Genomic DNA, 72,089 nt, shown 5'->3' with positions numbered 1-72,089 from the left:
CATAATCCTTAAATGGAAGACGTTTGGGACGACCAGAACCCTTCCTAGAGCTGGCCGTCCGGCCAAACTGAACTATCGGGGGAGAAGAGCCTTGGTGAGAGAGGTAAAGCTCCAGAGATGCAGTCGGGAGATGGTAGAAAGTTGTAGTAAGTCAACCATCACTGCAGCCATCCACCAGTCGGGGCTTTATGGCAGAGTGGCCCGACGGAAGCCTCTCCTCAGTGCAAGACACATGAAAGCCTGCATGGAGTTGGCTAAAAAACACCTGAAGGACTCCAAGATGGTGATAAATAAGATTCTCTGGTCTGATGAGACCAAGATAGAACGTTTTGGCCTTAATTCTAAGCGGTATGTGTGGAAAAAACCAGGCACTGCTCATCACCTGTCCAATACAGTCTCAACAGTGAAGCATGGTGGTGGCAGCATCATGCTGTGGGGGTGTTTTTCAGCTGCAGGGACAGGACGACTGGTTGCAATCGAGGGAAAGATGAATGCGGCCAAGTACAGGGATATCCTGGACGAAAACCTTCTCCAGAGTGCTCTGTACCTCAGACTGGGCCGAAGGTTCACCTTCCAACAAGACAATGACCCTAAGCACACCGCTAAAATAGCGAAGGAGTGGCTTCACAACAACTCCGTGACTGTTCTTGAATGGCCCAGCCAGAGCCCTGACTTAAACCCAATTGAGCATCTCTGGAGAGACCTGAAAATGGCTGTCCACCAACGTTTACCATCCAACCTGACAGAACTGGAGAGGATCTGCAAGGAGGAATGGCAGAGGATACCCAAATCCAGATGTGAAAAACTTGTTGCATCTTTCCCAAAAAGACTCATGGCTGTATTAGATCAAAAGGGTGCTTCTACTAAATACTGAACAAAGGGTCTGAATACTTAGGACCATGTGATATTTCAGTTTTTCTTTTTTAATAAATGTGCAAAAATGTCAACAATTCTGTGTTTTTCTGTCAATATGGGGTGCTGTGTGTACAATGAGGAAAAAAAATGAACTTAAATGATTTTAGCAAATGGCTGCAATATAACAAAGAGTGAAAAATTTAAGGGGGTCTGAATACTTTCCATACTCACTGTATATAAAAATGTATTCAGCTTTGTGTTATGGGCAAAGAAAACCCATTCATGCATGTCTAAGTTGGTTTGGCTTGAAAATGTGATTTGCACAGAGTTTAATGAGTATTGTCGCGGATGTCAAATATAAAATGAACTCAACCACAGTGCGGTATCCGTGGAGGCGTCCGGGACCGTTCAACTGGTCAACGATCAATCCGAATATTTAGCCAGCACATTTCCCACGGCAAAGCCCATTTAACTTAATGCGCTTAAGGTGTCTTTCACTTATAATGTACCCATCTATTAATGCCAGAGGCCGCACTGTATCTTTATATGACAGTCCTAATTCAAAGTAAAAAAAATTATTTCATTAGTCATCTCCATCTCATGCTGACACTGGTTACAGTGACGAATGTCGTTCCCTCAACATAAGATCTCGAGGCCATGACATAAGGATGTCGTTACCTCGAAAAAAATGATATTGTGGCCACGACTTATCACATTTCTATGAGTTAATATGTTGTGGCCACGACAAAACCAACTGAACCGAACATGTCCCCTCCCGGTCAACGTATTATAGATAGACTATATACACAAGATTGTGTTTTGTTAACAAAATTAATTGATATTTGCCTGGTGCAATTAAAGTAATTATTAATAATTAATTAATATTTGTACTTTGTCTAGTATGAAGGCAGCAATACTATAACAAATGATGGAGATGGAGTGTTATAACTGTGTAAATATCCAGACATGCAGTGTAGTAGAGCGCACATTACATTTTTTAAAGAGCTGCTCATGTGTCTGGATCACAGTGGTGGAGTAATACTGTAACCTACAGTCCCAGTAATTTACGCCAGATCACAATGGTCTGCTGCATCCTCCAAAACCAAGAACTGACTCGCAAGATCAGGAATTGTGCCATGCAATTTGCATTCAGCAACACGTTTTTACACATTTGGGCCTTTTAAATAAACTATCAGCGAGCACAATTCATCCTTAGTGAATTCCCCCCTCAGACATGGTGTCAATCAGTTATTATTTTCCATTATAATAATCCAATTATTTAAACTTTCTGCATTTATTTATTTATTAAGTAGCAAATGTTGTTCAGTCCTATTGTGATAATTACTTCCCATGATCAGGATCATACTTTGATACTCTTGGTATGCTGGTTGAATACGTTTTCTTCTGTAATGTCAGGTAGTAATACCGATACACAGGTATTTTTTGGTTGAGGTTTTATTCACAAACATGCTTCAGTGACCTAAGAGAGAATCACCTAAAACTATGGAACTAGACTGACCCTCTCTTACACGCTCACAACAATGCCCCTCTTAAATGTAACACTGTGGCCTTACTGAAACCACATTCAAAATCACAGATCATAAACCCCTTTGAGTCTGAAGACAGCCCCAGTTGACAATGATCCCACTGGCAGAAGAGGATTCTGGAAAATATAATTGAATGTTTATGACAAAAATGCATCACAAAGAGGGAAAGCAACATAAATCAAAAGCATTGCAGTTTATAACTTCTAGCTCTACACCCACTGAATTAGCCCAATCCTTTTGTCAAATACAGAACACATTTGACCACTTCCTGAGACAAGTCTCACATTGTCTATTGATTTAGCTTTCATTTTGACCCCAGAAAAAGGCACATTTTTTTCTTACTGTCATGACTCGAATTATTGATTCAGAATGAAATTGTAAATCGATGCATGTGATATACTGTACCTGTGCAGCAGCATTTGTATCTGTGATCCAGTGCCCAGGAAAGGATCAATACTTGTTCTCATTCAATCTAGTCCCATTCACTCGGGTACTTGTCCAGGACATCTCTGAAAATATTTGACGGAGTGGTGGTGGCGTAGTGGACTAAAGCACATAACTGGTAATCAGAAGGTCGCTTTTCAATCCCTACAGCCACCACATTGTGTCCTTGAGCAAGACACTTAATCCAGGTTGCTCCAGGGGCCAAAAGCGTCTGCCAAATGCATAAATGTATACAGTGTACACACAGTCTCACTGACTCTGTTGCTAGCTAGAATAAAAGTTAATTTTAATCTTGATACTTGGCATAAAACTAGGCAAAAGGAAAAATTAAAGGCATTGCTTATTTGTTATTTCTTTTTAGAAGTAAAAATTAACAGACAAAATGGAATGGGGGTCAGAAGTTGCCATGTTTCATTAATTTCATCTGTAAACTTGGAGTCAAAGGCCAGGACCACAAAACTTCTGTACATAATCACTATTTACAACCTCTAGGTGGCAGTAAATATCACAATAATTTAGCTTCTTTTAGGGTTGGGAATCTGCCAGATTCATAGCCAGAAGTTGACAGTATAGCAATGTCTCAAAGTAATCATATTTTTATGGATATATGCTATTAAAAATGTACTGGTTGGGAATCTGAAAGATTGAGCCCATGGCTCAATTGCTTATTAAAACTGAACTACTGAATAATTTAACTGCTACATAATTGATCTTAGCATCAATCATCAATGTCTACCGGCTTCAGGTTTCAGTATGTCTACTGTACAGTCATGTTAAACTAGTTTTGGTAAGTCCCTAGAGCTCCACACAGCCAAACCTGCATAAAGTATTCTGGTTTATTATACTTCCTCATGCAATTGTAAATGCACACTTCATAATATTTAGTCACAACATCTTTTTAAATTTGGGATAATAAATGCATTGAACACTTCTATTTTACAATATTTGATCATCTTCATACCTTTAACCCTTGTGCACTCTTCGTTTTAGACTGACTCTTGTAGCCTACTCTTCAGGTCAACCCAAAATAAATATACAAATGTTTTTTCTTTTTATGAAATAAATGTGTAAAAAAAAAAAAAAAAAAAACAACACTACATTATAGTAATAAAACACAAAAAAAAAAAAAACATTTTGGGGGGGATTTTATGGTATTTAGACCTTATTTGACTCGAAATGACTAAATTACAACTTTAATTTTTATATAAAATAAGCTAATTTTATGTTATATTCACTTCAATAAAAACCTTCATGTAAGTAAATTGAAGTAGTGTCAAAACATCACAATTTGTCATGCATTGGGTTCTCTGGTGACATCTAGAATAAAAAAACAAAAAACAATTACATGAAATGACCGCTATGTCCAGTAGATGGCTCCAGTGCTCTCTATAAGCCAATGCTGTAAAATGTCATTTCTTGATATTATCCAAAGTTACGCATTGGATATATGTAGACATTATAAAAACTGTTATTTGTAAAATTGTAGCATTTTTCGTTTCCACTTTTGCGATGATGCTCCAATATGCGGTCAAACCGGGCCATGCTGCCACAGTCAAATCCGATTGTTACCAAGAAAAGTTATTATTTTGATACCGGTCATTTATTTCAAACATCAAAATTCCAGAATAAACTTTGTCACACAGGGGTCAGACTTTGACCTGTGTGGTATGTTTGGTACAGCGGGTGAAATAAGTATTGAACACGTCAATTTTTTTCAGTGAATATATTTCCAAAGGTGATCTTGACATGAAATTTTCACCAGATGTTGGTAACAACCCAAGTAATCCATACATACAAAGAAACCAAAATAAATGAGCTCAGCAAATTAAGTTAGGTGTAATAATGTGAAATGACACAGGGAAAAAGTATTGAACACGCTTACTGATATTTATTTAATACTTTGTACAAAAGCCTTTGTTGTTAATGACAGCTTCAAGACACCTCCTGTATGGAGAAACTAGTCACATTCATTGCTCTGGTTTGATTTTGGCCCATTCTTCCACACAAACAGTCTTCAAATCTTGAAGGTTCCGTGAGCCTCGTCTATGAATCTTGATCTTCAGTTCTTTCCATAGATTTTCAATGGGATTTAAGTCAGGTGATTGGCTGGGCCATTCTAGCAGCTTTATTTTCTTTCTTTTAAACCAATTGAGAGTTTCCTTGGCTGTGTGTTTGTGATCATTGTCTTGCTGAAATGTCCACCCTCATTTCATCATCCTGGTAGATGACAGCAGATTTGTCAAGAATGTCTCTGTAAATTTGCCCATTCATCCTTCAATTATGTGAAGTTTGTCAGTACCATTTGCTGAAAAGCAGCCCCACACCATGATGTTCCCACCTCCAAACTTCACTGTTGGTATGGTGTTTTTAGGGTGATGTGCAGTGCCATTTCTCCTCCAAACATGGGGTGTATTATGGCATCCAAACAGTTCAATTTTGCTCTCATCTGACCACATTATATTCTCCCAGTATTTCACTGGCTTTTCCAAATGTTGTGCAGCAAACTTTAAACGAGTTTCAACATGCTTTTTTTTTGTGGGAGTCTTGCGTGGTGAGTGTGCATACAGGCCATGGCGGTGGAGTGCATTACTTACGGTTTTCTTTGAGACAACAGTACCTGCTAATTGCAGGTCTTTTTGAAGCTCTCCACAAGTGGTCCTTGGCTCTTGGACAACTCTTCTGATTATTCTTTTCACTCATCTGTCAGAAATCTTGCAAGGAGCACCTGGTTGAGGCAAATTTATGGTGAAATTATTGTACTTCTACTTCCGTATTATGGCAGTGAGACCTTTTTGTAGGCCATCAGTTGGGACTGAACCAGCTGATATTAATTTGCACTGACAAGGTGCTGGATTGCTTTTTTATTACTGATAGTTTTCAGCTGTTGTCTTGGCTTTCCATGCCTTTTTGCACCTCCCTTTCTTCATGTGTTCAATACTTTTTCCCTGTGTCATTTCACATTATTACACATAACTTAATTTGCTGAGCTCATTTGTTCTGGTTTCTTTGTATGTATGGATTACTTGGGTTTTTACCAACATCTGGTGAAAATTTCATGTCAATAGCACCTTTGGAAATATATTTACTGAAAAAAATGTTGACGTGTTCAATACTTATTTCACCCGCTGTATATTTAGACAATGACCCGAGGAGTGCATGTGGGTTCAAATAAATTGTATACAATTATTTGAAAAAGGTTTTTTAATCCAGCTAAAAATGAAGGGGGGAAATGTTGCTTTCATAAATTTTTTCAATGATTGACTTTCTCTATGGTGTTGAGTATCAGGTAGGCCCATTCATCTGAAAGTAAACAAGCTGACTTCTCTCTCAGAATGCTGACAATGAACTCTCCACATGTTTTAGTTTCAGAGGCTTGGCATTTATCAAGCAAAACCTCAACCATAGACATGGTCAGGACAAGTTCTTCCTGATCCTGAACCACTTCCAAAAGCATCCAATTACAAGAGAGGCATTTTGTTACATAATCAGTCTCCAAGAAGATTGAAATCTAAATTATACGTCATTTAAAAAAAAACTGGTTAGGATTTTTGGCCGTTTTCTTTTTCCAATAATCATTCACAAATAAAATAAATTATGATCAAAATGAGATTTGATTTATTGATTAACTATAATTATTGATTAAATAAATCCACATATGCCTTTCTCCAGATAGGGAGTTTCACATCTTCAAAGAAAACCGGTGGAGACTTTATTTAAATAAAATAACTTTGAGAACAAACTAACAAACTTTCATTAGTTCAATATCAACCTCTGGGTTCTGGGTCTGAGTTCCTCTGGGTTCAGTTTCAGTGAGTTGCCATACTTGACGTGAAACTTGTTCCAGTATATACTGTATGTCTACCAATTTGGAGAAGTTTCCTCTGCCACTGATCCACCAAAGGCCAATGAGAGGATGGAAATATTTTTACATCATCAGTTTCTAGGCATAAACCGGTGATGCATTTTCTGCTGGAATAGTGTGCCAGTTATTAGGTTTTAGAATTTGATTGTGCGTGCATTTCTGAGATTAAAGCTGTTTAAAGCTATTTCCTAGCTTTAGTAGTGTAGTAGTAATTCAAGCAATCAGTTTGTGCTGTTGAATGAAAACACTGAGTGATGCTGACTCACTTCACGCAACCAACTGGTTCAAATTACATACAAAAATGGTCTTTAGCCTTCACCTGCTGGATAAAATAAAATGTCACAATATTAAATTTAAAGAGACAGATAGCTCTAAACACATCTGCAGTACTCTTACACTTCAGTTTAGAATGGAACAAACACCAGCGGAGTGATACAAACAGTGAAGCATCTGAGTCCTGATGGTGTGAGACTATCAGTGCACATGGAACGTCTCTCGTCCAGTCAGATTCGAGGACTGGAACTAACTGTTGTATATATGCGTTTCATCACACTTTTTATTATTATTTAATTGGTGGCAGATGCTATTTGCATCCTGGTGCAAATAGTGGCAGATATTATTTACACCCCATACCCGGTGTAAATAATGGTATAATATGCACCCATATTTAAATACTAACATACAGTATGGACATCACTGCAGTGTGTTTATTGTGTTAATTTAGAGTCCCACAGACAAACTACATTAACCGTTACCTCTAAACCTAACCTTACCTTGCCTTAGAATTATAATTTTTTTACTACAGTAACCATGGTTTCAAGTGGGAACGAGTGCGATCGACAGACCCAGATCCGGATGAAACCCTTCTCTGCACTCCCCGACATTCACCGTGACCAAATCGCTACGTTGAAATCAGCATTTATATTAATTTGTATCTATTATTTTAAGTAGTATTAAAGGAAATATTAAGATTTGAAACAGGAAATTGGATGGGGGGAAAAGAGTTGGACAAAACGCAGATCGAACATAGGACAACAGTACACATTCACACCGTCTTTACACCCCACGCCACAGCAGCAACATCTATTGGTTAATTATTTTGTATATTTATGGGGTTTCACCAGACTATTAGGGTGTAAATAGCTGCCTTCTGTGGCAGATGCTACTTACAATGTGGTGCAAATACACACTCCGTATTCAATTTCCCCCCCATGCTGACCACTCATAATGCTAGTAATACAGTATATATAGACTAGTACAGGGGTCTTCAACAATTTGTGAACCAAGCACCCCTTGGTGGGTAGAGAGAATAAATATTACATTAAATTCAGAGTTGCATTTTATGCCTATAAAAGCGGGTATGGTAGGCTACCATATTATTGTATGTACATACTTTAGATGTTTATATTGCAAAGCTTTTGAAATGATCATTAAATAATGTACAGCAGGGGTCTGCAACTTTTCTGACATGAAGTGATATTTTCCTTGTTAGGGGAAAATATCAAGATAGACAGACTGTCCATGCAGAATAATTTTTTAAGTTTATTAATATGGAGTCTTTATCTTATGTAAAAGATAAATTTTATTCATATATTTTAAATTATATTTCATTAGGTAGATGTAATATAGTAGACATAATTTCAGTTTCAGTTCATATGACAATAAAATCTAAGTAAATAGCAACGTGTTTTTTGTTTGTTTGTTTGTTTGTTTGTTTGTTTGTTTGTTTGTTTTAAGTAGAACACAAAGTTAAAAACTTATTTCCATTGTGGTCATTGATAATACATTTTTCATGAACATTTTCCTTCATCTCTCTGGTGCTTAACTTTTCCTGCTGTGCCTCTACATAAATGTACGTAACTATATAAATGTACATAACTACGTAAATGTGTTGGTCATGTAAAATTACCAACACAGTACATCAGTCTGGTTCCGGAAATAAAAATCCTTTAAATTTTTCAATAGGCACATTCAATTTTAACAATATAAATGATAAACCTTGAAAGACCATGAGCTCTGAGATTGTTAATCGATAGAATATGCTTCTGTTGAAGCCATCTGTTTGCGTTTTTCAACTTTTTTAGAAATCGTGTTAATGCCAGAAATCCTGGTGAAGAACTACACTACCCATGATCCAGCAGAGAAAACATCGTTAGAGAATTGTCGAATTAGAGAAATCAAACTTTCTCTGTAAAAGTCATGAACAATTTTACATGCACACCAATACACTGATTAATCCCAAAAATCAACTTATTTAACAAATAGGACAAGAAATCTGCATGACATTTGAAATAACCGCATTATTCTCTGCTTTTGACATCAAACCGTGAAAAGGCCTGTGCACAACACGTGTGCACATTGGGTAAACCGGTAAGAATGCCTGTTAAGGTGTTTACAAGCAACACAAAATCTACCCATGTCGATAAGTTGATTCTTACGACGTTCATGACCTTACACCGATAAAGAAACTATTTTTTTATTTTTTTATTTTTGTACCTAACAGCACACTTTGTCGGCTTGTTGAGCATAATCGATGTAAGAACATGCATGTAAGCTCATTGAGCGCATTTTCATGCATGTTCTTGCAATAAACAGTATTCCTTAAGAATTATCAGGTAACCTAAAAATGTTTTTAACTAAATCAACCAAAAAATTTGGTTCTACCAATCAACATATTTTACATAGGGTAGATCAAGTAGAAAGTGTTGCTTGAGGTAACAATTGCAGGCTGCTTCTCTATTAGTGCATCCAGACCACTGCTGAAACAAAAATTTAAGTGCGTGGTCACATGATACATGTTCATTTTCTCAGCTCTGGTAGTGCTGAACTGAATGGCCAATTACATTTAATTATGATAACAGGATAGGGCATTTTAAATCATTTTCTGGAAATTGCAGGGGTTGCATCTGCATCAAAATAATAACTGTCTTTTCTTTGTAACACATTCAGATTTGGCTGTGGCAGCATGGTCAGGTTTGACAACATATTGGAGCATCATTGCAAAATTTGACACCTTGTGCTGTTGTATTTCAGGGACCAATTTTACCGATACGCCTCCTTGAGGAAGACCCTGATGTATCTCCTAAACCACAGTTGACATCTGATCATTCAATATCAGCCTCTTTGCAAAGCCTGCAAAATAAAAATTAGGATTTGTTTGAAGAGTCTGAAACAATGAGACATATTAACACATATCTGCACTATTAATAGATATCATTATTAGTGTTTGTCACCTTTGATCTATTAGTCACTGATGCTTACGGCCATTTTTCCATGAATGCCCTTTCTTTTGATAAAAAAAAAAAAGAAAAGATTACTTCCAATCTTCACCAACTTCAATCTGCCTAGAAACTGATGATATTGAAATATTTCCCTGCTCTCATTGGCTCAGTGTATCAGTGTCAGAGGAAACTTTGCCAAACTGGTTTTTAGCTGAAGTTTCACATGATATTAAGGTTGATATAAGGTAATGAGGTTGATATTAAACTATAGTTCCCCTTCTGTCGCTCTCTCCACGTTGTGTCGGAGAAGCGACACTAGGGGTCTCTCTTGAGCGCCGATATTCACCTCTGATCTTATTGAAAAGGGCCAATGGGAGTTGGCAGTCAGTATTTGCATACCCCGCCCCCAGACATACGGGCATTTAAGCGGGGCAAATACGGGAGTTCATTCAGAAAATTTCTTCGGAGCCGATGGTCTGTCTGCAGTTTGCTGCGAGTTTACACACCACTATAAAACGTTCCTGTTTCCTCTGACGATCTGCATGCTGTTGGATCTTGACGGCGCACAACAGCGGCTTTCTCCTTCACTTTGCACGGCGTGCATTGTTGCCCTGAGCGCTTCGACAGCGCAGACACACATACACACTGTGTATATCAAAAGAGTTATTTTCCTTAAAAGAGTAAATTTCTCTAAAAGAGCAAACACAGCGGCGTTGAACGTCCTTTTCAGGATGCGTCTTTCTGAAGATGCCTTTCCGCCCCTGTGTAGTTTTTGGAGGCGGTGATTTCTCCCCACCTCTGACGGTCATAAAAAACTGCCTTTTATTCCTGGGTTGCGAAACACGCAGGCAGCGTTTTTATGAATGGTTTATGTTTTCAGTACGAGAACATAGCCATGACAGCATTGCGGTCGTAGGCTTTCTCTTGCAGTGAGAGAGAGCCGCTTCAGCCGCCCCCCGCGCCTCGCCTCCTTCCCACGGGATTGAGGCAGGCGCCGCGGGCGATGAAAACGATCTGGGGACAATGACGGGCTGCGTTTCGCCGTGTGAACCCCCTCGAAACCCCCCGCCTCCCCGGCACGCTTGCTGTTTTCCGTCCGGGTTCGGGATGAGCATGCTCTCCAATGAGTTATGTTTTCAGATGAGAACATAGCTGCAGCAGCGCTGCGATCTCTGCTTTCTTTGTGAGGAAGAAAGCCACTTCAGCCGCCCTCCGCGCCTCGCCTCCTTCCTCACGGGATTGGCGCGAGGCGCGCTGAGCGATGAAGATGATCCCGGGATAGTGGCGGGCTGCGTTTCGCCGGGTAAAACCGCTCGAAACCCCCCGCCCCCCCTCTGCACGCTTGCTTGCTCCCCTCACGAGCTCGGGATAAGTGCGGTCCGCCTAACGGCCGGCCGCCCGGTCCCTGGAGCTCCCGGACATTGGTTGATGACATCACCGCTGCATCGGAGAGCGTCACAGCGGCATCGGATGCGGATAACTCGCCTGGGCCGCCACCTACGGGTCTGCCTGCCCAGTCTGAGCCTAACGCACGGAGATCCGCTATGCTTCCCCGGGTTGATGACTCCACGGGCAGGTGCGCCGCCCACAGCCGCGCCCCCCCCCCCGTTCATTCCCGGACGTGCATGACGAGCTGAGCGAGCCAAGCTTCTCGCTCCTCGCTCTCACTACCCTGGCGGTAGAACGGTCCCAGACCGCTCCCCTGCATGCCATGGCCCCTCCTGCAAGTCCACCGGGCCAAGGCACATCAAGATTTGCACTTGGGTAGTCCTGTTCTTGGCGTGCTGCAGGAACTGCACTTTCGGACAGGCGATGTCCACCCTCGTGGTCCAGAAACATAACAAATGGACTGGATCTGGTGCGTAGTACAGGAGGTAGACAAAGCACGCTTTCTCAAAACTCTCCAGTCTCCCAGCTCCATTCGGCGACACCACCTGACGACTCCACCCAGCAGTCCTCAATGGTGAAGAAACAGACGGAGGCCAGGTCACACGTCCTGCCCGCCGCCAAACCTGCCGCCAGGGGCCATGCCCTGTCTGCTCGCCGAGGGCGTCCTCCTGCGGCTTTCAAGAAAGAAAGGAAGTGGTGCTCCGCCTCAGCGAGCGAGGCGGGCCTAGCTCTCAGCCCGCGTTGAGCTCCCGCAGAAAGGGGCGCCCCTCGTCTCACGGACCCCCTCGAGGACCCGGAAGGCTCCCAGGCGCTCCTGAGACGACCGACCCAGAGACCGAGACGTTAGCTCCGGAGGTGGTAAGACCTCTCCGTCCCCGGTGGAGGGCCGGGAGGAGAATCTTTTGTTTTTACATTTTTTCATTCTCAATAATAGAGCTATTTCCTTTGCCTCTGGGTCACCTGGCCCGCAAATGCCGTTTTCACGGTACACCGGACGCGGCGATCCCGCCTTCCGCCTGCCCACGACTGTCCCCCGGCCGGCCGGTTCAGACGAGTCCAGAGGACGCCAACATCAGACCTCCTCCTCAGTCACAAACCCGCCCCCTGCGGTAGCGGAACAAGGTAAGTGCTTTGAGTCTATTCTCAGCACCTCAGCCTCAGGCCGCAGCGAAGCCGCCCGGCGCTGCATTACCTGTTCGCCCGCTGCGAGGCCCCGCCGGTACGTCCAAAATACTCGTCCCTTTGGTGCCCCTAAGCGCAGAGCTGGGAAGCGTGGCTTTCGCTTCCCAGCGCATCACGCTGGCTGCACCGGACCATTCGACTTCGGTTACGCCAATTCAGTTTGCCCGGCTCCGCCCCCTTCAGGGCGTCCGCTTATCCGCAGTACACGGCGAGCATGCCAGTTCCCTGCGCGCGAAATCGCGACCCTCTTAGCTAAGAGCGGTAGAGCCCGTCCCTCCAACCGAAATGAGGAAGGGTTCCTACAGCCCTTACTTCATTGTACCCAAGAAAGGCGGCTTCACGACCAATCCTGGACTTGCGAGTTTTCAATCGGGCCTTGTTAAAACTCCCGTTCAAAATGCTCACGCAGAGAAATATTCTGGCTGGCGTTCAGCATCTAGATTGGTTAGCAGCGGTAGACCTGAAGGGCCAGCGTACTTCCACGTCTCAATTCTGCCACGACACCGACCCTTCTTGCGGTTCGCGTTCGACGACCAGGCGTTTCAGTACAAAGTCCTCCCCTTCGGCCTGTCTCTGTCCCTCGGCGTCTTCACGAAAGTCGAGTCACGAGTAGCCGGCATCCGCATTCTCAACTACCTCGGCGACTGGCTCATCCTAGCACACTCTTGAGAGTTACTATGCACACACAGAGACCAGGTGCTCCGGCACCTCAGCCGCTGGGGCTTCAGGTCAACTGGGAAAGAGCAAGCTCACTCCGGTTCAGAGCATCTCTTTTCTCGGGTTGGAGTTAGACTCAGTCTCAATGACAGCACGTCTCCGCGGCGGCGTGCTCAGTCGGTGCTGGACTGCCTCGCTTCCTTCAAGCCAGGCACAGTGGTCCCCTTAAAACTTTTCCAGAGGCTCCTGGGGCATATGGCATCCTCCATGGCGGTCGCGCGCTGGGGTTGATGCATATGAGACCACTCCAGCACTGGCTCCAGACTCGAGTCCCGAGACAAGCATGGCACCACGGCACGCGTCGGGTAAGGATCACCCCGCCTGCCTCAAAACACTCCGACCCTGGACAGACCTCTGCTTTTTACGGGCAGGAGTGCCCCTGCAGCAGGTGTCCGACGCGTTCTGGTCACAACCGGCGCCTCCCGGTCGGGTGGGGTGCCGTGTGCAGCGGGCACGCAGCAGCGGGCCGTTGGAAAGGGGCCCCGCTGCGTTGGCATATCAATTGCCTGGAGTTGCTGACCGTCCTTCTTGCTCTCAGGAAGTTCCTCCCGTTAGTTCGGGACAGACATGTCCTCGTGAGATCGGACAGCACCACGGTGGTGGCGTACATAAATCGCCAAGGCGGCGTACACTCCCGCCACATGTCACAACTCGCCCGCCGTCTCCTCCTATGGAGCCAGCAGCGACTCAAGGCGTGCCACTCACATCCCGGCAAGCTCAGCGTCGTAGCGGACGCCGCTATCACGACAACGCCTGCCCGGTGGGGAGTGGAGGCTTCACCCCAGTCGGTCCAGCTGATTTGGGAGCGGTTTGGCAAGGCCCAGGTAGACCTGTTAGCCACCCAGGAAACCTCCCACTGCCCGCTCTGGTGCGCCCTAACAGAGGCTCCCCTCGGGACAGGCAGCTGGCACACAGCTGGCCCCCGGGGCTGCGCAAGTACGCATTTCCCCAGTGAGACTTCTTGCACCGGTGCTGTACAAGGTCAGGGAGGACGAGGAGCAAGTCACGTTGGTGGCCCCCTACTGGCCCACTCGGACTTGGTTCTCGGAACTCAGGCTCCTCGCGACAGCTCCTCCCTGGCGAATTCCTCTGAGAAAGGACCTCCTCTCTCAGGGGCCGGGGCGCAGCTCTGGCACCCGCGCCCAGACCTCTGGAACCTCCACGTCTGGTCCCTGGACGGGACGCGGAAGAGCTAGCCGGCTTACCGGCGATCGTTGTGAATGCAATCAACCAAGCCAGAGCCCCTTCTACCAGGCACCTTTACGCCCTAAAGTGGCGCTTGTTCGCAGATTGGTGTTCTTCCCGAACTGAAGACCCGCAGAGATGCGCGATCAAGTCAGTGCTCCTGTTCCTACAGGAGAGGCTGGACAGGAGGCTGTCCCGTCCACCCCTCAAGGTGTATGTTGCCGCCATTGCCGCCCACCACGATCCTGTAGACGGCAAGTCTTTGGGTAAGCACGACCTGATCCTCAGGTTCCTGAGAGGCGCCGGAGGTTGAATCCCTCCCGGCCAGGCCTAGTTCCCTCCTAGGATCTCTCGGTAGTCTTGGCAGGACTCCAGAGACCTCCCTTGAGCCTCTTGAATCAATTGGACTCAGGGCCCTCTCTCTTAAGACGGCCCTGCTGATCGCCTTCGCCTCTATCAAGAGGGTCGGGGGACCTGCAAGCGTTCTCTTTCAGCGACACTTGCCTGGAGTTCGGTCCGGCAGATCGTCTGTGATCCTAAGACGCTGACCGGGCTATGTGCCCAAGGTTCCTACCACACCATTCCGAGATCAGGTAGTGAACCTGCAAGCGCTGCCCCGGGAGGAGGCAGACCCAGCCCTTTCGTTGCTGTGTCCAGTGCGCGCCCTGCGCATTTACCTGGACCGCACACAGAGCACCAGATGCTCTGAGCAGCTCTTTGTCTGCTTCGGGGGACGGGAGAAAGGGAATGCCGTCTCCAAACAGAGGCTCGCCCACTGGGTTGTTGACCCATTACACAGGCTTATCACACCCAGGCCGTGCCCCTACCCTTACGGGTCCGAGCTCACTCAACAAGGGGTGTTGCGTCCTCGTGGGCACTGGCCAAGGGCACCTCCCTAGCAGACATCTGTAGAGCCGCGGGTTGGGCAACACCCAACACCTTCGCGAGGTTTCACAACCTCCGCGTTGAGTCGGTTGCGTCTCGTGTTTTCTCAGGTCCGAGCCCATAGAACTTCGGTAACACGTGAACCGACCGGCCGGGTGGATCGCTGCGCCCAGCGCCCTTTCCTGGCGTCAAGGTTAAGTAGTCGCCTTCTTCCCAGGAGCCCCACTCGAGTCGGGCCCCTGGTCGATTCCTCCCTAGCCCTCCGGGTCCGCGGTTCAGCGGAGGAACTTCGCCGACCCAAGCCACTGCGGGTACCCTGATGGCTACCCTGTACTGGTATAGGTGCTCCACAGGTAAAGAAGGCCTCCTGCTCGGACGCCCCTGTGTGTAATTCCACGGTTCTGTCCCCTTACGAGCGGACCCCGTGTCTCCCTTAGGCAGTTACAGCTGCCCGGTCGCCGTGCTGTAGCAACTCCCCCTTTTGAGGCTGGATCTACCACCGCACCATACTTTCCACACGAGCCCTAAGGCGGTGCGTGTGGCGTGTCTGCCACTTTTCCTCCCCAAGAAAAAGGGCAGGTGTGGTCTCCGCAGGGTCTGGGTAAGACCCCTTCCCTATATGCGTGTAAGGGCCCCGGCCGTGATTGCTCTATGCGAGAAACATAGAGAGAAAAGAGGCCCAGCCAGGCTGGCCCATTCCCATGTTGGCAAACATCGCCTTGTTCCCCCAGGGTAACTAGAAGGATTCCGATGTTCTTATGGGGCATTGGGGAAGAGTACGTGCAGCCAGGTACAGGCGATGCGTGGCACTGGATGAGATCTCTGCCCGCCTCTGTATCGGCGGTTCACGTACACGGTTCAGCACATGGCAAGATTGGAATGGGTCCCCTAGTGTCGCTTCTCCGACACAGCGTGGAGAGAGCGACAGAAGGAGAACGTTTGGTTACGTATGTAACCTCCGTTCCCCGAGGGAGGGAACGACGCGTTGTGTCTTTCCTCCGCCATGTCGCTGAACCGAGCCACTGTTGTGGCCGGACCATTTCGGCTCCTCAGAAAAATCCTGAATGAACTCCCGTATTTGCCCGGCTTAAATGCCCGTATGTCCGGGCGGGGTATGCAAATACTGACTGCCAACTCCCATTGGCCCTTTTCAATAAGATCAGAGGTGAATATCGGGCTCAAGAGAGACCCCTAGTGTCGCTTCTCCGACACAACGTGTCGTTCCCTCCCTCGGGGAACGGAGGTTACATACGTAACCAAACGATTGACATTGAACTCCTGTGAAAAGTTTGCTATTTTGTCCTCAAAGAAAGTTCATTTTCTTATATTTATTTTTGTATTTTATTTTAATAATGTCATATAATAACTCATATTGGCATATTGACATTGTTGATAGTGGTGTTCACATGCTTTGCGGATAAGATTCAAGCTGAAGTGAATAGAGTTGGACACTATGAATAAACAACCACCATTTTACCTTGAAAGATTGTTATTCAGGTTTTTATTTGTCCTAAATGTGATATAAAACTCACTCTGAAGAAGTGCAGAGACTACGAATTTAGTGTTTATTAAGTTGTCTTATTATCCAAGTAAAGTTAATGAATAAACTTTACATTATTACCTTGTCTAAACAAAAACACATCTGTTTAACTGTTTCATACGTACCGTCACACGTATGTGACTGTTAATAACTGGGCCCCGCAGAGTTGTGTCACACATACAATATGTGTTTCTGCAACAGCTAGTTATGTTAAAAGCTGCCAGATTCAAAACGGCCTTCGCACAGTCTGTGCTGGCCAAGCATCTATTATTTATATTCGTTCAAACAGTTACTCATACAGTCTTTTTAACCACAGAATAAGTAAATTTTTTTATACGTACATCCAACTCGTCACCAAAGTACCACAATAAAAAGTTTACAACTCTTATACGCACAGTCAATAAATCAAACGTGATCTTCCTCCGATGCATGCTGCCATTTGTTTACATTAGTAGCAATGTCATTTGTCAAACAAACAACTACTCTTTTCAAGAACATAATGTTTATTTCATGTAACAAACAGCTAAATTGACACCAAAGTTCCACGATAACAGTTCACAGCTTGTATACGTACAGCCATCAAATTAAAATATGGTCTTCCCATGCATGCATCCACGTCTGCCGAGTAGGTGCAGATGTGGTTTTCTTTCACACAAACAAGTCTTTTCAGGCATATAATAAGTGTGTTTTCAGAAACAGACAACCAAACTATTACAAAAACAACTACAATAGTTTAAAACTCGTATGCTCAGAGTGAAAGCATGCTGATTGAGCATGATTATCTGATGCACGCAGCCAAGTCTGGTTATGTATGCACGCATACAAACACACACACACATAATGTCTGAGATGTCAAACAGCGCATAGGCAATCCGAACAATGTTGTACAGTCCTATTGTGATAATTACTTCCCATGATCAGGATCGTACTTTGATACTCTTGGTATGCTGTTTGAATAAGTTTTTTTCCGTAATGTCAGGTAGTAATACCGATACACAGGTATTTTTTGGTTGGGGTTTTCTTCACAAACATGCTTCCTTGACCTAAGAGAGAATCACCTAAATCTATGGAACTGGACTGACCCTCTCTTACACGCTCACAACAATGCCCCTCTTAAATGTAACACTGTGGCCTTACTGAAACCACATTCAAAATCACAGACCCTTTGAGTCTGAAGACAGCCCCAGTTGACAATGATCCCACTGGCAGAAGAAGATGCTGGAAAATTCAATTTTTTTTCTTACTGTCATGACTCGAATTATTGATTCAGAATGAAATTGTAAATCGATGCATGTGATATACTGTACCTGTGCAGCAGCATTTGTATCTGTGATCCAGTGCCCAGGAAAGGATCAATACTTGTTCTCATTCAGTCTAGTCCCATTCACTCGGGTACTTGTCCAGGACATCTCTGAAAATATTTGGCAGATGGACCTTCATATACAGTTTATATAGTGTCCACTCAGTCTCACTGCTTCTGTTCATCAATTTACTCCGTAAACTTGGGAGTCAAAGGCCAGGACTACAAAACTTCTGTACATAATCACTATTTACAACCTCTAGGTGGCAGTATGACACAAACAGTAAATATCACAATAATTTAGCTTCTTTTAGGGTTGGGAATCTGCCAGATTCATAGCCAGAAGTTGACAGTATAGCAATGTCTCAAAGTAATCATATTTTTAAGGATAAATGCTATTAAACATGTACTGGTTGGGAATCTGAAAGATTCCCATTATGTAAATCTGCAGTGTCTCAAAATGAAAAGTAAAATGACTTACTGTTGACCCATGGCTCAATTGCTTATTAAAACTGAACTACTGAATAATTTAACTGCTACATAATTGATCTTAGCATCAATCATCAATGTCTACCGGCTTCAGGTTTCAGTATGTCTACTGTACAGTCATGTTAAACTAGTTTTGGTAAGTCCCTAGAGCTCCACACAGCCAAACCTGCATAAAGTATTCTGGTTTATTATACTTCCTCATGCAATTGTAAATGCACACTTCATAATATTTAGTCACAACATCTTTTTAAATTCGGGATAATAAATGCATTGAACACTTCTATTTTACAATATTTGATCATCTTCATACCTTGAACCCTTGTGCACTCTTCGTTTTAGACTCACTCGTGTAGCCTACTCTTCAGGTCAAAAAAAGAACTACATTATAGTAATAAATAAAAAAAAATAAAAAAACATTTTGGGGGGGGGGATATTATGGTATTTAGACCTTGTTTGGCTACTTTAAATTACACCATTTATTTTCATATAAAATAAGCACGTTTTATGTTATCTTCACTTCAATAAAAACTGTCATGTAAGTAAATTGAAAGAGTGTCAAAAATCACAATTTGTCATGCATTGGGTTCTCTGGTGACATCTAGAATAAAAAAAATAACAATTACATGAAATGACAGCTATGTCCAGTAGATGGCTCCAGTGCTCTCTATAACCAATGCTGTAAAAAAAAAAAATTCTTGATATTATCCAAAGTTACGCATTGGATATATGTAGACATTATAAAAACTGTTATTTGTAAAAATTTTAGCATTTTTTTCTTATCCACTTGTGTTGAAGTGTCAGATTTTGCAGTGATGCTCCAATATGTTGTCAAACCGGGCCATGCTGCCACAGTCAAATCCGATTGTTACCAAGAAAAGTTATTATTTTGATACCTGTCATTTATTTCAAACATCAAAATTCCAGAATAAACTTTGTCACACAGGGGTCAGACTTTGACCTGTGTGGTATGTTTGGTATATTTAGACAATGACCCGAGGAGTGCATGAGGGTTAAAATAAATGATATACAATTATTTGAAAAAGGTTTTTTAATCCAGCTAAAAATGAAGGGGGGAAATGTTGCTTTCATTAATTTTTTCAATGATTGACTTTCTCCATGGTGTTGAGTATCAGGTAGGCCCATTCATCTGAAAGTAAACAAGCTGACTTCTCTCTCAGAATGCTGACAATGAACTCTCCACATGTTTTAGTTTCAGAGGCTTGGCATTTATCAAGCAAAACCTCAACCATAGACATGGTCAGGACAAGTTCTTCCTGATCCTGAACCACTTCCAAAAGCATCCAATTACAAGAGAGGCATTTTGTTACATAATCAGTCTCCAAGAAGATTGAAATCTAAATTATACGTCATTTAAAAAAAAACTGGTTAGGATTTTTGGCCGTTTTCTTTTTCCAATAATCATTCACAAATAAAATAAATTATGATCAAAATGAGATTTGATTTATTGATTAACTATAATTATTGATTAAATAAATCCACATCTGCCTTTCTCCAGATAGGGAGTTTCACATCTTCAAAGAAAACCGGTGGAGACTTTATTTTAATAAAATAACTTTGAGAACAAACTAACAAACTTTCATTAGTTCAATATCAACCTCTGGGTTCTGGGTCTGAGTTCCTCTGGGTTCAGTTTCAGTGAGTTGCCATACTTGACGTGAAACTTGTTCCAGTATATACTGTATGTCTACCAATTTGGAGAAGTTTCCTCTGCCACTGATCCACCAAAGGCCAATGAGAGGATGGAAATATTTTTACATCAGTTTCTAGGCATAAACCGGTGATGCATTTTCTGCTGGAATAGTGTGCCAGTTATTAGGTTTTAGAATTTGATCATGTAATTGTGAAATTAAATGTTTGTGTGTGTGAGAATTTGATTGTGTGTGTGTGTGTGTCCCAAGTAAAGTTCTGACAGAAATGAATAACAGAACAGTGAAATCTGTGAGGAAGTGGCTTGGCATGAATTCACCTTCCACACAAGATATACATTTCTAAAGACAACAGTTAGGAGGACTCTGGGTCCATAATATGGAATGGACTCGCTGTATGTGGTCACTAGACTGTCACACCTACTAAGAATGTTGAATTGTGATGACCAAGGGGTGACAGAGTTGGCAAGAGCATCCCTTGTTTTAGATATGCAGTGAAGGAAGGTGCAGTTGGCCAATGAAGATGAAAATAACTTCAAATGAGAAGTTTGACACTTAGTCAACAGGAATTGGAGTTTGTTCGGACTGGCCAGACCTCAATGTAATAAGTCAGGAGTCACACTTAGGAGGTCACGTAGTGATAATTAACCTGTGGCTGTTTCCAAGAATGTGATCAATGATGCAGATGTTTCTCTGTGCCACAATTAATACTGATGGAACAGCATGTGAAATGGATGTTAAAAAACTGTAGGAGAGTTATCTTAGCTCAATTTCAAAGACAACAACAACATTGGTGTGGCCTTAAACTTCAGGGGAAACTGGCCTGTCTTATATCTGCAGACCATACAGTGTCTCATTACATTCTGACATTCACAGTTAAATTTAGGATTCAGTTGCGGCCCACTATGCTCAATCTCTCTTTGTGGTATCCTAGTAAACACAGTCCAAGTTGTATTATGCATAATGATGAATGTGTTGTTGAAACCGTGTCTCATGTGTAACATCTTGAACGACTTACAGAGCAACTTACAGAGCCCTTATTACAGGGACAATCCCCCCGGAGCAACCTGGAGTTAAGTGCCTTGCTTAAGGACACAATGGTGGTGGCTGTGGGTATCGAACCGACAACCTTCTGCTTACCATTTGTGTGCTTTAGCCCACTATGCCACCACCACTCCACCGAGAACTTCTTACTGCAATATGAAGTTAGACATTGTAGCGCTCTGGTGTGTGCACCCTTACCGCTTTCTCTCTGTCCGGACAAACGCTCAACCATGCCCCTGCCGCCACAAAGGGGTTTGGGTAAGGGCATAATATTAATAAGCATGTCCTTAATGCCTTGCATTAGCCATCCAGACATTTGCACGTGATGAAATCATACAAATGCCGCTTTTATCTTATATCCATAAATGATAAGTATAGTATATGAAATGTGTACATAAGTATAAAAACAGTTTGTGGTACTTATGGTAATATATATTATATATTTACATTACATTTATGTATTTGGCAGACACTTTTATCCAAAGCGACTTACAAGAGCCCTTATTACAGGGACAATCCCCCTGGAGGAACCTGTAGTTAAGTGCCTTGCTCAAGGACACAATGGTGGTGGCTGTGGGGCTCGAACCAGCATCCTTCTGATTACCAGATTACCAGTTATGTGCTTAGACCACTACACCACCACCACTCCAATGCTTGCAAATCGTTGCTGTGGTGGAGCTATCGTGTGAGTAAATGTCAAGACATGTGAATCTTCCTGTATTGACACCTGCAGTAATTGTTTTAATTGTGTGTGTGTGTGTGTGTGTGTGTGTGTGTGTGTGTGTGTGTGTGTGTGTGTGTGCATTCTGTGGTTCTGACTTCTCTTTAGAATTCACACAGCACAAAAAAGGACCGTCAAATGTGTTCATTCACTGATTCTTTTTCTGAGAATGTATTTTCACCTCTTCATGACTTCATCCTTTGTGTCAGCTCTGTCAGACACACTCAAAACATCATATTTTGTCCACAGTTGAAGCTGACTCTAAAACCTTAAACAAAATTCATCCATTGCAATAGAAATGATCATAATGGGAATGTCAGTTGACATGTTGAAGCTGTGACTGCAGAGACTTAAACATTGTTTGTTTAAAATATTAAAATATATCTATTTACCAGAACACGTGTCCTACTGTTGCATCCACCACAAGCAGGAAGTGGGAAAGGGGTATTCAGAGTTATAGCTGATCATTGTCTGACTTATTCAGGATTATGAAAAAATCTGACGGAGTTGACGCAAAGTGAGGACACAAATTTGATAGACAGTTTTTGATGGAAAATATTTTTACTTTATGCATTGTGTTATATCTATCAGATCCCTACCTTTAATTTTATATTTATATTTATGAATTTGTAGAATTTTTAAACTGATTGTTTGGCAGTTTAACATTGTGACCTCTTGCTGAGGACAGGTTTAGTTACATGTGTTTATAAATATAGTGCATGCACTTTAAAGAATTCTAATTCAATTACTTTAAAATATAAGTCATAAATACCCTGAGTATACACATTTCCTTTAGATTTAAACTTTCCAGTTTTTTTTATTATTATGAATTTCTTTGCCTCTCCGGGAACCAGCACCTTATCGTGGTGGAGAGGTTTGTGTGCCCTTATGATCCTGAGGGTTGTGTTGTCTGGAGCCATGTGCTCCTGGTAGGGTCTCCCAAGGCAAAGTGGTCTCAGGTGAGGGGCCAGACTAAGAATGGTTCAAAAAATGACTCATGGAAAAAACGGCAAGAGGAGGAGTTACCCTGCCCGGAGGAAGCCCGGGGCCCCTGTCTGGAGCCAGGCCCAGATGGAGGGCTCGTCGGCGAGCGCCTGGTGGCCGGGTTTGTCACGGAGCCCGGCCGGGCACAGCCCGAAGAAACAACGTGGAACCCCCCTCTACATCCCTTGGGCCCACCACCCATTGGAGGAACCGCAGGAGTCGGGTGCGCTGTCATATGGGCGGCAGTGAAGGCCATGGGCCTCGACGGACCAGACCCGGGCAGCAAAGGCTTGCTCTGGGGACGTGGAATGTCACCTCACTGGGGGGGAAGGAGCCGGAACTAGTGAGGGAGGTGGAGCGTTACCAGTTGGATCTGGTGGGGCTTACATCGACGCACAGTTTTGGCTCTGGATCCGTACTCCTGGATAGGGGATGGACTCTATTCTTCTCTGGAGTTTCCCAGGGTGTGAGGCGACGGGCGGGTGTGGGGATACTCACGAGTCCCCGGCTGACGCCACTACATTGGAGTTTACCCGGTGGATGAGAGGGTCAGCCTCCCTACGCCTCACGGGTTGTGGGGAAAACTCTGACTGTTGTCTGTGCATATGCACCGAACAGCAGTTCAGAGTATTCGGCCTTCTTGGAGACCCTGAATGGAGTCCTGAATAGGGCCCCAGTAGGGGACTCCATAGTGATGCTGGGTGACTTCAACGCACACGTGGGAAATGACAGGGACACCTGGAAAGGCGTGATTGGGAGGAGCGGCCTCCTGATCTGAACTCAAGTGGATGTTTGTTATTAGATTTCTGTGCTAGTCATGGATTATCTATAACAAACACCATGTTCGAACATAAGGATGCTCATAAGTGTACGTGGTACCAGAGCACCCTAGGCCGAAGGTCGATGATCGATTTTGTAATCGTGTCAGTCGGATCTGAGGCCATATGTTTGGACACTCGGGTAAAGAGAGGGGCAGAGCTGTCAACCGATCACCATCTGGTGGTGAGTTGGGTCAGGGGGTGGGGAAAGACTCTGGACAGACCTGGGAAGCCCAAGCGAGTAGTCTTGGGTGAACTGGGAACGTTTGGAGGAGGTCCCTGTCCGTGAGATCTTCAACTCACACCTCCGGCGGAGCTTTTCAGGCATCCCTGCGGAGGTTGGGGACATTGAACCGAGTGGGCAATGTTCAAAGCTTCCATTGCCGAAGCCGCGGTGGAGAGCTGCGGCCTCAAGGTTTTAGGTGCGCAAGGGGTGGTAACCCTCGAACACCGTGGTGGACACTGGTGGTCAGGGAAGCCGTCCGACTGAAGAAAGAGGCCTTCCGGGATTTGTTGTCCCGGAGGTCTCCGGAGGCAGTTGCAAGGTACCGAAGGGCCCGAAGGGCTGCGGCCTCGGCCGTGAGGGAGGCAAAGCAGTGGGTGTGGGAAAAGTTCGGAGAAGCCATGGAGAAGGACTTTCGGTCCGCACCAAAGTGCTTCTGGAAAACCGATCCGCCACCTTAGGAGGGAAGCGGGGAACCATTCAAGCTGTATACAGCAAAGATGGGGCGCTGTTGACCTCAACCGAGGAGGTTATTGGGCGTGGAAGGAACACTTTGAAGAACTCCTAAATCCCAACACGCCCTCTATGGTAGAGGCAGAGCCGGAGGATGATGGGGGATCAGATTCTATTTCCCTGGGGAGGTCACTGAGGTAGTCAAACAACTCCGCAGTGGCAAAGCCCGGGAATTGATGAGATCCGACCAGAAATGCTGAAAGCTCTGGATGTGGAGGGGTGTCATGGATGACACGCCTCTTCAACATTAGCGTGGAAATCTGGGACAGTACCTAAGGAGTGGCAGAGCGGGGTGGTGGTTCCCCTCTTCAAAAGGGGATCAGAGAGTGTGTGCCAACTACAGGGGTATCACACTTCTCAGCCTCCCTGGTAAAGTTTACTCCAAGGTGCTGGAGAGGAGGGTTCGGCCGATTGTCGAACCTCAGATTGAAGAGGAACAATGCGGTTTTAGGTCCTGGTCGGTGGAGCGGCCGGACCAGATCTTTACTCTCGCAAGGATCCTGGAGGGGGCCTGGGAGTATGCCCATCCGGTCTACATGTGTTTTGTGGATCTGGAGAAGGCGTATGACCGGGTCCCCGGGAGAGACTGTGGGAGGTGCTGCTGGAGTCACGGGGTGGGGGGTCCTTCTTAGGGCGATCCAATCCCTGTACGTCCAAAGCGAGGGCTGTGTCCGGGTCCTCGGCACAAAGTCGAGTTCATTCCATGTGGGGGTTGGTCTCCGCCAAGGCTGCGCTTTGTCACCAATCCTGTTTGTGATATTCATGGACAGGATATCGAGCGTAGTCGGGGTGGGGAAGGTGTGCTTGATTCGGTGGGCTGGGGATCTCATCGCTGCTTTTTGCAGATGATGTTGTCTTCATGTCATCATCGGTCCGTGACCTTCAGCTCTCACTGGATCAGCTTGGCAGTCGAGTGTGAAGCAGCTGGGATGAGGATTAGCACCTCTAAATCTGAGGCCATGGTTCTCAGCAGGAAACCGATGGAGTGCGTACTCAGGTAGGGAATGAGGTTTTGCCCCAAGTGAAGGAGTTCAAGTACCTCGGGGTCTTGTTCACGAGTGAGGGGACAATGGAGCGGGAGGTTGGCCGGAGAATCGGGGCAGCAGGGGCGTATTGCACTCGCTCTATCGCACCGTTGTCACGAAAAGAGAGCTGAGCCGAAGGCAAAGCTCTCGATCTACCGGTCAATTTTCGTTCCTACCCTCACCTATGGTCATGAAGGTTGGGTCATGACCGAAAGAACTAGGTCAGCGAGTACAAGCGGCCGAAATGGGCTTCCTCAGAAGGGTGGCGGGCTTCTCCCTTAGAGATAGGGTGAGGAGCTCAGTCATCCGTGAGGAGCTCGGAGTAGAGCAGCTGCTCCTTTGCGTTGAAAGGAGTCAGTTGAGGTGGTTTGGGCATCTGGTAAGGATGCCCCTGGCCGCCTCCCTAGGGAGGTGTTTCAGGCACGTCCAGCTGGGAGGAGGCCTCGGGGAAGACCCAGGACTAGGTGGAGAGATTACATCTCCACACTGGCCTGGGAACGCCTCGAGGTAAGCCCAGTCAGAGCTGGTTAATGTGGCTCGGGATAGGGAAGTTTGGGGCCCCCTGCTGGAGCAGCTGCCCCCGCGACCCGACTTCGGATAAGCGGTTGAAGATGGATGGATGGATGGATGGATGAATTTCTTGATTTTTAACATAAAGATGACTTCTCTATGTAAGACATGTTTTGCCCCTTATCTCAAGAATCAGTGAACTACATTGACTATCAAATGTCATCTCAAGATGGTTCCATGAACATGAAACATGTCAAAGAGTGTCGTCCAGTAGCCTCCACGGTCACCAGATATCAATCCAATTTATCACCGGTAAGATGTTGTAGAACAGCAGATTTTAACATGTAGCTAACATCTCAGCATACAATGACAATAGAACCTTAAAGAGTGAAGAATATTTCATTTCAAACTTATAAGCAGTGAAAAAAGATTGAAGACCTTTGGTTTTAGATTTTTACTCAATTATATAAAGGCAATCATATATATGTAAAATAAATGTTAACTTTTAAATGTGTAACATCACAATTTTTATTATAATTGTATTGGCTGATCCTGGCATATGCTATTTACACCCCAGTGCAAATAGTGGCAGAAATTATTTGCACACCATCCCCGGTGCAAATAATGGTAAACACCAGATACTAATTTCACCCATATTTTAATTCTAACATACAGTAGGGGCATCACTGCAGTGTGTTTATTGTGTTAATTTAGAGTCCCACAGACAAACTACATAAACTGTTACCTCTAAACCTAACCCTAACCTTACCTTAGAACATAACCCTAACCCAAATAATGTTATGATGTCTTATTGTTAGGGCTGTCAATCAATTAAGATTTTTAATCAAATTAATTACATCGTGCCCCAATTAATCGCAATTAATCACATATACAAATATTTGCTGAGAAAGCCCCTCCTATAACAATAATTCAATATACAGTGCATCCGGAAAGTATTCACAGCGCTTCACTTTTTCCACATTTTGTTATGTTACAGCCTTACTCCACAATTGATTAAATTCATTAATTTCTTCAAAATTCTACAAACAATGCCCCATAATGACAATGTGAAAGAAGTTTGTTTGAAATCTTTGCAAATTTTTAAAAATAAAGACACATGTACATAAGTATTCACAGCCTTTTCCATGACACTCAAAATTGAGCTCAGGTGCATCCTGTTTCCACTGATCATCCTTGAGATGTTTCTACAGCTTGATTGGAGTACACCTGTGGTAAATTTAGTTGATTGGACATGATTTGGAAAGGACCACACCTGTCTATATAAGGTCCCACAGTTAACAGTGCATGTCAGAGCACAAACCAAGCCATGAAGTCCAAGGAATTATCTGTAGACCTCCGAGACAGGATTGTATTGAGGCACAGATCTGGAGAAGGGTACAGAAAAATTTCTGCAGCATTGAAGGTCCCAATGAGCACAGTGGCCTCCATCATCCATAAATGAAAGAAGTAGAGCTGGACACCCGGCCAAACTGAGCGATCGGGGGAGAAGGGCCTCCAGTGTTTCTCTGTGGAGAGAGGAGAACCTTCCAGAAGAACCACCATCTCTGCAGCACTCCACCAATCAGGCCTGTATGGTAGAGTGGCCAGACGGAAGCCACTCCTCAGTAAAAGGCACATGACAGCAAGCCTGGAGTTTGCCAAAAGGCACCTGAAGGACTCTCAGACCATGAGAAACAAAATTCTCTGGTCTGATGAAACAAATATTGAACTCTTTAGCCTGAATGGCAAGATTCATGTCTGGAGGAAACCACCTGGCCAATACATCCCTGCAGTGAAGCATGGTTCAATTCAATTAAATTTTATTTGTATAGCACCTTTCACAACACACATCGTTTCAAAGCAGCTTTACAGAAGATCAGCATTAACAAACGATAAAACTGTAATGTCTATAAAGTCGATGGCAGCATCATGCTGTGGCCTGAATGGCAAGCGTCATGTCTGGAGGAAACCAGGCTCTGCCCATCACCTGTCCAATACCATCCCTAGTGTTAAGCATGGTGGTGGCAGCATCATGCTGTGGGGATGTTTTTCAGCGGCAGGAACTGGGAGACTAGTCAGGATTGAGGGAAAGATGAATGCAGCAATGTACAGAGACATCCTTGATGAAAACCCGCTCCAGAGCGCTCTGGACCTCAGACTGGGGCAAAGGTTCATCTTCTAACAGGACAACGACCCTAAGCACACAGCCAAGATAACAAAAGGATTGGCTACGGGACAACTCTGTGAATGTCCTTGAGTGGCCCAGCCAGAGCCCAGACTTGAACCCGATTGAACATCTCTGGAGAGATCTGAAAATGGCTGTGCACTTATGCTCCTCATCCAACCTGATGTAGGTTGAGAGGTCCTGCAAAGAAGAATGGGAGAAGCTGCCCAAAAATAGGTGTGCCAAGCTTGCAACATCATACTAAAAAAGACTTGAGGCTGTAATTGGTGCCAAAGGTGCTTCAACAAAGTATTGAGCAAAGGCTGTGAATACTTTTTTTTTTTAATATATATATATATATATATAAATTAGCAAATATTTCAAACAAACTTCTTTCATGTTGTCATTATGGGGTTTTGTTTGTAGAATTTTGAGGAAAATTATTAATTTAATCAATTTTGGAATAAGGCTGTAACATAAAAATATTTGGAAAAAGTCAAGCGCTGTGAATACTTTCCGGATGCACTGTATAATGATGAAATAATTATAAATAGTTATCTTTAAATACAAAAATATATATATAATATAAAAAATATTCAGATAATTAAAATGCATTACATTCTTGTAGCAGAAGAGTTCATCATTGATAAGACAATACAAAAAGCGGCTTTAGACTACAATGTATTGTTTACTACCATATTATTGATCATAAGACAATCATTGGCAAACAGTTCACAGCAATCCATTTCACAAGTGAATTTGTCAATCAGTTGGAGATTTATTATGAGGGCTTGTTTAAGAGCCTGTCAATTTACACCTGTGTCAGACATGCTTGTGTAGTGTCTCGGATGCGTCACGTCATAAACATAAAATGTTTAGGTCACTGTGTCAAGTTAATATAGTTTAACACTAGAACGTTTCTTGAGATCCCTTAATTCGAATTTCCACTCCAAGTGTTTTGAACACAAGAACGTAATGCATGTTTGTGTTGTGTGTCTGCTGGATGGTTGTTTTCTTCACTGTAATAAACTGCATGTTGCTACACAGCTGAAGTTTCACTTACTGCCCTCTGAAGTAAACAGGTGGTACTACAAGCTTACATTTCTCAGGAATCTTCCTTATTATGGTCCAGGGGCATGCGATTAAGTGTGTAAATTTTTGTAACACGTTATTTTTAATAAAGTTAATCGCACTGAATTAACGTGTTAAATCGACACCCCTACTTATTATCCAAGTAAAGTTTTTATGAATAAAGTTTACATTATTACCTTGTCTCAACAAAAATGTACAGTATACAATACATCCATGTGCTTTTATCTATCTATCTATCTATATATATATTAGTGTTGACAGCACTGTTGCTTACTTTACATGTCATGGGGTATACAAGGAAAAATAATAGACTGTTTATTTATGAGTTTCAGAGAATGCAAAACTAAATGGACAGAAGGGACATTTTGTTTTTTATATAAACAAACATGATATTACCCATTTAAAAGTGTGATTGCCCTTATAGATATTTGTATAAAAAAAATCTAAATCTAAAACCAAAGGCATCTTCACTCTTCACTTTTTCACAATTTTTACTGGTGAAAGACAATATCCCTCACTTCATTAGACACCAGCATCTTTCTATTACAGAAATATTACAGAAACACAAGCCAGTTTGGGGAATTTCCCTGTGCAATTGACTCAACAACTAGCCAATGAGAGAAAGATGATTTTACTATGTCATCAGTTTCTAGGAAGATTGAAGTTGGTCATTGAAAAATCAACAATCTGAAACCAAGGTTTTAACAAAGGCCTTACATTTAACATGAAAAAAATATACTTTTTTAACCTAATTGAAATGTTAAGTGCAATTACCTTGAAGGGTCTGAAACAATGACACATATCTGCACTATTAATAGATATCATTATTAGTGTTTGTCACCTTTGATCTATTAGTCACTGATGCTTACGGCCATTTTTCCATGAATGCCCTTTCTGAAGCTAGATCTGTGTCTGTCAAGAAGAGATACTTAAATGAGAACACTAGTGTACTATTTATGAAGGCTATATCTTTAACACCAAGTATATCTGCTGACTCTGTTGATTTTCTCCTTGATTCTTTTAACTCAAAAGTTAAAAGTGTAATTGATGATATTGCTCCTGTGAAAGTCAGGAAGAAGAGTGGCAGACAAAAAGCACCTTGGAGAAACTCAACAGCAGTGCAAAATATGAAAAGACAATGCAGAAAAGCAGAGCATGTGTGAGGAAGACAAAACTTGTAGTCCATTATAACATCTACAAAGACAGCATCCATGCTTTTAATATGGAACTAGGCAAAGCTAGACAGACCTTCTTCTCGAATATTATAAACAGCAACTTAAACAACACACGCACTCTTTTTGCGACTGTAGAGAGACTGACAAACTCCCCAAGCCAGATTCCCAGTGAAATGCTCTCAGACAGCAAGTGCAGTGAGTTTGCTTCTTTCTTCTCTGAAAAAATCAATAATATCAGAAAGGTGATCAGCACATCCTTGAGTTGTGCTGGGGTCAGACAAATCAAACCACAACCTGAGCAAGTAGTTACTATGTCTGATTTCAAAGAAATTGATGGCAAAATTTTGGAAGAAACTGTACAGCACCTTAAAACATCAACCTGCGCCCTTGATGCACTTCCCACATCTTTTTTCAAAAGTGTGTTCAACTGTTTAGAAGCAGATCTCCTAGAAGTGATAAACTCCTCACTTCTCTCTGGGAGTTTTCCAAACTCCCTGAAAACTGCAGTTGTCAAGCCCCTCATGAAAAAGAGCAATCTGGATAAGACCATATTAAGCAACTATAGACCGATCTCAAATCTTCCTTTCATAGGCAAGATCATTGAAAAAGTTGTCTTCAATCAGCTGAACAAATTCTTGAACTCAAATGGATACTTTGACAATTTTCAATCTGGTTTCCGATCTCATTACAGCACAGAGACAGCGCTCATAAAGATAATAAACAATATTCGCTTAAATACTGATACAGGCAAATTATCAGTACTGGTACTACTCGACCTCAGTGCTGCATTTGACACTGTCGATCACAACATACTTCTTGACAGGCTGGAAAACTGGGTGGGGCTTTCTGGGATGGTCCTAAAATGGTTCAGGTCATACTTAGAAGGAGAGGTTATTATGTGAGTATAGGAGACCATAAGTCTGAGTGGACGTCCATGACATGCGGAGTCCCTCAAGGCTCAATTCTTGCACCACTCCTGTTCAACCTGTATATGCTCCCAATGAGCCAAATAATGAGAGAGAACCAAATTGCTTACCACAGCTATGCAGACGACACACAGATCTACTTAGCCCTATCACCTAACGATTACAGCCCCATTGACTCCCTGTGCCAATGCATTGATGAAGTAAACAGTTGGATGTGCCAAAACTTTCTTCAGTTAAACAAAGACAAAACTGAAGTCATTGTGTTTGGAAACAAAGATGACGTTCTGAAGGTGAATGCATACCTTGACGCTAGGGGTCAAACAACTAAAAATCAAGTCAGGAATCTTGGTGTGTCTCTAGAGTCAGACCTTAGTTTCAGTAGTCATGTCAAAGCAATAACTAAATCAGCATACTATCATCTGAAAAATATTGCAAGAATTAGATGCTTTGTTTCCAGTCAAGACCTGGAGAAACTTGTGCATGCTTTCATCACCAGCAGGGTGGATTATTGTAATGGACTCCTCACTGGCCTTCCCAAAAGACCATAAGACAGTTGCAGCTCATACAGAACGCTGCTGCCAGGATTCTGAGCAGAACCAGAAAATATGAACATATCACACCAGTCCTCAGGTCTTTACACTGGCTCCCAGTTACATTTAGGATTAATTTTAAAGTATTATTACTGGTATATAAATCACTCAATGGGCTAGGACCTCAATATATTGCAGATATGCTCACTGAATATAAACCCAACAGATCACTCAGATCATTAGGATCACATCAGCTAGAAATACCAAGGGTTCACTCTAAGCAAGGAGAGTCTGCTTTTAGCTATTATGCCAGCCGCAGCTGGAACCAGCTTCCAGAAGAGATCAGATGTGCTCCTACAGTAGTCACATTCAAATCCAGACTCAAAACACATCTGTTTAGCTGTGCATTTACTGAATGAGCAATGTGCCACTGTGTGTCCGACTGTTTGTACTGTATTTTATTTTATTCTAAACTGTTTCAATTATTCTTATTTTTTTATTCTTATTTTAATCTCTTCTATGTAAAGCACTTTGAATTACCATTGTGTAAGAAATGTGCTATATAAATAAACTTGCCTTGCCTTGCCTTTTGATGAAAAAAAAAAAGATTACTTCCAATCTTCACCAACTTCAATCTGCCTAGAAACTGATGATATTGAAATATTTCCCTGCTCTCATTGGCTCAGTGTATCAGTGTCAGAGGAAACTGTGCCAAACTGGTTTTTAGCTGAAGTTTCACATGATATTAAGGTTGATATAAGGTAATGAGGTTGATATTAAACTATAGATTGACATTGAACTCCTGTGAAAAGTTTGCTATTTTGTCCTCAAAGAAAGTTCATTTTCTAATATTTATTTTTGTATTTTATTTTAATAATGTCATATAATAACTCTTTGGCATATTGACATTGTTGATAGTGGTGTTCACATGCTTTGCGGATAAGATTCAAGCTGAAGTGAATAGAGTTGGACACTACGAATAAACAACCACCATTTTACCTTGAAAGATTGTTATTCAGGTTTTTATTTGTCCTAAATGTGATATGAAACTCACTCTGAAGAAGTGCAGAGACTGCGGATTTAGTGTTTATTAAGTTGTGATGTAGTAAAGTATCTTATTATACAAGTAAAGTTGCCTTTTTATGAATAAACTTTACATTATTGCAATTTTATATTAAACGTGTCTGTTTTTTAAAATTGTTTATTATTTAGATTCCTTTAAATAATATATTGTCACGAACCCCTTTCCTCTGCCCCATCTCAGCTTCCTCACACACGCACACATACGCTTCCCGCTCCCTCGCTCCGCCCCCTTGAGCTCGTACGCTCTGTTTACTCCCTCGGGCTTCTACGCCCGGTTTTGCGTTTACGAGCTCTCGCTCGTAAATGATCTCCCCCCTCTGGCGCACTCGGCTATCAGCCTAAACATTATGACCACTTTCACACACGCGCCTCCAATCTTCTGCACTCCCACACATTAGTTACACCTGCACTCGTCCCTATCACCTGTTATTGTTTACACCTGCACTCGCCCCTATAAATACCCAGCACTTCCGTTTCACGGGTGTTGGTTATTGTATGTATTTAGATTCCCGTGTTGTGCCCCGCTAGTTTCGTCTAGTTCTGCCCCGCTAGTTTCGTCTAGTTCTGCCCCCGCTAGTCTCATCTAGTTCTCGTTTCCTCTTAGCTTGCCAACTCCCTATTCCTCTCGTTCTCGTCATTGTTCCCGCTCGTCTCGTTTTGTTCGTCGCCATAGTTGTTAACTGTTTTCCCGTCTTCGACCCCCTTGTTTGTATCTTTGATTACCCCGGCTTTGACCCTCGCTTCCCTCGACTACTCTCTCTGGATTTACCCTGTTTGTACTTTTGCCTGCACTGCTTTATTCACGAATAAAGCAGTTTCTCATCTACATTGTGACTGTCTCGTCTCGTGTGTGTGTGCGAGGGTTACAGAATAACCAACCTCACCGTAGACAGTCACACTGCACCCCACGGATTCGCGCAGCTCACTAGAGCGGATTTTCGTGGCGTGTTCCGAGCGCGGATTTGCGGCTGGGAGGGATTTCCACGCACTCACGGCCCAGGGACAGCAGGTAAGCACTTTGTTTGACTTTTGTCACCCTGTTCTGCCTGTGTCTGTCCCTGAGCCCGTTTATACTCCCAGCGCATTTCTGAGCGCCGTGAGCCTTCAACCCCCTGAGAGGTTTGACGGCTCTTCTGGCGCTTACCGTGAGTTTTTCGTGCAAGGCAGCGGTTGTGTAACGCATAACCCCGCCCTTAACATTATGGAGCCAGCGGCTCGACTCATGTGTTTGCGCCAGGGGAGTCAAACCTTGGAGGAGTATGTCACTGATTTTTGTGCCCTGGCCAACCAGGTGAATTTTGATGAGGTGGTTCTGAAAGACATTTTTCAGAATGGACTGAATGAACCAGCCTCATCATACATGCCTGGTGGTCGCTGCTCTCTCGACCTGGCTCAGTTTATTGACCTCGCCCTGCTGTGCGTTGGTTCCTCGTTTACTGTGGGGGAGGCAGATACTGAACCAGCGCTCTACACCACGGCCCCCGTCTTGAAGCCTTACACGGCCCCCGTCTTGAAGCCTTACACGGCCCCCGTCTTGAAACCTGACACGGCCCCCGTCTTGAAGCCTTACCTGGCCCCCGTCTTGAAGCCTGTCACGGTCCCAGTCCCTATGCCTGACACGGCCCCAGCTCCGGGGCCTGTCACGGCCACAGCCTCGAAGCCTGGCACGGCCAGCGAGTCAACGCCCATGCCTGCCACGACCAGCGAGCCAGCGCCACGACCAGCGAGCCAGCGCCCATGCCGCGCCACGGCCAACGAGCCAGCGCCCACGGCCAACGAGCCAGCGCCCATGCCCGCCACGGCCAACGAGCCAGCGCCCCTGTCTGCCACGGCCGGTGTGCCAGCGCCCAAGTCTGCCACGGTCAGCGAGCCAGGGCCTGTAGCCTCGACCGTCCCCATGGCCACGTCCCCTGTTGGCCGAAGACATAAGAGAAGGAAGAGGGCCCCTTCTCCCCAGTCTCGTCTTGTGCTCAAGACCGTAGAGGGTCCCGCAGAGTCTCCCACGGCTCTGCAGACCTCTGCTCCGCCCTCAGGGTCTCCCACGGCTCTGCAGACCTCTGCTCTGCCCTCAGAGTCTCCCACGGCTCTGCAGACCTCTGCTCCGCCCTCAGGGTCTCCCACGGCTCTGTCGGGTTCTGCTCGCCCCTCTGAGCCCTCCCGGGCTCCGCCCTCAGAGTCTCCCACGGCTCTGCCGGGTTCTGCTCCGCCCTCAGAGTCTCCCACGGCTCTGTCGGGTTCTGCTCGCCCCTCTGAGCCCTCCCGGGCTCCGCCCTCAGAGTCTCCCACGGCTCTGCCGGGTTCTGCTCCGCCCTCAGAGTCTCCCACGGCTCTGCCGGGTTCTGCTCCGCCCTCAGAGTCTCCCACGGCTCTGTTGGGTTCTGCTCGCCCCTCTGAGCCCTCCCGGGCTCCGCCCTCAGAGTCTCCCACGGCTCTGCCGGGTTCTGCTCCGCCCTCAGAGTCTCCCACGGCTCTGTCGGGTTCTGCTCGCCCCTCTGAGCCCTCCCGGGCTCCGCCTCACGAGTCTCCGAGGGCCCCTCCTCACGAGCCTCCTAGGGCTCCTCCTCACGAGCCACCCAGAGCTCTACCCCTCAAGTCCCTCAGGGCTCCACCCCTCAAGCCTCTAACGGCTTCGTCTCTCGAGCCTCTCAGGGCTCCATCCCTCGAGTCTCTCATGGCTCCACCCCTCAAGCCTCTCACGGCTTCGCCTCTCGAGTCTCTCATGGCTCCACCCCTCAAGCCTCTCACGGCTTCGCCTCTCGAGTCTCTCATGGCTCCACCCCTCAAGCCTCTCACGGCTTCGCCTCTCGAGTCTCTCATGGCTCCACCCCTCAAGCCTCTCCACGGCCGCCTCTCGAAGTCTCTCATGGCTCCACCCCTCAAGCCTCTCACGGCTTCGCCTCTCGAGTCTCTCATGGCTCCACCCCTCAAGCCTCTCACGGCTTCGCCTCTCGAGTCTCTCATGGCTCCACCCCTCAGGCCTCTCACGGCTTCGCCTCTCGAGTCTCTCATGGCTCCATCCCTCGAGTCTCTCACGGCTCCACCCCTCAAGCCTCTCATGGCTTCGCCTCTCGAGTCTCTCAGGGCTCCTCCTCCCCTCGAGCCTTTCAGGGCTCCTCCTCCCCTCGAGCCTCTCACGACTCTGCTCCCAAAGACTCCAGAGCTTCCTATGGCTCCGCCTCTCGAGCCTTCCACGGCTCCACCACCCGAGCCTCCTACGGCTCCGCCTCTCGAGCCTCCCACGGCTCCACCACCCGAGCCTCCTACGGCTCTGCTCCCTAAGACTCCAGGGCCTTCTAGTGATTCGCCTCTCAAGGCGTCACCTCCCTCGGCTCTGCCTCCAGAGCCTACCAGGGCTTCACTCCTGGAGCCTTCTACGGTGCCACCTCCCACGGCGTCACCTCCCTCGGCTCTGCCTCCAGAGCTTACCAGGGCTTCACTCCTGGAGCCTTCTACGGCGCCACCTCCCACGGCGTCACCTCCCTCGGCTCTGCCTCCTGAGCCTTCCAGGCCTTCACCCCTAAAGCCTCCTTCGGCTCCACCTCCAGAGCCGTCCAGGCCTTCGCCCCTAAAGCCTCCTTCGGCTCCACCTCCAGAGCCCACCAGGGCCTCGCCCCTGGGACCTCCTGCGACTCCGCCTTCCTCGGCTCTGCCTCCGGAGCCCCCCGAGCCTCCCTCGGCGCCGCCTCTTCTGTCTCTCAATTCCCCGCCTGCCGAGTCTCTCACGGCTCCGCCTTCCAAGGCTCCATCTCCCAAGTCCTTCACGACTCCGCCTTTCATGGCTCCGCCCCCTGAAACCTTTCCTCACTGGGTCTTGCCTGCTCCTCTTGTGACTGTTCCTCTACCTGTCCTGTGGCCTCTTCCCTGGCCTCCGGACCCTATTCCTGTCCGGTGGTCACCTTCCAGACCTCCGGACCCAGTCCCTGTCCTCCAGTCGCCTTCCAGACCTCCTGACCCAGTCTCTGCCCTATGGCTGTCCCCTAGACCTCCCGACCACCCGCCTGTCCACTATGTTCCCCTTGACCTTGCATTGAACTGCCCATTTGACCCCCATGGACTGTTTAATTTTTCCTTTATGCCTTCTGTCCCCATATGGTTTGTGTGTTTTGTGTGTTTCTGTTCCCCTCGAGCTATCACGCTCGTTCTGTCCCCCACGAGCTCACACGCTCGTTCTGTCCCCCACGAGCCCACACGCTCGTTCTGTCCCCCGCGAGCTCACACGCTCGTTCTGTCCCCCGCGAGCTCACACGCTCGTTCTGTCCCCCGCGAGCTCACACGCTCGTTCTGTCCCCTCGGGCTCACACGCTCGTTCCGTTCCCTCACGCTCCTCGCAGCCGAGCGCGGCCGTCAGGAGCCGTCCTATTCAGAGGGGGGAGTACTGTCACGAACCCCTTTCCTCTGCCCCATCTCAGCTTCCTCACACACGCACACATACACTTCCCGCTCCCTCGCTCCGCCCCCTTGAGCTCGTACGCTCTGTTTACTCCTCGGGCTTCTACGCCCGGTTTTGGCGCACTCGGCTATCAGCCTAAACATTATGACCACTTTCACACACGCGCCTCCAATCTTCTGCACTCCCACACATTAGTTACACCTGCACTCGTCCCTATCACCTGTTATTGTTTACACCTGCACTCGCCCCTATAAATACCCAGCACTTCCGTTTCACGGGTGTTGGTTATTGTATGTATTTAGATTCCCGTGTTGTGCCCCGCTAGTTTCGTCTAGTTCTGCCCCGCTAGTTTCGTCTAGTTCTGCCCCGCTAGTTTCGTCTAGTTCTGCCCCCGCTAGTCTCATCTAGTTCTCGTTTCCTCTTAGCTTGCCAACTCCCTATTCCTCTCGTTCTCGCTCATTGTTCCCTTCGCCTCGCTTTTGTTCGTCAGCCATAGTTGTTAACTGTTTTCCCGCCTTCGACCCCTTGTTTGTATCTTTGATTACCCGGCTTTGACCCTCGCTTCCCTCGACTACTCTCTCTGGATTTACCCTGTTTGTACTTTTGCCTGCACTGCTTTATTCACGAATAAAGCAGTTTCTCATCTACATTGTGACTGTCTCGTCTCGTGTGTGTGTGCGAGGGTTACATATATAAATGTCAATCTCCTTAGAGACTAATTATGTCACAAAATGTGTCTCTTGTAATTGGACTGTTATGAAAAATGGTACATATTAAACCGGTTTATGATTGTGGTTTTGCTTGTCAATTGACTCAGCATTCTGTGGGAAAAGACAGTTTGCTGTTTGATGGGTGGACCTATGATCCTCAGGACCACAGAGAATATGAAGTAAAGAAAGTTCAGTAAAAAAATACAAGTATTCACTTATGTAAAGTTAAAAAAAAAACTTTTTTTATTAATTTAATATTCTTTTGTTATTAAAAGGTATGAAGACCATCACATATTTTAAAATGTAATAGTTCAATCAGATTTATTTATTTTTTTTCAAAACCCTAAATGTTAAAAAGCCATTCTGTGACTAAATACTATTATAATTTTATTGTATTATGAGTTTCATAAATCACAGTAATTTTCAGTTGATCAGTGGACCCTATAGTCCCTTTTAACATTCTTTTGTACAGTAAAATATCACTATATTTTCACAAATCACAATACTAATCACCTCACTTTCATACAGTATATACTAAAATGTATACAATACATCCATATGCTTTTATTTAAATATATATATATATATATATATATATATATATAGGGTTAGGGTTGGGAGGAAATGTACTTTTGAAATGTATTCCACTACAGATTACAGAATACATGCTGTAAAATTTTATTTTAATGTACTCTAAATACTTTGGATTACTTCTTCAGCACTGGTAGATTTTTTCACATGTTTTGACTATAAAAATTCTGCCAGTATAGTAAGACAAAATACACATGTTATAAATACATTCTCTGAAAAACTAAAATATCTTATGCAGTGTTGTTTCTTAAACAATATAAATCAAATTGAAGGTTTTTTTTAATATTTTTACAGGAAAAAATAAATAAAAAAAATATTATCAGGAATATGATTTTTGCCCTAATGTCAAAGAAAACAAGAAAATTATGATCTAATGTGAATTCTCTTAATAAAAAATGTTTATCGTCTCTGGTAACGTGTGCATGTAAAATGACTAGAAATCATATTTTATCTTGGCGTAAAGTTGACAATTTACACAAGGTTTATTTCTATTTCTTCTGCTTTAAACATACTTCAAACTTATTTCTTTGTCTGCTCGTATGAATGTAACACATCATAAGAAAGTGTTTCACCGCTGTTCAAATGCACTTTTGATCAAATCATTTATATGTATAAATGTTTTCCATCCGAAATGTCTAAATATTAAATGAAACAAATGACAATAAAATGCAAAGTAATCTCTTCAGTAATCAAAATACTTTTTGAATGTAACTGTATTCTAATTACCAATTATTTAAACTGTAACTGTAGTGGAATACAGTTACTTTATATTTTGTATTTTAAATAAGTAATCCTGTTACATGTATTCCATTACTCCCCAGCCCTGTATATACACTGATCAGCCACAACATTAAAACCACCTGCCTAATATTGTGTACGTCCCCTCGTGCCATCAAAAGAGCACCAACCAGCATCTCAGAATAGTATTCTGAGATGATATTCTTCTCACCACAATTGTACAGAGTTACTGTAGACTTTGTCATTTCAAACCATTTTGGCCATTCTCTGTTCACCTCTCTCATCAACAAGGCATTTCCATTTGCAGAACTGCCGCTCACTGGATGTTATTTTGGGTGTTGTTTTTGGCACCATTTGGAGTAAATTCTAGAGACTGTTGTGTGTGAAAATCCCAGGAGATCAGCAGTTACAGAAATACTCAAACCAGCCCATCTGGCACCAACAATCATGCCACAGTCGAAATCAGAGATCACATTGTTTCCCCCATTCTGATGGATGATGTGAACATTAACTGAAGCTCCTACGGTAACTCAGATAACCGCTCTGTACAATTGAGGTGAGAAGAATATCATCTCCAAATGCTATTCTGAGGTGCGGGTTAGTGCTGTTTTGGTGGCGTGAGGGGGTGTTGATAGCGCTGTTGCTTACTTGTCATGTTTACAAGGAACAAGGAAAAATAATAGACTGTTTAATTATGAGTTTTAGAGAATGCAAAACTAGAACAAAAAACTAAAAATGAAACTTTTGTACAAAAAACATTACTAACATAAGTGGACAGCAGGGGGAAAAATGGTCATAAAAACCTATGACATTACCCATTTAAAAGTGATTTAAAATCTATTTTACAAATGTGATTGCCTTTATGAATATTTGTATAAAAAAAGTTTCAAAATCTAAAACCAAAGGCATCTTCACTCTTCACTCTTTCACAGTTTTTACTGGTGAAAGACAATATCCCTCACTTCATTAGACACCAGCATCTTTCTATTACAGAAATATTACAGAAACACAAGCCAGTTTGGGGAATTTCCCTGTGCAATTGACTCAACAACTAGCCAATGAGAGAAAGATGATTTTACTATGTCATCAGTTTCTAGGAAGATTGAAGTTGGTCATTGAAAAATCAACAATCTGAAACCAAGGTTTTTACAAAGGCCTTACATTTAACATGAAAAATATACTTTTAAACCGAATTGAAATGTTAAGTGTAAGATTTAAAGTGTCATAAAAATTAGACTATGGTATGAAAGTATTTACACAAACAACAAACTACTAGAAAACTTATATATAATTTGCATTTATATTTCATACTCAGATGTCATTTATGAATAAATTTGGTCTTTTAAAAGGTCTTTCTTGGATAAAGTTTGTCCTGCTCTGTGACCTGCAGTGGCACCCTCACAGCCGAGACTTATCTGGATAAGTTTCTGGAATAAACTGTGATTCTTGGCATAAACAAAAATGAATGAGTAACATATTAAAGCTCTCAACCCCAATTGCTGGTAGGTTTTTCCAGATTTATCCCAAGTTCATTTTTGTCAGCTAAACAAGTTACTGACCCAAGCAGTGGACATATATCTACTTTTATGGAGCAGCCATGTTTCATGTACATGGGCAAGTTGGGCGGTGCCCCACCAAAACATGAAACCACTTAGATCCATTCTAGAAACTGCAAATAATGTAATGTATCAACATGTAAATATGTTCAAAATGCAGCCATGTGTATTTAAAAGCAGGGCTCGTAAAAATGTCAATGTCATCATAAACCTCCGTTACACTTTATATGGTAGCAACAAACACGTGGGGCAGAAAATCTGCAGCCCACCATAACTGAACAATGCCATTATTTTTTTCCATTGGAAATCTGTGGTCAAATATGGAACTGCAACAAGCCCAAAAGTACACCCATGTGGGCAGAAGTTCATCTGCCCCACTTGCTGTTAAGTGTAAGCCCACGGTTACTCTACTATTAGTCCGCACCAGCAATGTGGCAGATTGCAAACATGGCGAGCAACACAATTAAACGTGTATATAACAGCGTATTGTTTATTTTGCAAATTCAAGACAAATTGCCCGTCAAACAACTGATATGACATGGTCTGAAAAAAGCCTTGGCTCTGTGGTTATGCTGAACTGAATTATATATTGTTTCTCATATCTATTTTTTCTTCTTCTTCTTTTACAAGGGAATGGACATTCAAGTAGTGCCAACCTATAAATCTCTGAGTTCCACTAGAGACAGTGGTGGCTACAGCAAATATGTTGTTGTGTTGTGGCAGTGCCATCACGGCAGTGATGCTTACAAGATCAAGAGACTGACTTGGAAAGCCAGCTTAGTCCTGAGGATGAGTTTCATCCACAGGAGGTTGTGATACAGAGAAAAGTGCGACCAATCCTCCAGCCATTAGAAACAACTTCCCTACATTATATGACTGTTTGTAACTTGTGGAGGCTTAAAGGGATCATTCACCCAAAAATGAAAACTCACCTTCAAATTGTTCCAAACAGTATGACTTACTTTATTCAGAGATGTTTTGCAGAATGACAGCCTCAGGCATTCTTCACTTTCAGTTTATGGAGAAAAAAAAAACACTTGAAGATATTTCCCATAAGTGAATAAAATAGGCAGCTGAAGCTTGGATTTAGCAATGAATTCTTCTGGAAATTTCTTAGTAGTGAAAATGTCAGTGCACTCTAAAAATGGACAATGGGACAACCCTAAACATGTCTCTCTGGGGAGTGTATTAGCAATGAAATAGAGAGCTGTTTGAGACACACCCACAGATTAATTGACAAAACAAAGGTGTGAACAATCAGGACAGGAATGTGAGATTAAGAGAATCTACATAATATTTCTAATCACAGAAACATGATCAGAACATAGACTACTATTCAATTCCAGATAAGAGTTACTGTTATTGCATAGGAAAAGTATGTTTAGTTAAAAACTAAGCTTTTCATGTCGCCGAGCAACTCACTGACTGCAAAAGTAAATGTGAGTGGAGTTGTTCCCTCACAAATCGTTCTGTTATCATTCAGCTCTAGGTTTTCTCGCTCCATTGCTCACTAGTGAGAGAAACTTTGCAATCCGGAGCAAGTCATAAAAAATAAAATAAACTATTCCTTGCTCACACAACTCTTCACATCCACTCTTCACCACTCACAAACTCTGGTCTGGAACGCAGCAAACACAGACAAGCAGAGTGATATAAACAGTAAATATCACTATTAGAACGCCACTTGGCAAATCAATTTAGATGAACAGACCCACATGTTGTAGAATACATAATAGAGGACTGAGATATTTTTCCCTTATAAAGAATTGAGTCACCAAATCCATAAATCACCACAAACTTCAACTTTGTAAAGCCTATAGAAATATTTATTTGAAGCTTTAGTTTACATAAGAAACAACAAATGTATTTGTGGATGTTTTGAAGCATCAATTATTATGCAAGTGTAATTTCTAGGATAATAAGGAAGAAAAATGCAAAATTAAAGAGTCCTGTTGGGCTCATTACAGTAACATCAATAGAAATTTGATAGATTCGTATCATTATCTATAAAAATAGGATTTTCTATTTGAAACAAAAGGCCTATTAGTTTGCAGCATGTACCTCTTCTAATCTGTCTTCAGAATACATATAATCATATTAAATAAATGATACCATGCTAAGCATTATCAATCTCTTTTGCTTCTGAGTAAATGAATCAGGAAATCCTGGAAATGAAGCAAGAGCAATAATCTCCAAACACATTTCACACATTATTTACATAATCAGAAGTTTGTTTTGTTTATAATAGTTTTTAAGAATATCAAAATCAATTACATAAAGATCCAAAATGTGAGTTAAACACATGTATAAGAACTTATATTGTTTTTGCGTTCCCATTGTGTTTTCATTGTACAAAAAAAATTAAAAAACAGGGAAAAAACTGTTAAAAGCTCAGAAAAAGGAGATTGTGTATTAAAGTCATCATTACGACTGATGCTTCTCCATCAGCGGTCCAAACTTGATTCCCATTTAAACAGTTTGAGGACGTGCAAATGTGTGCAATTAATAATCATGTGACAGAGTTTGAGAATTCAGTATTTCATTATTTATGATTGTAAAACAGGATTCTTAAAAACAAAGAGCACATGTAATGTGTGTTACAGATAAATGAGAAAAATGTTTCTGTTCCAGGTTTCAAATGTTTCATTAAACTCAGCATCATTAATGTGGTACCAGGATCCTCCCTGTTAAAATAAAATACGTGTCAATAACAAATGCAAGATAAAAATACATGTTTGAATAAATGATTGACATACACAGATCAATATCTCAATACTGATTATGCTAAACTGACCGTTTGATTTCTTCTTGTAGTAAATGAGTCCAGCAGCTGCTATGACGATTCCCAGCACCAGTCCAGAGGCCCCGATAACAATCTTATTTCTCTCAGACTCGGGGAGAGAGGGATCTGTACGTGTGCAAACATCATTCTGATATTACAATATTAAATATGTATAATATTGAGCATGTCTTGTGCAACAACAGGACCATTTATATATTTTCTATTGTTTTCTACTTGTTCTTTTGCTTGTATGTCAAGATATGAAATACAAAACAAAGAAATGTCTTATGTGACAGTGAGGTCAGTATATTTCTCTTACCCCAGTCAACAATTTTGGGTTTCTTGAGGCTGGCGTGATGCACCATGCAGGAGATCTTCTCTCCAGATTTAGGAGTGTATTCCAGGTGCGAGTGGATCTGATAGTACCAGTCCCCATCAGCCAACTCCTCAGTGGAGGTCACATCAGAGGTCACCGGTTTATCGTCTTTCAGCCAGGACACTGTGATTCTTTGTGGGTAGAAGCGGAACGCGCTGCACATCAACATGGCTTGATTTCCACCATGAGACTGCTTTACTGAAGTGATCTTTACAGTCGGTTCCACTGAATCAAGAAGAGATGTCTTAATTACACCCTATACAATATTTTTGTGATTTATTTGTCAGGTATAAAACAATGTTACAGAATGTGTTGTCTGGGAAAAAGAGATATTTATTACTTTCAAGAGCAAACAGAAATAAATAAATCTGGAAGAATGAATCCAGTTCAGTTATTATTATTTTATTTTAAAGGTGACACAATAATTTATTGTCTATAATTTACGCTGTACTGGCTGATATGATGGTGGTCTTAGAATGACACATATAAAGCAAAGGCTTTTGGGTATTGATGCCATTGTTGAATCGTCCTATTTGCAGTAAAGACATGATTGATTTATTCTGTGAGTGAACACCCCCAGTGACACAGGGAGGTGAAATAAAGAGAATCTTTTTCATATTTATATTCTCATATCCACATCCATAATAGTTTAATATTGTAATATAAGTCCCAGCATGTGTTTAATGTTAAGTGTGAGCAAAGAGCCATTAGTTGTTAGTGTAGCAGTGCATTATGGGTATACAGTTCTGTGATCTCATCCTCTGTGAAAAGTGTTGAGACAGTGACTTTACATTTGAATTCTGTCTTGATCTCAATCATGATTTACTGAATTATTACAATTAGTTGGTATCTAAAGTAACTTGCCTCATGCAGAATAAAACTTTCTGTCACTCAACTTGTGACACTGAAATAAATACATGTTTGTAATATAAAAAGCAGTGTCAAGAGGATTCATGTAAATGTAAATAATACATAATTTGTTTATATTAACTTTAGAAATTCAAGTAAATTGGAGCTCTGAATGAATGTCACACCAATTGTTACTGTCTCTTGTTGCATATTTGATCATGTTCATTTTTCCTAATATAATGTTGAACTTCATCAGTTCGTACAATTCTTACATTAAACTATTCATAATAGTCTTGATTTTTATATCATTACATAATGTTTATCAAAATCAAACAATTTCAAAATACAACTTTGAGAAATACTGATTTTGTTTTGCAATCAAGATATCATTAAACTAGTAATTTTAATAAATTTAATAAACTGTTTAGACATTTAGCATTTGTTCTTCTCTCACTGTTCAAGCTTCACTCTTCATCACACATTACACAAACTCTGATAAATCTCTAAATAATATTAAACATCAAACACTAACTATTCTCCCACAAAAACACATAAAATATCATTTTAATTTAAATAGTAATTCTCGCACAAACACATAAAACAAAACTTTTATTTCTATATTTATTCTCCCCCTGTAGACTCATGCAAATCATGCTGTGACTGGAGATCCGTTTCATTTGTTTCATTTTAAACATGTTTTTATCATAAACTTTCACTTCTTTCGTGTAAAATGTTGTTGATATAAATACTGAGTACACAATTAAATATATTTCTTCAGTAATTGTGAGGTTTTTATATATTTCTGTCACAGTTTCAGTTGAGAGTGTTGAGTTACTCACCAGTTTTATCACGGACAGCTGAGTCAAAGAGTTGAGCATTATGTCTGCAGAATCTGTCCACATTAGCTTGATATTGCTGCAGGATGTTTGGATCTTTATTCAGTCTCTCTGCATTCATCACTCCAAGATCAGTATACCCCACAAACTTCCCCAGAGTGCTGTTGAACTGTAAGACCTTATCTTTATTGAATAAATAGTCATCCATGAACACCATGTCACTGTAATCACTGGTGCTGTAGATGCATCTGGACAACCGACCTCCGAAATACACATCCTCTGAAATAATGAAGAAACAAAATGACGGTTGTGTCAGATGTGTTTATGTCATCAGTACAATGTTTATGATGGATTAATGACACTAATAATAATAATAATCATCATAATAATAGTGAATATGTCATATCTAAGTTTGTACTCACCTCCTCCAGTGAAAACTGAGAGCATCAATATAAGAAGAAAACACAAGAGATTTGACAGTAACATCTTCTCTCTCTCTGAACTCACAACTGAAGCAGATGCTGATGAAACTTACTTCATGAGATGAATGTTCAACATAACTGACCAATCAGATACAGCAAACACAAGCGTCATCTGTTACTAGACAGAAAACTGCTTTCATTTCAAACTAAATCACTGTCATATCCAAATGCGCAATTCAATGTTTGTCCTGTTTTAATTATACCGTATGTAGATTTCTTTTCATTAATAAATGTGTCTATTTTCTCCATTTCAACTAAATTTAATAACATTTTCCCTGATGCTGGACAAACCAACAAAAAAGTGTTTAACATGTTTCAAATGCAGTTGCTTTTAAAAACAGGATTACCTGCAGCAGCCTTTCAGCTTTTATTTTTTAATAATTTGTCATCTTCAGTTTTTGAGAGCAAAAGCTAAAATATGAAACTTTTCATTTACACATTTACAGTACTTTCACTTACATGTTTTAAAATGGGTGGAAACATAAGAAGTTTCCTCTTAAATGACTCTAATAATAATGTATTCACATGATACAATTTTGTTTTAAATATGTCACTAAGTCTCTTTGCATATATAATCTCATTATTTTATTTTTGTGTGATTTATGCTGTTTACAACATAAATGACAAGAACAAAAAAAAAAAAAAAATGTCTATAGCAATATCTTAAAAGTGTTACATTTGACCCTGTTACTTTTAAATACTGATAGTTTTAAGGCTGTGCTGCATGATCTTTTGTGCTATTTTCATGATATAACAAGACTTGTTACATGCCAGCAAATGACTTTTTCTCCATTTCTGTTTCTTTAACAACAGTTTTTAATTATTTGAAAAGGAACTCAGATGTTACATCACCACAAAACAAATTGTGAGACAAAACTTTGGACTGTTATTTTAGTCCAATTCATCTTCTGTGCTTCAACACCTACCTCTTTCTCTGTTTGTGAGTCATTCATTGAGGCTTTTAATACAATTTTGAAATGAAAATGAGAAAATACATACAATTCATTACAAACAAACGTGTCCGTAAAACAGATTTGAATATTTATTTGGAAGGAATGTCACACAAAATGCAAGACAAATATTGCTGCATATGGTCCTGTGACAGTAAAGTGATTTGATTTGAAGACAGGAAAAATTAAATAACTTAAAACTGATTTAAATAATGACAGTATAATTTAAAGGTTTAAGATTTTCTTGTGCCACCTTATTTTCAAACTGTTAATATAAATTTGTAATGACATTAGTTTGTGGAAGAATATAATGTGTATACTGTATGTGTAATGGCATTTCAAAACAACAGCATTTAGCAATGAATAAGGCAAGAAAAAAATCTAATTATTAAAAATGTAAAGACTTATCTCAAATTACTCAAGTTTAACTGCTATTGGGATGTATAAGTGAAACAGTGGATGTAAGCATATATGCATGTATGGAGTAACATATTAAGCAAATGCAATGGTTCACTGCAACATTACTAGTACATTCAAATGAATATTAATACAGGTAATATTAATAAAAAATACAGGTACTTTCAGATTTATGCTTTTATTTGTCAGTGTATCTTCAACATCTAGAATGTTGTCTGTGCTATGAAAAACAAAACAAAATTATAGATAAAATGAAGCACATGATACAGCACTGTTAACAATTTAAACAGTCTTTGTTTACAGAATGATTTACAGAGTATCACAATATATTTTCAAAGCGTTTATAAAGGGGGTTTCAGTTGCAGTTGTTTCCTTTAATGAGGAAGAAAGTCCCAACAGCGACTCCCAGCAGCCCAAGAGTCAGACCCACTCCACAGAAAACCGCTGGACCAACACTGGGAAGAGCAACATCGACTTCTGGGAAACAAATAAACACAGAATACATCAGATGCATGAATATGATAACTGCTGACCAGATGCATTTTTACAAGAATGTGAACATTTTATTGTAATACATCCATAATTCCTGGTGTCCATTCCTGGAGTGACAAATGTGTTCGTAACAAGAAATTATTACTGTTGTTTGGACACATCAATATATAAAACATATCTAGAATTCAATCTTTATGTAACTCCCATTCACCCCATGTTTTGGTCTGAGGTTGATCCTTGATGGACATGTGATTCACAGTGCAGCTGTAAATGTCTCCTTCCATAGGAGTGATCGTCAAAGTGGAGAAGATGTTGAATGTGCCATCATTATTTGGGCGATACTGACTTAGACTGTCCTCTGTTACAATCTCATTGTTTTTCGTCCATGAGATATTGAGGTAGGGAGGGTAAAATCCAGTCACATGACAGATGAGATTGTTCCTCTCACGCAGCACAACATCATTCTCAGCATAGATGGAAGTCTGGGGAAGGTCTATGAACACAGAAAGGTGCTGAATTTATTTTCTGTATCAGTACAACTAAACTTTTTTTCACACATGAAAAAAAATGTCAAGGCTACATTTCTTTGAATAAACATATTTTGATGACAATGGTGGCTACATTGAAACATCACACAGAGTAAAGAGGAACAGATATAATATAAAAATAATCAAATAGAGCTCGATTCAGTTCATGTCTCACCCATTTGCGGTGGTGGATTTTTGTAAGCTTTAATGCAGATGTCTAAGTTTTGTTTGAGAATTTGTTGGTTAGCAACAGACTGATCATAAAATCCAGGAGCTTGCATGGGATCTGAAAAGTCTGGCAATGCATACACTTCTTGTTTTCTAATGAAGTCTGAATGGACATACTCCTCTCCATCAAATCCTTGCATATCCTCTTTCTGAGGAGTGTTTGAGACTACCCTTAGTTCAAAATCCTCATGTACAACTGAAACAAAAGAAATAACAAAATACAGTTCATCATTGAGAAAGAACAACAGAATAAAAGATTTATTGCATTTCAGTTATATTACAGTGATTTACAACATTTTACTATAATTTCAAAACATATAAACGTTCTTTATGTAACAATTTATTTAACATATTATGAAATGTCTTACAACCAGCTTATGTTGATTGTTATTGATTATTGAATGATTACCCAATATTTGTATTGTGATATAAATTTAAAACCATCTAGACAGTCAGGAGTTAATACTGTGTCATGGTTAATTACATATATTTACAGTCATTTAAACATTTAATTTAAAGATTAAACTAAAAATATTTGTAACATTCTTTGCATAGGAGTGTTTGTAAGGTCAATCACTATTAAAACACTAAATATTCACTTACCTTTGTCCTCAGAAGACACAAGGACAGTAAATGTGAGAATGAGCACGTACAGCTTCATCTTTCTCAATGTTCTGTGAAACAAACTAAAGTGAGTGAAGTGAGAAGTGACACAAGTCTTTAACTCTACATGTGATCTATTGAACAGCCTCATAATCTTCTCAACCAATCAGAATTTACCCCTCACTCTGACACTCCTGTAACTTAGTAACTTTTGTCCCGTTTCACACTGTTTGACATGCAGATCTTTCTATAAACTTATTTCAGAAACATAAAACATATTTCTAAAACTACAAAATCAAGACAACAAACTAAAAAATTAGGACAAAAATAAAACTCTATTAAAAAATATTTTCTTGGTATTCAAATATTGCCTTTAAATTGCTCATACACTGTCACACTGAACACCTATTCAAATAAAATGCCACAAGAAATTGATACTTTAAAGACATTTATGTTACACACAACTTTTGTTTCAGTGTTTTATCTGTTTATGCAATAATCCTCTACATGCAGCAATATCAGCTGAACAGACTTTAGGCACTATAACAGTCAATGAATAGTGCCTCAAACAGGACATAAATGAATCATAAATGTAGTTCAGACAACTCATGATTTATATTCCCAGTATTCTGAAGTCAAACAATATCTTTGTGTGTGAAACAGACACAAATCTCTACTGATGGTTAATGACAGTTCAGAAGAGGTCTTGTCTTGAGGTTAAACTTTACTCATGTATGTGTTCATGTGAAAATTTGTCAACATTTGTTAGTACAGCACTAATCTTAACAGTAAACACAAGCACACAGTTTAAGTGTGGGGGTTTTATAATGACATGAGGGTGAGAAAAAATCATTTTCATTTGAGCTGAACTATTTATTTAAGCAGCAGAACCATTCTCAGTTGTTGTAATATAAGAGTTTTCTCAAGTACCATATTAGCACATTAAAATGATTCCTGAATGAAAATGTATCAGTGTTTTCTAAAGTAAACTGAAGTAATGACGGCTGAAAACTGGCTTTGAATTTTAAAATGTATAAAAATAAAAATAAAACAATATTGATTTAATTTAGATTAAAATAAATAAAATGTTATCTTGGTGAAGAGAAGCATCAATATCAATAAAACAGAAAGTATGTTTCAGTACTGATGTTTATAGTTTAGTGTTCTTAGAGTCACCTAGTGGCAGTGTTATTATAGCTGACGAAAACTACAAATAAACATTAAATCTGAAATTAAACTAAAATAATTTTCATAACTCAAAAACTAATTAAAATAAAATAAAAATGACCAATAATTAATTTTAGTTTTAGTTTTTGATGTACTAGGGTGAATATGGGCAAACTGGGACACTTTTGAAAATGTAACATTTCTTGACACTTTGAATTATGATCCAAACGCCACATAACCTAACATGATACCTCTGAAGAAAGTTTAGGATGTCTTCCACCTTCTTCAAAATCAAAAAGGAAAAAATATTCAACACTGGGAATGACCCCCTTTTGAAGACCTTCTTTTGACCAAATCTCAGATTTTTTTGAAGCAGTACTTGATAAAGGGAGGAAGAGGAAAAAAATATTCTCTAGAAAATATCAACAAAGTATTTTTATATTTTGAATTAATTTAAAAAAAAATTTGGGAGAGAAATTAATATTTTGAATTAATTTATAAATATATATCCTATGAGTGATTTGTAATGAGCTATTAATCAATATTTATCCAATCCAATCTTGAAGAAGCTGTGTATCTGTGTGTGTGTGTCTCTGTTACTCTTCTGTCACAGAACCTGATGTGAACAACTGATGGGACAAACTGGCATCTAGTACCTCAGATTGGTGACCTCAGTGGGTCACTTTGTGCCTAAACCAGGATTTGACTGATGTCCTGATAATCAATGGAGATATTCTTCTGGCTAACAGCCCATATGTGGACATTTTTAAAGTTGATCTGAGTCTTAACCAATCAGAATCATTAAACCTGACATGATGATGTAGCTTAGAGACTTGTGTGAGAGTATAATTGCTGCTGTAATGAGAATGTATGAGGGGAGACCTACGAACTCCTCATGAGTGTGAAGCTGACTTCTCCTGATGAAACTGCAAACTATTCTTCAGTAAAATATTCTTCAATTGATTGCATATCTGACTCCTGGTCTTCATTCATCACATCTGGTCCTTGGGTCTTAACCTTAAAATCCCCTACACTTTCACATCATAACATTACCTCAAATTTCTGTAATTTCCTTTACCATTGCTTCTCCCACCAGTCATGAAATGAGCTCTGCCACACATCCCAAAATAAAATCTTCACTTTAAAACCTCACAAAGATAAAGGTATATTTCACCACCCAAAAAAATATCTCGTCATTTATTCACCCTCATGCCATCCCAGATGTGTATGACTTTCTTTCTTCAGCAGAACATGAACAAATATTTTTGAAGAATATTTCAGCTCTGCAGGTCAACATGGTCCAAAACTTTGAAGCTCCAAAAAGCACATAAAGGTATCATAAAAGTAATCCATAAGTGGTTTAATCCATGTCTTCTCAAGTGATCAAATCTATTTTGGTTGAGAATAGACCAACTGTACATCTTGCAGTCTACAGGACCAATCATGAGTTCACAGAGCGCTAGATGGTGCTGGGCAATAAAATCATGCTTGAAATCATGAATTACAAGGTGACTGCTGATGTCAAGATTTACAGTAAAAAATGACTTAAATATAGATTTTTTTTTTTCCTCACCCACACCTATCATATATCTTCTAAAAACATGGATTAAACCGCTGGAGTTTTATGCATTACTTTATGGGATTCGTGGAGCTTTAAAGTACTGATCACCATTCACTTGCATTGTGAGGACCAACAGAGCTGAAATATTCTTCGATAAATCTTTGTTTGTGTTCAACAGAAGAAAGAGAGTCATACACATCTGGGACGGCATGAGGGTGAGTAAATGATGAGAGAATTTTTATTTTTGGGTGAACTATCCTTTTAATTGTTTACCCCAAAGTTAGTTTAGTAATGATTTATAATAATTTAAGGAAATACAATGTGGATGAAGCTTAAATGTCTTTTGTTTCTTCACACATATTCAACCTGTTATAAAATGTGTAACGCTTACAATCCAAATTAAACATGAAAATATCACAAGAAAGAACTATCACAACACCGCCAAGAGAAATGTAATGATGTTAGAGTTTTTAAGTTACAGCGGTGAAAACAGGGGGTGGTTTCTTGAACATTCGCACAAAATTTTAATTCACAAATAATGTCACTTGGCAGGTTTCATTGTCTCAAAGACCTGATGAGGTAATACTCATTCAAAACCAGGTATTAACCACTGTTCAGTGAAATTTAGATTGTATGTCTGACTTCTGGGCTTAATTGTGAAGTTTACAATGTGACCTGATAAGTTTAAGCTATAGTTTGAACTTTGACATTATTTGGGGGAAATTAATTTACGTTATTCAATTAAATATGTTATAAACGCATATATAACTACATTTATATGTAATGTAACAATGTTCTTGTGAATGTTAAAGAGCTAGATATTATAAATATTTTTATTTAGGTTTGATGAAGCTAGCTAGCTGTCTCACAACATTAGTTACTGTAATATTATTTACCTATACATATTCAGCACAGCAAGCTAACTAACTCTATTTTATTAATGCCAAAAACATTCTGAATTCTTATATTAGTTGCATAATGCAAAAAATAAAATAAAATACAACAGCCAGAGGGAAACAATTATAAGTGATTATATATCAACAGTATTTGTTGACATTTTTAAGATTTGTTTTAATTTTTATCATAAGTGTGGCAGACAGGCCTCTTATTCATTGTAAAGGAGGAAGCAGGAACCAAGTTTGCAATCAAAAGATTTTTAATATAACACAACATAAAACTGCTTATCAGCATAACAAATCCATAATGCATACGTGTAGCGGCTGTGTGCACCTCCATCTCACTCCCTCTCTGTCATCTCCGGCTCCTCTTTATCTCTCCCTGCTGATTGCAGTAACTCAGTGCCCTCCTCCTCATCACAATAAAAATGAAATTAAAACCAAAGAGTGCGAGGAGTGGATTATTGCCTAAATGTACACTTAAAAATAAAAACTTATTCAAAAAATAATAAATAAATAGACAATATATTGAATCTCTGAATTTTTGTTGTTAAAATAAAATAGAAATATTAATATCGAATACATGTAGAGGATATTTGCTCAAACATATTTACAAAAAAAAAAAAAGGTGTTTCATCATCACATCTTTGTTACAAAAAATTATATTTTTCTTGATTTTGTCAATATAGAAAACATACTATTAAAGGGAGAGTATTTGTGTACTATTTTAAAAGACATCTCGCTAATTTCTATATGATCTTATACAGTATCTATCAATTGGAAAGTATATGCTGTAATCGTTTTTCTAATAAAACAATTATAAACAAAGTGGTTAATAAACTTGACATAAGTAACAGGGGTTCCTTGAACTGAGAATTTCCTTAAACTCCAAGACACTGTATCACACAGAGATTTCTCTACTTTTAAAAGAATCTTAATACCAACAGAAGTGACATTCACAACAATTTGGAACTCTTTTGGAGTGCCCTCAAAATGATACTTTTGGGAAAATGTTGAAAGGGAACATAGTCATGGTCATTAAGCAACTGGTTATCAATGAGAATGTTATTACTAAAGCATTTCACAAAGAAAAGTGATTTCATGTTAATAAGAAGGTATAGTTAAATCAGTGATTAGGACTGTTTTTAAGTTAACAAGTAAAAAGTCATCCCACAATGTAAATACAATAAAGTCATTTACCTTCATGTCATTTAAACAAATACATTTTTCTCATTTCTAATTTTTTTTTTAAACAGTTTAGCACCACAACGTTTCATTACATGGTGATTGTGTCATAATTGTGTTTGTTCAAAATAAATGAGAATATCAGAATATTGAAGGTGTTGGTGTAGTTACACTATCAATCACTACACATTTGAACATTTTTCAAAATGTACTTAGAAAAACAAAATAATAAAGAAAATAAGAATAATTAAAAAAAAAAAAGGCACTGGAAACTGCACTTATAACTGTTGTGACAACATTGACAATACTTCCATATTGACCAGAGACCACAATCCCTCATACACATCTCAATGAAGATGTCTTGTGCATCAGTCTTAAATATTCTCTACAAAAGAACCATGTGTCCATAAATGCATATACAATTTACTGTTATATAAATGATCTACCACAGCTACAAAATATTGTAGCATCATGTCATGACATATAGGCTGCACCATACACTGCTTAAATAACATACATGTTAAACATAAACTGGTAAACTATAAAACTACTTTGTTCTTATTCTATTGTGCTGAAAGACGCAATAGGTTGCAATGCTAATGATATCATGCATTTCCTCACTTGGCTGCATAATATACTCCAGTACAATTCAGTGTGTTTTCTTATATCATCAAATACAAATTTTTGTGATCCTTTGAAATTTTATTATATTTTATTAAATAAATCTGTGATTCTGTGACTGGCCAAAATTTAGACAAGTTTACATACACAGACTAATGCTATATTATCATCACTGAGTTAATTGATTTTTATTTATATGTTCCCACTTTTTGCAGATTATGAATGATTGAATGCACACACGGAATACTTTGTTCTTAATAATCCTTTTTGTTTAATGTCAAAATTCCCGAAGATGGCATCAGTTTCAAGTACATTTTTTATATTACATGTAGGTGTCTTCTAAAAGTTAAATCAATTTGGATAAAAGATTTGCCTTTTGTTAGAGTGATGCTAGCTCATATTAACATATAACCAGCATTAAAATGTCACTTGCATCATACAGAGGAGAATGGAAGTTAAATACATACAGAACACACCCATAAAATACATTTTCAAATCACACACCTTTTCCACTTTGTCTTGATGAGTTTTATTCATACCTGCTCGTACTTGATAGACCGGTCCAACAATGCAAATGGCAAATGGTATAAATGCAAATCTTGTGTGAGACTTCTAAGACTTTAAGGTCAGGTCAGTCATAACTAAGATTACAGTTAAAACAGATCTCATTTGGATGGTCTTTGCAAAAGATACAGCAGCCAATACTAAATCATTGACACAAATAAGAATTTAAAACATTGCAAATATGAGAGTTGCAAACGTGACATAATTATGACTATAGGCCTACATAATGACTATACAACATCACATCTGCCATAAGGAGTTCAAAAGGCACTTGTTACGAAGTGAGGACAACGAAGGCAGACGAAGGTTGAGGATCCAAATGCAGTTATCTTTATTAGTAAACAAACACAAAGGAACACCCTCAATGGGGAAATAAACATAACACAGAGAACATGGGTAGGGACAGAAACCAGGCTAAACAACATTCATAAACATTCAACGATCGACAAGGACAGAACCAAAACCCAAGGTATAAATACATGAACATAGGACAAAAGGGGCCAATGAACAAACAGGACTTCAACAAGATAACGAGCGAATAAACAGAAACCAATGGCAAACTAATGAGGACAGGTGAACACAATGACAGAGAACACGAACGCTAACAGGGAGACTATGGAGCTACACAAGGGACTAAGGGAATACAAAAGTGACAAAAATGGTAAACAAAGGGGCAACAGTAAAACAAGACAAGGTATATGTAACAGCACTTTTACTTTTTCAGTTTTACTGAAGAGGGGTCAGGGGATTCCTCTCAGCTACTGGCTCCTGACATCCGGCCCTTTCCCACAATAGGAATTAAAGCCTGTTTTAGGCACTTTTATCCAGAACAAGTACTTTTTGTTATTTACGCACACGAGTTCCTCTTAGCCGTTTAGAGGGATTTAGGATGGACTAGATTTTAGCTCCTACTTTGGGGTCGTTAATTCTACCCTCAGAAGAGGGACTGTGGAAGGTCCTGCAGCCTGTGATTGGCATCTGTACTGTGTGACTATACAGAAAATTATTACAGAGATTTTTTCCCTGGGATAACAGACATAAATAATAAAATGTTTATCAAGGGTGGGTAATTAAAATCTATAACAAACTGAACCATCATGTGTTGTGTGTCTGTTACTGCGTGGTTAACTTGCATCAAGACGTCTTAGTTAATGAGTGAGTAGTTCAGTACAGTATTTTATGCATCATAAAAGCCTTTATTGTAAAAGATTGTTTTGATAAATAGGTTTATATTGCATTTTTAACATGTTTTCCTCGGAGTTCAGTGTGTGCTGCATTGTGTGCTGAGTTCCTCATCTCTCCTCTCACAGCAGCTGCAGCATGGCACATGCACCCAGAGTAAAAACTGTAACCGTAAGACAAAGGCTGAATGAAAATTTGCTGAAATTTACTCACTCTCAGGCCATCCAAGATGTATCTGAGATTCTTCATCAAAATAAAATTTAAGATTTTTAGGATTTTATTTCAGGCCTCCTCCTTTAAACAATGCAAGTGAATGTTCTCCATTTTTTTGATGGTCCAAAATGCATATTTAGGGTGCATCAAAATAATCCACACGACTCCAGTCGACAAATAAAGTTCTTCTGAACCCAAACGATTGATTAATTTAAGAAACAAATCAGTACTTAAATACTTTTTTACTACAAATGTTCGCTTCCGTACATCTCTGTGACACGCTGACGAGAGGGATGACGTAAGCTCGTTGGTATGGTCACATGTCACGTGGAGGAGACAGAAAGCATGTCATTGTTTACAAGAGCGCAGTAGAAAACTTTAATTGTCTTTGCTGTATAAGTGTATTGTTCAAAATGGTCATTTGGTGTGTGTGTGTGTGTATCCTGGATGCTTCAACCATCAGAAACCACAAAGAAAAAGCCTGCCGGGAAAATATTAACTTTTCATCGATTGCACATACATGATCATGAGCGATTGAAGCTCTGGTTTATCGTGATATCATTACACCCCTACATTCTCTCAAATATTTGATGTTCTGTGAACATTTTACCCCTGAGGATTTCAGACCATCGAAAGAAACAAAAGGTCAATATCTGAATTTATTGGCTGTTCCCGTGCTGTTTTTCCAGAGAACTCGGGTATGTCATCACCGATTTGTAATTCACCGCACCTGCACTCAATTCACTCGCTCATCACTGCCTGCATAAATAACTCACTTTCACGCCACTTCACTGTCAAGTCTCACACTAAGGACTCGCAGTGTTTATTTACCTGTCTGTATTTGCTCTTGATCTTTGTCGATATCTGTTTAGTGCTTACACTGTTGTTTTGCCTGTTACCTCTTCTTTAGTTTGTGAAGCTTCTCTTCTGTGTGATATCACCTGTACCATTGATCTCACTCTGTAAACCCTGTAAATCCTGTGAATCTCAGTAAACGCTCTCACACTTGGTTTCACTAACTACTGTCAGGGTATTGTAAATTACCTATCTTAGTTATGGTGTTATATCCAACCACTAGGGGACTCACGGAGTACTACAGGTTGGAGTAATACAAAAGAGTAAGAGAGTTGATACTGATGAAAACAAGCTGAGTGCAGTTGTTCCATGTGGCTCTTCAATAAACAGACAAAATACGATTAATGCCTCCTTGCAAATGCATACAAGACATGGTGTCAGAAGTATAAAGACAAGAGAAGAGCAATATGTCGAAATTTCATCCACCAAAGTTTTAACTTTGATCGTCCAACGGAATGGCCAACGTGGCGGCAGAGGTTCGCGCGCTACAGGACCGCAACAAAACTGAGCAAAGAAGATAAAGAGGTACAGATAAGCACTTTAATATATGCCATGGGCATTGAAGCTGAGAATATTTTCAAATCGTTCACCTTCGGAGCAGAGGAAAGTGCTGAGGAGTACAAAACGGTGCTTGGAAAATTTGATGAGTATTTCTTGCCGAAAAAGAACGTGATACACGAGCGGGCGTGTTTTCACCAGAGAGTGCAGAGGCCCGGGGAAAATGCGGAGTGCTATATCAGAGCCCTCTACGAACTCAGTGAGAACTGTGAATTCGGTGCAAGTCGAAACGAACATATAAGAGACAGACTTGTAGTTGGAATTCATGATAAAGAGCTTTCTAGGAGGATGCAGCTAATGACAGCACTTACCCTGGAAACTGCGGTGCAGATGACGCGGCAAGCCGAGGATGTCGCACAGCAGATTAGTCAGCAGGAGGGTCAGTCGACAAACAGCGTGCACGAGGTAGCCTCCAGGCGTTCATCAAAGGCGGCAAATCGGCCCTGGACGAAAGAGAAATATAAAAGAGCTGGTGAGAAAACAGAAAACGAGTGTAGCAGGTGTGGTAAGACAGGACACAAAGACATCAGAAAATGCCCAGCAGAAGATACTGAATGCAGAAAATGCAAAAGAAAAGGACACTGGGCGAGAATGTGCAAGTCGAAAACGGTGAGACAAGTGACGGCGAATGAAGACAGCTTTTATCTGGGCGCAGTGAGTAATAAAAATGAATCAGAAGAAGCTAAATGGAGTGTGTTACTTAAGATAGGTGATACCCCAGTTAGTTTTAAGATCGATACGGGAGCGGATGTTACCGTAATGAACACTGTGACATATGAAAGGCTTCACCCAAAGGCTCAGCTCCTTCATTCGAACATAGCACTAGACAGCCCAGGCGGATCACTGAATTGCATCGGAGAGTTCACTGCAGCAGTGGAGCATAAAGGTAGAAAATATGCCATTACCGTGTATGTGGTTAATGGAAGAACTGTCAGTAATCTTCTAAGCCGACAGACAGCAGATGAAATGGGGCTAGTTAAAAGAATAGAGCAGATAACCACAGTTTTTGAAGGAAGTGGTATAATGAAAACTGAGCCGGTAAAAATACACCTGAAAGAAGGCGCGGAGCCATACGCAGTACATACTGCACGGAGAGTACCATTACCACTGCTTTCTAAAGTAACGGCAGAACTGCAGAGAATGGAGGAACAAGGTGTTGTGGAAAAAGTCACACAGCCTACAGATTGGTGTGTACCCATGGTTCTGGTCATGAAGCCCAATGGCACAATCAAAATTTGTGTTGGGTTAAATAAACTAAACGACAACATAAAAAGAGAAAGATACATGCTTCCCACAACAGACGAAATTCTAGCTAAATTAACTGGAGCAAGCGTCTTTTCATCATTAGATGCAGTGTCAGGATTCTGGCAGATTCCGCTATGTGATGAGAGCAGCTTACTGACGACATTCATCACTCCGGTGGGACGCTATTGCTTTAAGAGGCTTCCTTTCGGAATCAGCATAGCCCCGGAAATCTTCCAAAGAAAAATGAATGGACTTCTCAGGGACATGGAAGGAGTCGCGGTGTACATGGATGATGTGATCGTGTACGGGAAGGATCGGGCCGAGCATGACAAACACCTGGAAAAAGTGCTGAAAAGGATGGAAAGTGTGGGGCTCAAATTGAATAAAGAAAAGTGCATTTTCAGGAAAGCAGAGTTGAGTTTCCTGGGTCATGTCGTGGATGCACAAGGTGTCAGAGCAGACCCAGAAAAGGTACGTGCAATAAGTGACTTGCAAGAACCGAACAATGTAAATGAGTTGAGGAGGGCCCTAGGCCTCATAAACTACATGGGTAAATACATTCCGGACTTGGCAACGAAGGGAGGTCCTTTGTACGAGCTGCTTAAGAACGGACGTGCATGGACATGGGACCAACCGCAGAAAAGCGCATTCAACATTCTGAAAAGTTCGCTCACAAAAGCTCCAGTCCTGGCACACTATGATCTGGAAAAAGAAACAGTAGTATCAGCGGATGCTAGCAGTTACGGTATCGGCGGCGTTTTAATGCAAAAACATGAGGTCAGCTGGAAACCGGTCGCGTACTGTTCTAGAAGACTGACGGATTCTGAAACAAGATACGCCCAGATTGAGAAGGAATGCCTTGCAGGCGTGTGGGCGTGTGAAAGTTTCCAGAAATACTTAGTGGGCATGGACACATTCAAATTGATCACTGATCACAAGCTATTAGTACCACTGATTAATAGTAAAAATTTGGACACAGTGCCAGTAAGATGTCAGAGACTTTTGATGAGACTCATGCGTTTTAATGCAAAAGCGGAGTACGCACCTGGCAAAACCTTGGTTGTTGCAGATGCACTGTCGCGTAGCCCATTGAACACCACTGAAGACTTCATGACAGCAGATATGAGTTGTCACGTGAATGCGATCATCAGTTGTCTGCCTGTGTCACAGCGCAAGCTAACAGAAATAAAAACTGAGACACAAAAGGATGAGCAGCAACAAACCGTAGAGGAGTTCGTAACAGAAGGGTGGCCAGAATATGCTAAAAGCGTTCCTGATGGTGTACAGAGCTTTTACAGATGGAAAGACTCTTTGTCAGTGAGTGAGGGAGTGATTGTGCTGGGGAATCGCATAGTAATTCCAAAAGTGATGAGACAGGAGATGCTTAGCAGAATTCATGACGGACACCAAGGTTTATCAAAATGCAGGGCACGTGCTCAAGAGACTGTGTGGTGGCCTGGAATTTCTAAGGATCTTAGACGTAAGATCGAAACGTGTAAGTTTTGCATTGAAAATAAACGTGCACAGCACAAAGAACCTTTACAGTCAACACCACTGCCGGAAAGGCCATGGCAACGAATAGCCATAGACTTGTGTATGCACAGAGCACAACAATATCTGGTAGTATCTGACTATTATTCGCGCTACTTGGAAATTCTTCTGCTACACGTCACAACATCTGAACATGTTATTCAGAGACTCAAAGTGTTGTTTGCGAGATTCGGCATACCAGAACAAATTGTTAGCGACAACGGACCGCAGTTCTCCAGGGAAGCGTGGAGGAGCTTTTGTGTTATGAACGATATTCAACACATTACATCGAGTCCGCATAATCCACAAAGTAACGGACATGCCGAACGAGCAGTTCAGACAGCGAAGCGCATTCTGAAACAGGATGACCCGTTGATGGCACTCATGTGTTTCAGAGCCACACCCACCACCTCTACAGGAGTAAGTCCGGCGGAATTGCTTATAGGAAGAAAAATCCGTACTACTCTACCCACTTTACCGAAAAATCTGAGACCAAAGTGGCCAAACAAGTCAAGTGTGAAAGAGAAAGACAAACAAGCGAAAGAAAAGAAAGCATTCTACTTTAACAGACGACATGGTGTAAAGGACTTACCTCTCCTTAGGCCAGGGGATGCAGTCTTGTTAAAGCTGGACAAGGAATCTAAATGGAAAGGGCCTGCGACGGTGCTGAGAGAAAGCACAACTCCACGGTCATATGAAGTTTCCAATGACGAGGGGGGAGAGAAACGGAGAAATCGAAGGCATCTTCAGTTGCTTCCTGATGGAGATCCAGGAACTACGTTAAAGACAATTGTGGGTTCAGAGAAATCACCACAGAGAGCTCAACTTCATAGAGACTCTGATTTATTTGCAGAGACAATTGCAACAAAACATACTATCACCAGATCAGGAAGAGTAAGTAAGCCGGCTGAGCGGTTGGACTTATGAAAGAGCCTGATAATATGTCAGTGCCACTTAACAATTTAAGTGTGTTAAATGGCCAGGTTTGGTTATTCCTGAACATAATAATTAATATTATTTTGTTTGATGTGGAAAATATGTTCGGTAGTGAGTTCAAGAAGGTTAAATACATAGTCATCTGTGTTATGTTAGGTTACTGAGTTTTAGCCATAAGGTAAACAGAATTGTACCCTGGAGTATTGTACTAAAAGAGGGAGGTGTCAGGGTATTGTAAATTACCTATCTTAGTTATGGTGTTATATCCAACCACTAGGGGGACTCACGGAGTACTACAGGTTGGAGTAATACAAAAGAATAAGAGTTGATACTGATGAAAACAAGCTGAGTGCAGTTGTTCCATGTGGCTCTTCAATAAACAGACAAAATACGATTAATGCCTCCTTGCAAATGCATACAAGAGAACTACAACATGTGTCCCTTGATTTCCTGACTGTCATATAGCCTATATATTTCTGCTAAAGAAAAAGCACAAGTAGATAACGCAATGGCATTGCTCCGAAATAAAGGATGATTATTTACAGCAGTAATGTTTTTTTGGGGAAAAACAATTTTATTTTATATTGTTTTGGACTGTTTTGGTTTGTGATCGGCACTTGATCTGTGCAAGTTTCTCTTGTAAACTACGACGCACTTCCTTTCTCCGCCACGTGACGTGTGACCCTCTCATGAGAGCGCATCACAGAGATGTACGGAAGCAAACAATTGTAGTTTGTGTGGATTATTTTGATGCACCCTAAATATGCATTTTGGACTGTCAAAAAATGGAGTACATTCACTTGCATTGTTTAAAGAAGGCCTGAAATAAAATCCTAAAAATCTTAAATTCTGTTTTGATGAAGACAGTGAAGGTGAGTAAATTATAAGCAAATTTTCATTTTTTGGTGAACTATTCCTTTAAGCCATTAACTGATTAGGCAGTTGCTCACATTTTGGGATGCAGCCACAGTTTGTGTAAGACAACACTTTCAAAAGATGTGTATGACTTTCTTTCTTCTGCTGAAAACAAATGAAGATTTTTAGAAGAATATTTCAGCTCTGTATGTCCTCACAATGGAAAAGAATGGTGGACAGAATTTTGAATGTCCAAAAAGCACATAAAGGCAGCATAAAAGTAATCCATTTGACTACAATGGTTTAATCCATGTCTTCTGAAGCGATATAAAAAGTATGGGTGAGAAACGGATCAATATTTAAGTCCTTTTTTATTAACAATCTCTTTGACCAGCCCTAACCAAAAAGTAGATATTGCTCATAAAAAAGGATTGAAATACTAATCTGTCATAATCAGACACAATGTGTTTACAGAGACAATTTAGTTTCAAAATTAACCATTTAAAAAAGTAATAATTAAAAAGAACATGTTTAATTACAAAAAATGGTCACTGTTTAACCCACTTTTTAAAGTAACAAAAACACAAGCATTGACATCTGACTAGGCCCACTGACATCTTCATTTCCTTTTCTAAAACAGGATCTGTTTCCAGGGCCTGGAAGGATCTGAAACAGCGTCACACTGCTGAAGTCCATAGATCATCCATTCTGTATCATGGGCAGAATTACATGTCAAAGCAACCTTCTGATCACTATAAATTAATGACTTGTTTACACAAGTATGACTTTAGAGCTTACATGCAAGTGATCTGTTGTTGTTGATGTTGTTTTTAAATAGGAATTTAGCATGTCACATAAACAAGCACAAAACACTTTTTTTCCAGAACAAACATGTCTGAGAAATCCCCTAAAATCTTCTCATGAAAAAAACAAACAATCAAACAGGGTCAATTTCAGTTTCTGTTGTAATGTCATTTGTTGCTAGGGAAGTCAGTTTTTAGAGCAGAGCCTGAACTACAGCCATTAAATACTGCACACTGCTGCCACCTACTGTCTGCAGGAGCTTCCTACAGTAACCGTCTTCCATTGTCAAGTGCTAAATGTTTCAAAAACAGCTACAAAGCACCACCTAGTGAGATTTGTTTCAAACTGAATATTTCAATTTGATTTTTAAAATCATTGATCACAAGAGTTATTTTCTAATGATAGTTTTAAAGGAATATACAATGAAAGTTAAGATGAATTAACAGCATTTGTGGTATAATATTGATTACCACAAAAATGATTTTGAGTCGTTCGTCCTTTTATTTTTTTAAAAGCATCAAGGTTACAGTGAGGCATTTACAATGGAAGTGAATGGGGCCAATTTTTGGAGGGTTTAAAAAGGCAGAAATGTGACTTATAATTTTATAAAAGCACTTAAATTAATTCTTCTGTTAAAACTAATGTATTACTGTATCTGAGCTGTAAAGTTATTTAATTTGTCATTTTTACAGTCGTTTTAGGATTTTAAGGTTTGTTGACATTCCATCATCATGGCAAGTTGTGAAATTGGCAAGAACTTTACACAGAAAATGATAGTAAGCCATTTTATCACACTAAAATCATGTTTACACACATATTGTTTATGTATTGTGTCTATACTTTTGAAACCGTGTGTATTTTAATCTTTACAGATTGGCCCCATTCACTTCGATTGTAAGTGCCTCACTGTAACACAGATTTTCGCTCTTTTTTTTTTAAAAAAAGGAGGGACTAGTCAAAATCTATATATATTTTTTTGTGGTAATCAATATTGTGCTACAAATGCTGTTGATTGAGCTTAACTTGTATTGAAATTGGAATATTCCTTTATATTATTTCAAAATCATTAGCCAAAAATAATACAAAAGCGACTCCTTTATTTAATAAATAATAATAATAAACAAATTTATAAATAATGTGATTATTTTTAATATGTATTACAAAATATGAGAATTATATTATATTATATTGTCACATGTGAAGCTCTAGCACTTTCTCTAATATAATCAAATGTCAACTGCCGTAAATGTAAATATACATGCCAGAGGAAATGCTAGATGAACAAAGACAGGCTCAATTCATGTGTTTGCCTATAGAGTTTTATAAGAGCAGAGATATATGCTCAAATATGTTACCTAATTTTAATGGAGGGTTTTGCTTTATTAAATTGTTTGTGCTAAATGCTTTGACGGTGTATACTGTATATCTTTCCTAATCCCGCTATGCTATACAAAGAGCAAGGTGTCACTCCTTTGAATATGTAACAAAGATTAGATTTTTTTAAGATGCTTTTTTTATAATGTATAGCAGTAAGCAACCTCCAGAAAGTTTATTACACTTAAAAATTCCAAGCAATTCCAAATCACATACACATTCACCTTAACATTGAAAAGATTGAAATGTAGAAATCATTGTGTTGTTGGCCTAAAACACTCTTTTCTATGTCATAGACAACACAACCCACTTGATTAATCAAGTGGCAACCCAATTTCACAGCTATTCCCTTGGAATGGGAATTATAAGTAGAGCTGGTTCAGTTTAGTCTTACAGCCACTAGATGAAACCATCTAATCTTGCTGCACTTTTAATTGTTTGAAGTTCCCCTAGTCCTATGTTAAATAGTCAGTATTTGCACTTATGTTTTGCCATATAGTGTGCTGCTTGTTTACCTGAGGTGTCTTGACCTTGTGGCCTTTACAAATTAAGCCTGTCATTTTTATATAAATATTTAAAAATCAATATTTTACCCTTTAAATATAAATGTAAAGTCTACTGTTTGTCTGTGCCAAGCACCCTCAAACAAACTTTGGAGCACCCTCAGTTGATTATGAAATATTGAATATTGGAAAATCACACAAGTGTTATGCCTAAGAGCACTGCAATAAAAAACATGCATAATGAGTCAATGTATTTTTGTTATGTATTATGTCTACTTTGCTATTGCGAAATCTTAAGGATTAAGAGGGTGTAAAAGTTAAGGCCACAGGGGTGTAAAAGTAATCCGACACTATACTTACAGGGGCAGTGGTGGCTCAGCGGTTAAGGCTCTGGGTTACTGACCAGAAGGTCAGGGGTTCAAGCCCCAACACCACCAAGACACCACTGTTGGGCCCTTGAGCAAGGCCCTTGAACCTATCTGCTCCAGGGGCGCCGTATCATGGCTGACCCTGCACTCTGACCCCAGCTTAGCTTAGTTTAGCTGGGATATGTGAAAAATAAATAATTTCACCATGTATATGCAGAAATGTATGTATAATGTGTGACAATTGATCAATTAAATTAAATTAAGTGAAAGTATGGATGCTGACTGAATTTTACTCAATTAAAAGTTAAATTATCTAGCCAAAAACATACTTAAGTGAAGAAAAAAATTTATTCACATTAAATTTTAAGTATAAAAAAGTAAAAAGTAACTTTTTTTCTTCACTAGAATGAAATCGAGAGAGGAGATTGTGTGAGAGAGTAAGTTGTGAAATTTGATTGGTTTGTTACGACGCCGTTTTACTGTCTCTGACGACTGTTATATTTCTCCCTCAGTGACATTCACAGCCTGGTCAAAGAATCATGTTACAATAACTATATTTTTGCAAAATTATTTTTATGTGGCCTGTTGTACATAACACGGCAATTTCCTGGTGGAATGAACACAACAGCCGCTAATACAACAATGACATATATCCCATTTCACTCAAATAACGAGTAAAACAGCAGATTATCAGTTCATAAACACTTTTCGCTCTGTTCCTCACACAATGCTCTTATGACATCTAAACACTTTTACTATTGACAGTTTTCCTGATCAACCACTGGGCGACGCCATGATGATTCTAATTGCCTGTTTTCTGTTTCTAGTCTCGAGACGCAATATAAAACTAACCGAAATCAGCGATTTAGACAGAGAACAACAGCCATTTAAGTTTTTTGTAGTAAAAATTTACTTGTGCAGTTGTTGGTTGTCATAACTAAAAGTAGGTAACAGGGTTGCAGCGGTATACTGGTTTAACGGTATACCACGGATTGAAATTTGATGGTTATCATACCATGTACATTTGCTTATCTACAGTATTGAGAATAAAATGCAACCGGACGGAGAATCTCACATGCGCATCTCCTTTCCTCCTTGTCTGCCTGTCAGACTCATCAACTTGCGACACACACACGCAGCAGTGAAAATGTCAGAGAGAGGCGAGGGGGTCTGACATGAGTGAGAGTGGTTTAACGCAGTGTTTCTAAATGGGTCTATTCGGACTGGGTCACGGACAGCAGGGAAAGAACCATGCAATGGTTCTCCCATTGAAGCTATTTCAGCGGCCGCCCAAGTGATAGACTATTTAGGACTGCCAAGGCAGATTTAATGATAATCTCGCAAACAGCTAATGCAGACATGGACAATTTACAGCCCGCGGGCTGGATCAGGCCCTCCACATGGTTTTATGTGGCCCGTGGCTCATTTATCGTAAAAGTGTTTTTTTTTTCATTGGATATTTCAGTTAACTTGCATTGGGACGTCACGCGTCTACACAAGCGTTTAACATGCTCAGGGTTGCCAGATAAGAGACACAACACACCCAGTTTGAGATTTATACTTACGCAAATTGGAAATGTTCCGCCTAATGTTATACTTATTTTGTGCAACCATGCACGCAAGTGCGCCATTTCTATCTGGCTTTCCCCTTTGAACAAATTCTGTAGTGCAATATTCTGCTCAAGGAAAAGTGTTATACGGCTACTCCATCTCCATTCTTGAGGCTGCTTGTGACGTTTGGTGCAACTACTTTTGCAGGTAAACCTTCTCAGTGATTAAATTAAATATAAAAGTAGATCTCGGCAACATTGACATGCGAGCAAAAGCAAGCCAGAGATGAATATGTAAATGTTGAAGTCCCTTTGCACCTGTATGTTAATCTAACTCTTGCAGTAATCATTTATCATAGTCATGCAGCCTGTGTTATTCAGTTGTGTGCTGAAAATCAATCCATCGAGGAGACCCGATTCATGACTCTTTCAGCATGTAAACGGGTAATGTTTTAGAAATAAAAGTAAACTCGCTCGCTTTGCGACAAACATTAAAAGTTCTTTTTTTTAAACAGACCCCTGATGTAAAGATTGTTAAATTGAATAATACATTAACGGGGAAGTAGAGATGGTAAAATACATTTATAATCTCCGCTTTTATTCAGTTTTTTAATACCTGATAGAAAAGTATCTATACATTGTATAGCAATACAATACTTTAGGCAACTGCAGAATAGTCCCATCAGTAACTGATACAATTGAGTACACAACAATTTCTGGGCTTAAAAGATACAATATTCTGCATTGATTTGGTTTTGTATCTCAAAAGTAATACAATGTGGCCCCCTATGCAGTACATACAGCCTGATGTGGCCCCTTTACCAAAATAGTTACAAATATTAATAATTACACACCATCACCTTTACAAATTTGTTTCAGGATTTTACATGAGTAAAAGAAACTGTTATATTTTGACAAAATGTTTTTGTAGTTTCAGAAGAATAATCTAAAAGGTAGAATCTATTAGACCTCATTTTATATCAACAGTGGCAGTTGTAGTTAAAGTTTCAAGATGTGTTTCAGCTAGTATTATATTTCAATAATAATGGGCTCATACAAGTAAATATGCTCTTAAATTTTTAAAAGGGGGAGAGACAACTTCCTGTAGATTATGTTGTTGACATCATCAACAAAAATAATGGCACGATGCATGTCCTTGTACTGGAAAACCATGAACAAAACTATGCAACATAAAAGGAAATGCAACCCAGGATACATTAAATACAGGTTATGTTTTATCTATGGCAGTACGACAATTGATTTCCAATGTAAAATCTGTCTTGAAGCAAAACCAGTTGAGAACCACTGAGATAAAGGGACAGACAGGAGCAGTCTGACTGTGCTGTCGTGCACCTACAGTACATGTTTATTATTAATAATAGGACATTACTTTAAAAGCTCACATTTGTTTATGTTTGTTCACACTTTAACATGTTATAGTTACATGTAAACTAACATGCTTTAGTTATATAAAATTCTATTGATACAAGATATTTTTTATCATGTTTATAATTCTGTTTATTATAATTCTGTTAGCTTTCTTATTTTTTCTATTTATTTTCAAAAGGGAGACTATTTTTTACACATATGTACCAAGAGTGGACGCCACATCATTCTTAAAAGTGTAACACATACTTCAATAAAATAAAGGGTTTCAATTATAATAAAGTGTTTGCTCAAAAATAAATAAATAAATAAATAAATAAATAACCCTTCCGTTTTCACTAATAATATTAATTGTGTAATACCGTATACCGTGATATTTTCTGAGACTGTTATCATACCGTGAAAATCTCATACCGTTGCAACCCTAATTATGGGTCAGTATACCTACAGCTAACAAGCTTAAAAGTTCCCCCAAAAATGAAAAATCACAAAAGTTTCTTGTGCGCACGCGTTACAGTTTCCGGTGTGTTTAAAGCTATTTTCCGATTGCGTCATTGCCATTAACCTCATTATAACCTGTGCTTAGCATGTTTCTTTTATCTGAGATCAGATATAAAATGTATATATTCATACTTATATAATATTTTTGTGAAAGTGTTCACATTTGTTACAATTATTTAAAAGTTTAAAATTGAACTGTGAACAATGCCCCTTGTTTGTTACTTCAACAGTCATAAACTATTAAATTAATAATTCACCCAAAAATCTAACTTCTGCCATTTACTCACCTCACGTTGTTCTTAAATCACATTAATTTCTTTATTGTGTAGGGCACAAAGGATATGAAAGGCAGAATGTTATGGACTGAGAGTCTCAGTCACCATTCAAATTCACTGCATCAATATTCTTTACAATGAATGTGAATGGTGACTGAGACTCTCAGTCCATAACATTCTGCCTTTCATATCCTTATTTGCCCTACACAATAAAGAAATTAATGTGATTTAGGAACAACGTGAGGGTGAGAGTGAAACATTTTCACAAAAATATTACATAAGTATGAATATATACATTTTATATCTGGATCTCAGATAAAAGAAACATGCTAAGCACAGGTTATAATGAGGTTAATATCTCATTCCACTGGAACTACCACGGCGGTCATTTTGACCATTTTTACATTTTGCAATGTAATAACTGTTGAAATAAACCCCATATAACCATAGGACCATGACTTTTCTTAATTGTGTGTATATTTTATTCTAACATTGTTATTTTATTAAAATAAAAAATAAAAAATAATAAAAAAAAAGTTCTGAGTGTTTCTACCTTGAATGGCCATAATGGTCATTTTGACCACATGCATTTCAGCGTTTGCTACGTAAAAGGAACAAAGGGCGCTGTTCAACACGGAGGTGCTGAGAATTGACAATGCAACGCTCACAGTCTTTCAGTGCAAAAGAAGGAAAGCACTGTCCACACAGCTGTTGCCATCACAAGTGACCAAAAAGCTAAACCAGAGACAGTCAAATACTACAACAGAACCAAGTTCGGAGTAGATGTGCTAGATCAAATGGCGAGTAAATACTCTGTGAAAGCACCCACATTTAGATGGCCAGTGGCTGTGTTTTATAATATCATTGACCTGGCTGCGATAAAAGCTTCCATCATGTTCAAGAAATGCACAAATGAGAGAATGTCACAGAGGAACTTCATAATGCGACTGGCATATGAACTTCGCTACGGCCATATGAGAGCAAAAGCCACACAGCTGATGGTGCGAGGACCCAGGCAGGAGCAGCTGATGATGGAGAGGGGAAGGCAGTGCCAAGTGTGGAGAAACTGCAAGAAATACAAAACTAAGGACACTTGTGACAAATGTCAAAAGGTAGTGTGTGGGACCTGCACATGGAAGGTAGAGAGTACCTGTGTTGACTGAGTAATTGATACAAAAGCGTTAGTGAATGATGTGCGGTGTTTGCCCCCAAAACAACCAGATGCCTTGTTCAAGTGAGCCCACTTTTAGGAGAATTCGTGAAATACTATGCATTGAAATACACATTGATGTTTTTATAAGCTATTGTAATTTGTTTTTATTTTACAAAGAAAATAATAGAATATAAATAATCAAATTTGTATCTGTAATTAGCTACAATAGCAGGTTCTGTGGTTGTCGATGAACTAATAAATTTTCACATTCATTAGAATTTAAATTTTGTGTCCTGGTGTTTATTATTAATATATTTTTATTCCAGTGGTGGCCGCATAGGATTGTTTCCGATTCGTGTTGTCCAAACTTTTCCAATAACTCCAGAGCGTTGTAAAGTCCAAAAGTCAACATGTTTTGAAAAAGGATAGATTTAATAATTTAAAAAACAAATTTCACAACATGTTTTTATCTAACGAAATATTCTGCCTCAATCCATGTTTGTTGGCGTTTAGACTTTCAAAACCATTTTCACTGTGGTGAAAAAAACTTGCTGGACACAAAGCTGAGACACGCACCTTCCGGGGCAGTCTAGCAGCTAATTATATATATATATATATATATATATATATATATATATATATATATATATATATATATATATATATATTTATTTATTTATATATATATATATATATATATATATATATATATTTATTTATTATATATTTGTATAGTCTAGCACTATTATATATTACAAAAAAGATTGTATTATGTAGGCCTATCTGTGTTCGCTTGGCGCTCCATTTAATCCATATTATTCTATTTTATTCAAACTGAGGATTTTGTTCGAGGATTTTAAATTTTTTTAGGGTGATGATGACGACAGTCATTAGAAATTTCATTGTAAAACCTCAATAGAAGTTTCGAATGTAAATATGACAAAATGTTTTATGAAAAAAATGACATTTGATACAGTCTAGTATGAACAGTCAGAATGGCCGCTATTAACAATTCCGGTAGTTCTAATGTTAAATGCAAGTACAAGTTTATTGCTTGATTAGTGTCCTTTGGAAGATCAAAGCGTGTCTCAGCCACGACAGTAATGTCTTTGTATTGAAGGCCAAGTTTAAAATATATCTCTATAAATTCATGCGCATCCATGATCTCAGTATCTTTGAGTAAATGAAT

General features: G+C 40.4%; 2 protein-coding genes across 2 annotated transcripts; both read right to left on the bottom strand.

Annotated features, from left to right (window-relative positions):
* Nucleotides 1-42,880: 42,880 nt before the first annotated feature.
* LOC127631302 (H-2 class II histocompatibility antigen, E-S beta chain-like) lies at nt 42,881-46,473 on the bottom strand. The gene is made up of 5 exons (XM_052109388.1): nt 46,342-46,473; nt 45,923-46,198; nt 44,178-44,459; nt 43,871-43,984; nt 42,881-43,760 (listed from the first exon to the last, which is right to left on the bottom strand). The coding sequence occupies exons 1-5, from the start codon at nt 46,403-46,405 to the stop codon at nt 43,738-43,740; spliced, it is 759 nt and encodes a 252-aa protein (XP_051965348.1). The 5' UTR covers nt 46,406-46,473; the 3' UTR covers nt 42,881-43,737.
* Nucleotides 46,474-47,316: 843 nt separating this feature from the next.
* LOC127631304 (H-2 class II histocompatibility antigen, A-R alpha chain-like) lies at nt 47,317-49,750 on the bottom strand. Its single transcript, XM_052109389.1, has 4 exons — nt 49,619-49,750; nt 48,963-49,211; nt 48,472-48,753; nt 47,317-48,245 (listed from the first exon to the last, which is right to left on the bottom strand). The coding sequence occupies exons 1-4, from the start codon at nt 49,674-49,676 to the stop codon at nt 48,124-48,126; spliced, it is 711 nt and encodes a 236-aa protein (XP_051965349.1). The 5' UTR covers nt 49,677-49,750; the 3' UTR covers nt 47,317-48,123.
* Nucleotides 49,751-72,089: the final 22,339 nt, after the last annotated feature.

The sequence above is a fragment of the Xyrauchen texanus genome, chromosome 37 (genome assembly GCF_025860055.1).
Source record: "Xyrauchen texanus isolate HMW12.3.18 chromosome 37, RBS_HiC_50CHRs, whole genome shotgun sequence".
NCBI classification, from domain to species: domain Eukaryota; kingdom Metazoa; phylum Chordata; class Actinopteri; order Cypriniformes; family Catostomidae; genus Xyrauchen; species Xyrauchen texanus.
Note: the sequence above shows the minus strand (reverse complement) of the source record. Positions and strands in the feature narration are given on the sequence as shown.

What these genes read in the sequence shown, in the direction of transcription:
- LOC127631302 (XM_052109388.1), bottom strand. Translation starts at nt 46,405, where the DNA reads ATGTTACTGTCAAATCTCTTGTGTTTTCTTCTTATATTGATGCTCTCA. An exon ending in CTCAGTTTTCACTGGAGGAG is followed by an intron (nt 46,199 to 46,341) that starts GTGAGTACAAAC and finishes TCATTATTTCAG; the next exon opens with AGGATGTGTATTTCGGAGGT. An exon ending in ACCCAAAATTGTTGACTGGG is followed by an intron (nt 43,985 to 44,177) that starts GTAAGAGAAATA and finishes GCACACGTACAG; the next exon opens with ATCCCTCTCTCCCCGAGTCT.
- LOC127631304 (XM_052109389.1), bottom strand. Translation starts at nt 49,676, where the DNA reads ATGAAGCTGTACGTGCTCATTCTCACATTTACTGTCCTTGTGTCTTCT. An exon ending in TGTGTCTTCTGAGGACAAAG is followed by an intron (nt 49,212 to 49,618) that starts GTAAGTGAATAT and finishes CTTTTGTTTCAG; the next exon opens with TTGTACATGAGGATTTTGAA. An exon ending in AAATCCACCACCGCAAATGG is followed by an intron (nt 48,754 to 48,962) that starts GTGAGACATGAA and finishes CTGTGTTCATAG; the next exon opens with ACCTTCCCCAGACTTCCATC.